Source organism: Panthera tigris, chromosome B4 (genome assembly GCF_018350195.1).
Source record: "Panthera tigris isolate Pti1 chromosome B4, P.tigris_Pti1_mat1.1, whole genome shotgun sequence".
In the NCBI taxonomy this organism is placed as follows: Eukaryota; Metazoa; Chordata; class Mammalia; order Carnivora; family Felidae; genus Panthera; species Panthera tigris.
Genome location: NC_056666.1, coordinates 1,697,049 through 1,769,137, shown reverse-complemented (window position 1 = coordinate 1,769,137; position 72,089 = coordinate 1,697,049). Strand labels below are relative to the sequence as shown.

Below are 72,089 nucleotides of genomic sequence, written 5' to 3'. Positions count from 1 at the left end.
TTTCACACCGCACCTCACTCTGCCCGTGCAGTTTCAAGGGTCAGGACCTCTGCGGCCTTCTGCCCGAGGTCAGCTCCCACCTAAACTGCCTTGAATGTACATTTACCTGTAGCTTAGTCACCTCCGTGTTGCCAGTCAGCACTGATACATTCACTTTCTTCGATTCAGAAAGTGTCCAAGTGCTCTGAACACGGATGGATCCGCTATTGTTGTAATTCACGGATTATGACTGAGGACAGCCATGTCAGGAAAAGTATATAAAGATACTTTCCTCAGGGTGCCTGGGGGGCTCAGTCGGTTAAGCGTCCGACTTCGGCTCAGGGCATGATCTGGCAGTTTGTGGGTTCGAGCCCCGCATCAGGCTCTGTGCGGACAGCTCGGACCCTGGACCTGCTTTGGATTCTGTGTCTCCCTCTCTCTGCCCCTCCCCCGATTGCATTCTGTGTCTCTCATTCTCAAAAATAAACATTTTTAAAAAAATTAAAAACCTATTGAGGAAAAAATGAATTTTTTTTAGCTCTTATTGTACCTATACATGTGTGTATGTACAAATCCTATAACTTGATATTACATATATATAATATGTTTAACTGTTCTATTAGTATAACGTTTATCACATATCACAATGAATTAGTCTTTCATTCACATTTCAAACAATTAATCCCATTATTTTCTAAAAAGTACAGTAAGAGAACAGTATTCAAAGACGAATAAGAAGCTCAGATTAACTTGGTTAACATGGTTTCTTTTTAGATGATTTTAAATAAATGTCAGTTGTACAAAGTTCTACTTTAAATCAAAGAAGCATTCATTATATAACATACTTTCTTCCAATTGATTTATGCAGGGCTGAGTTTACTAGACTCTAAAAGTCCATGACTGCATTTTGTTATTCATTCATTCACTCACTCATTCACGATGCCTAGCACAACACCTCAAATTTAATAGGAGATCGACAAATGGGTGCTGGCTGAAGAAAGATGTTTTAGAAATGCATATAGACCTCATGATGTAACTGCATAACCCCTTATAATATTTCAGATAACCCTTCAGAACGTTCTTGGGTGTAAAAACTGTCCTAAATAACCTCAACATAAAGTTAGGCTTCAAGTCTGACACTGAAACATCCAATTAAAATGTAAATATCTAACCTAGCATGGAAAAAAAAAAAAAGGAGAGTAAAATATACCATTTGGCGACACAGCAGGTCAGATTAATTATCAGATTGGCCAGACATCTGAAATAGAGCACGCTCCGTGTCAGGGGGACAAATGAGGGGCAGAGAGGCACAGTGGAGGTCGGGAAAGTCCCAGAATAGGCAGCACAGCTACAGATTGTGGGTCAAGAGCACACCTTGGTAGAGGGGAACGTTCTGCAAGAGAGAATACTTAGAAATATTCAGAAGTGCTTATCTCTGTATTCCATAGAGAATATTATCGTGGCTCTAAATAAATGTTGGAGTCAGACCATAATTGACTTTTCTTGAATCAATCTTGACTGAATATAAATGTTGGTAAGAGTTTTTTTTTCTCTAAAGAGCTTTTAATGTAAAAGAAATTCCTGCAATGCCACTATGCATAATCCTCTCTGTGAAACACTGTAGGAATCAAAACTCCAGAAAGAGAAAAACCCAATAAATCTAATATTTATTAACACGGATCTGAATTTGATATATACAAAGAAGGTTGGATAAAAGCTAACACAGTTGACTCTTAACTCAGTAAATGCGAACTTACCAAGGATTTATGAAATTTGACCTTTTATTTCTTCTATTAAATAGCCTACATAGAAAATGGTAACATTTGTCATCATTGATACACATAATATCCACTCCTGATTAGTCACATTATCAAATGTATTTACAGCAACTAGTATTTAAGCAGGAAAGTTACTAATATCTTTACGCACTTATATTTCTATTTGTATCCTTAAAACTTCCCTTAACTTTCTTTTTTTTTATTTTTTTTTTATGTTTATTTATTCTTGAAAGAGAAAGAGACAGAGAACCAGAGCGGGAGGGGCAGAGAAACAGGAAGACACAGAATCCAAAGCAGGCTTCAGGCTCCGAGCTGTCAACACAGAGCCCGATGCGGGGCTCGAACCCACAAACGGCAAGATCGTGACCTGAGCTGAAGTCGGACACCTAACCAACTGAGCCACCCACGTACCCCCATACCTTAACTTTCTTATCATTTAAACAGTGTTTATATCAATTTTCACATATCCTGGAAACGGACAAGGATGGCTTGAAACTTGATAGAATATTATTGTGAAGTTTTTCAGAGTGGCTCATGACAGAAAGGATGCCATACACAAATGTGAACCTTCAGATTTCAAAATGAAACAAAAACCATCAAACCGAAGCATTTGCAAATTAAACAAAAAAAAAATAACAAAAGGCTTTTAGAAGATTTCCATCAGTGAACAGAGGACAGAGGAATGCTTCAAAATCTCACTGGCAGGCGGTCCATTTCTGTTAAAGGCAGTCAGTGCCCCAAGAAAGCACCAGTCACTAGTAACTGATAATAACTGAACATCACAATCAACCAACAGGATGTGACTGACATCGCCAGATGCTCCAACCAATCAGCACAAATACACAATTGTTGGGGCACCCAGATTATATCCTGATTCACAGAACAAACCTCAAATATTTAAAACATTAAAACCACACAGACATCAATGTTCTCTGACATCAATGAAGTCAAACTGGAAATTACTGACAGAAAGAAAACAGGAAATCCCACTGAAATTAACCGACACACTTCTCCATGATCCATAGGTCATAAAATAAGCCTCAAAAAAGTAAAAATACATAGAACTGAATGAAAATGAAAATTCAAAATCAAAATATGTGGAAGACATCTAAAACACTGTTAAAGGGAAACTTAAATGTTTATGGTAAAATATGAGAGGTCTCAAATCAATGTTCTAACCCAAGAAACAAAGAAAATGAATAGCAAAATTTCTACAATAGAAGCAGAAAAGAATTCATAGAGAGTAGAAATAAACTAAAAATATCAGTGAAGTTGATAACTCTATACCAAGACTAGCAACGTTAAAATTAAAGAAGACACATCACTAACTACAAGAATGAAATAAGAGGCCATCACAACAGATCCCACAGAACATTAAAGGAAGTATGGGGAATTACCACAAACAAATGTATGTGCATAAATTTCACTACTTTCAAGAAATGGATCAATTCCTTGGAAAACACAACTACAAAAGCTCAGCAAAGATGAGTGAGGAGCCAGAAAATATGCACCAAAACCATTAAAGAAACTGAATCTGGGGGCACCTGGGGGGCTCAGTTGGTTGAGCGATGACTTCGGCTCAGGTCATGATCTCGCGGTCAGTGAGTTCGAGCCCCGCGTCGGGCTCTGCGCTGACAGCTCATAACCTGGAGCCTGCTTTGTATTCTGTGCCTCTCTCTGTCTCTCTCTCAAAATAAACTTGGGGTGCCTGGGTGGCTCAGTTGGTTAAGCAGCCGACTTCAGCTCAGGTCATGATCTCACGGCTTGTGGGTTCGAGCCCTGCGTTGGACTCTGTGCTGACAGCTCGGAGCCTGGAGCCTGCTTTGGATTCTGTCTCCCTATCTCTCTGCTCCTCCTCTGTTCACGCTCTGTCTCTCCCTCTCTCTCAAAAATAAATAAACATTAAAATATTTTTTAAATTATTATAAAGAAACTGAGTCTGTAATTTAAAACTCCTGAAAAAGCAAAAACAAAACAAACAAAAATCTACACTCCACAGCCAGATGATTTTAATGGAAAAATTTTACCAAACATCTTTTTTTTAATTTTTTTTTTAACGTTTATTTATTTTTGAGACAGAGAGAGACACAGCATGAACGGGGGAGGGGCAGAGAGAGAGGGAGACACAGAATCGGAAGCAAGCTCCAGGCTCTGAGCCATCAGCCCAGAGCCCGACGCGGGGCTCGAACTCACGGACTGCAAGATCGTGACCTGAGCTGAAGTCGGACGCTTAACCGACTGAGCCACCCAGGCGCCCCCCAAACATTTTAAGAATACCAACCAATTTTACACAATTTCTTCCAGGAAACAGAGCGGGAGGCACAGTTTCCAAATTATGGTATGAAGTTCATATTACTGTGATACCAAAACCAGGCAGAGACAGTAATTAAGAGGCAGTAGGAGGGGAAAAAGCAGGGCAAGGATGAAGAAGAGGAAAGGAAGAAGAATGAAGAATACAGACTAATCTCTTTCACGAACTTCAGTGCAAATATCCTCAACAAAATATTAGCAAACACAGTCAGCCATGTGTGAAGAAGAATTAGGTATCATGTTCAAGTTGGTTTTCTTCTAGGTATGTAAGTCTGGATCAATATTAAAAATGAATCAAAGGAACCATCATACCTACAAGCTAACAGAGAAAAGACATATCGTACTGTTGACTCAGAACAAAGCATTTGACACCCAGTACTCATGCATGGTTTTTACAAGATGGTAATTTATATGAAATATAACAATTTCTCAAAAATCACAATCTACCAAAGCTCATTCAAGGACAAACATGATATGAATAAGCCTATTTTTATTAAAGAAATTACACCAACACTTAGTAAACATCCAGGCCCAGATGGCTTCATGAGGGGTTTCTATCAGACATTTAATAAGATGTTATGTCAATTCTCCACAATCTCTTTTGTGGCACAGGGGTACAGGAAGTGCTTCCTAACTCATTAAATAAAGCAGTGTCAGCCTAATACCAAAGCCAGACAAAATGTTACAAGAAAGGAAAACTACAGACAAATACATCTCTTGAACACAGATGCAAAACTGCATCAAATATTAGTATACAGAATCCAACAACGTAAACAAAGACTTACATACCATGACCACATTGGATTTATTCCAGATAGAAAAGGCCAATTTAAGATTCAAAAATCAATAAATCTAATGCATTACACCAACAGGCTAAAGAAGAAAAATCACGCAATTGTACAACAGATGCAGAAAAAGCATATGACAAAATCCAACACCAATACCTGATTAAAAACTCTCCATAAACCAGAAACTGAAAGGAACTTCAACTTGATAAAGAACATCTACAAAACCCCACAGCAAACACTTCTCTTAATAATGAGAAATGACATGGGGCACCTGAGTGGCTCAGTCGTTTGAGCATCTGACTTCGGCTCAGGTCATGATCTCGCAGTTCGTGAGTTTGAGCCCCACGTCGGGCTCTGGGCTGACAGCTCAGAGCCTGGAGCCTGCTTCAGATTCTGTGTCTCCCTCTGTCTGCCCCTCCGCTGCTTGCGCTCTCTCGCATTGTCTCAAAAATAAATAAACTTTAAAAAAAAATCAAAAAAAAAAGAGAGATTACATGCTCTCCCCCTAAGAACCAGGACAAGACAAGAATGTCCCCCCATCATTCCTACTTATTAACAAGGTATTGGAAGTCCTAGCTAATACAATAAGTCAAGAAAAAGAATTAAAGATACACAGATTGGTTAGGAAGAAATAAAATTATTTGTTTTCAGACACATGATTTTCTATGTAGCCCAAAAAATTAACAAAAAGCTCTTGAAACCAGTAAGTGATTATAGCAAGATTACAGGATACAAAGTTAGCATAAGAAAAGTCAGGGGCATCTGGGTGGCTCGGTCAGTTAAGCGTCTGACTCCTAATTTTGGCTCGGGTCGTGATCTCACAGTTTTGTGAGTTTGAGCCCTGTGTTAGGCTCTGCACTGACAGCATGGAGCCTGTTTGAAATTTTCCCATTCTCTCTGCCTCTCCCCTGCTCACTCTCTTTCTCAAAAATAAATTTTAAAAAATAATAAAACAAGAAAAGTCAACAGCTGTCCTGTAAACCAGCAATGTGCAAATAAATGTACGTTGAATTTTAAAACAAACACATTTAAATTAACACCAAAAATATGGAATAGTGAGTGCAAAGCTAACAAAATATGTACAAGGTTTATTTCAGAAAAACTACAAAACACTAACAAAATGAATCAAAGAAGGTCTCAATAAATGGAGAAGTGTTTTATGTTCACGGTCAGAAAACTCAATGTTGTTAAGATATTTCATTGACCCTATTTAATATATAGATTTAATAGAATCCCAGGAAAAAGTCCAGCAAGTAATTATATGGATATCAACAAACTGGCTCTCAAGTTTAAAGGGAAAGGCAAAGACCCAGAATACCCAACACAATATTGAAAAATGAACAAAATAGGAGGACGACAATCACCTGATTTCCAAATTCTCTATAAAGATAGTGTAATCGAGACAATGAGATATTAGTAAAAGAACAAACAGATATATCAGGGGAACGTAACAGAAATCCCACAAACAGACTAACACAAGTATAGTGAACTGATTGTTTTGACAAAAAAGCAAAGTCAACTCAACCAAAAATGGATGATCTTTTCAACAAATGGTACTCAAAAACCTGTATGTCCCCACCCCCCCAAAAAAAAATTTCCAGACACTGCTCTTACACATTTCACACACACTTACCTTAAAATGAATCCAGACCTAACATAAAGAGTAAAATTTCTAGAAAATAAAATCGGAAAAAAACCTGTATGAACTTGAGTATGACAATGACTTTTTTAGATACACACGACAACACCCATAAAACTCAACAATAACAAGACAGACCAAGTAAAATGTGAGCAAAAGGGGACAAGAGTCAGGGTCATCTACAGAATCTCCTTTATGATGACCAAGAAACTTTGGCCCCTTCTTAGCAGATTGTCCAAAAATATTCTTCTAAAATTTCATGTCATATGACGGATTTATAGAGCCACTTGGATCTGAAAGGTAAATATGGAAAAAAAAATCTCCACATTTCCACGAAATCAATTAAGACCCTCAAAAACATGCAGATGTCTTTCTTTCCTTTTTTCTCATTGTAAGCCCACTTACAAGGACTTGGAAGAGAGATCATATGTTAACTCCCATGTGGGCACACATCACTTAGCAAATTCTATAAGTGAAAAGGGGGTGAGAAACACAACTTCAACCCTCCAATGGTCTCTAATCCAACTGAAAGAAACAATACCCGTCACAAAATAAACACAATGGAAAGAAGATATTATGTGTTTTCCCCAGTGTATTAACTGAGAAAATATGATGGATGTTAGGAAACGTGTCTGCCTAGACCCAAGGAATGAAGGCGTTTTTGTAGGAAGAACGGTGCACAGGCACACGGAGAAGGTCATGTGGCACAGGGGGATACAGCAGACGCTCCAGAAGCCTGCACATAATGCGCAACAATGAACTCGGCTCGGTTTCTTTATCAACAGGCATAAATCTTCTGAGGAGGTACAGCCATCTGCATGGATATGTTGGAGGAAGAACTTAAACACCAAACGACACCAGGGCATATAAAAACCAGTCAGTTATACAACCTTGATGCAATTTATAATTGGAATTTCAGAACCAAAGATACAAATTTATCTTACTTTTATTGGTGCTCTGGGACTAAAGATAAAACAATAAGAATATTCCAAAACTGACCAACTGTTGCAATTAATTCTGATATCTTGCCATAGTCACATGTACAAGACAGATGATTTCTTTTCTATATGCATGCATAAATTCTTACATTCTTCCATATAAATTTCATACAGATATAACAGATAAGAGCAATTTTACTAAATTACTGTCTCAGCACAAATAATCACCTTGGTTGTTTAGTCTGTACAGACTTTTATCAGCACCTTATGGCGCTGACAAATGCTTCTCTGGTCACTGGGCAGCCTCTGATAGACCAAGTAGAAGGCTATGGGTTCTATTCAGTGCAGACTTTATTTTGGCAATGACTTAATCATCAATGTGAGGGCGCATTCATTTCATCCATCCTGTGGGATTGGGAGTACAAGGACAGGCAAAATGGACTTTGACAACCAGAGCGCAATTTTGAAAATTACTAGCTACACGTATAATTTTATTAAACAACAGTGTCAAGCTGGCGGAGTAAGAGTGAACAGGTCATCGTCTGTAAAAAGTCAATTAGGAATCAGTGCCATTTAATACAGTTGATTTTGCAGGATGCCTATCAGAGTCATAATTTTTTTTTATAATTAGGGATGGTCCCATTTTATTCACCTTATTAAAAACGATTCTAATATTGCCAAGTTTACACATTTTGATGAAAGTATTCGCTGTCCCAATGAGTCATCAGTTGGGAGACCAATCATTAAAATTTCATGCCCCCAAACATTCACTGTCCTTCAAGCGGTAGCACAGTGGGGAAGGTATGAAGGTGTGAGCTGTATGCCGGCTTTCCTACACTGCCCAACTGTTCATTTTCTTTATACCGCATTTATAGTGACTGATAAAATTATTCTGTTATCTCTCAAAACATGGCAACTTTATGCAATATTAATTTTGACTGCTACATGCACAGTGAATTCATTGATGATGTGGTCTGAGAATCTGAATAAATTCATTGAGTCTTAAAATGTTGAATCTTGAAGTTTTCTCCAGTATCAGCAGCTCCCAATGTGAGTGTCTTTAATTTGCTAAATGCTTTCTTTCCTTGTGTTTCCTAGCAGTCCCTAACCACACAGCCGGCGCACTCACCCAGCCATAATTACTGTTCACGAAACATCTTTTGTGGAACCTGATCAAGAGACTTTGCAAAATCATTTTCAGAAATGCAATTTTCCCCCGTCTTCTTTACTATCTGTCAGTATAATTTATAACTGTCATTTTAAAGCTTTAATTTCCTGGTGGATATTGCATTATGGTGCATCCAGGATAAAGGATTAGGAAAAGCCACATCCCTTAGTGCGAATGTTCCGGCACACAGAAGTTTGCTTTTCAGGGGGTTTGCTCACTAAGCCGATCTTTCTCAATCCCATGCCATCCAAAAGCTAATTTCCACACCCTCTTTCTCATGCCCATCCAGAAAGAGGTGTGCAAGAGCTTAAAACTAGAAAATCATCTTAAGTGAATTTCCATATAATTTAACTCTTGACTGCTTTGCCGTCCTTGTGGTTTTCGTAAAAACTAGCAGGTCAAGAATTTAAATAAAATAAAGGTATATGCACAAAATATACGACATCAAGCTGCTTTCTGAGCTTTTCATAGCCTCATTTTCCTGACAGATGGCCTTTCCTGCAGGGGAACCGTCCTTACGTTCTCCAAAAATTTCAGAAACCTGAAACACAAAGTTATACTCTGACATGTGACAATGGCTGGGGTCTCTAAGCAGGGGAAAGGACAAAGACGGAAAAGATGAGAACACACTGGACGGAAGGAAGGAGATTGCAGGGAGGGGGTTCTGGAGCCACTTGACTGAATCCTACCCCATTACTTGTTCCCCGTCACTGTCTGACTTGCCAGGCAATCTCCTGCCCAGATGTATGGGATTATGTGTCTATCTCCAACCCTAGTCGTGACAAAAGAAGAATGTCATGTGGCTACAGAAGTGGGGGGGGGGGCCACATCAGGAACTTCACAATATGGGGAGTAATCTATGCAAAACACCAAATGCTTCCCCAATACTGTGTGAGAGGGCAAAGCTCTGTGTCGCTTGGGGACTTCATCTGGGACTTGTTTGTCCATTCCAATACCATACTGGCAACCACCATGAGGGTTAGTGGGTTCCACACGTGTGTAAAGACAACAACTGAGCTTATCACCTGCTCTCAAGAAATACGCTTAGAAAAAAAAGACTGAAACATGTTGATCAGTAAGAAGAATTTCAAACATATAATCAGAGGATAAAATGAGTATAATTAAATGTCTAACTATACGCTAAGAGCCATACTATCAAAGGTATGGTTTTGATGGAGGAGAACAAATTCAGTTTGAATATTATTCAAAATAATAACAGAATGCTTTCTAAAGGAGGTGAATTTGGGCCAGCGCGTAAAAAAAGAAAAAAAATGGATAGGAAGTATTTTATGTTAACATGTCATGAGCATATGCTTATAAATATTAATTTGCAATTTAGAGTTTGGTTTCTAGTCCTTTTCAGAAATAACTAGACTCAGCTGTTTTCCTATACTTCACAAATAGCCACTTATAAAATGTAAGAAAGGGGAGTTTTCTCAATCCAGAAGGAATTGGATAGACACACGGGGCACCTGGGTGGCTCCGTCAGTTAAGCGTCCAACTCTTGGTTTGGGGTCAGGAGATGATCCCAGGGCCATGAGATCGAGCCCCGCATCGGGCCCTGTGCTGACAGTGCACAGCCTGCTTGAGATTTTCTCTCTCTCTGCCCCTCCCCTGCTCGCTCTCTCTGTCTCTCTCAAAATAAATAAGTAAGCATTTAAAAAGTGAGACAGACACATCTCACCATATTCCTCCCACCAAGTACAGCTGAAAAGCACGAATGCCACGCATACAAGAAGCCCAAGACAGAGGTGGAGAGAGACTGGGGGGGCCGGACAGGAAACCGGACACATGGCGGTGAGTTTCTGGAGGTCCTTCGCCTTCTGTGCAGCCTGGGTTGGAGCTGGAGGGGCACACCGCCCACAGACATCAGCACAGCAGGCTGTTACCTAAAGGCCCACAGCAAAGCCCGCCCTCACCTGCCAGAGCAATAGCCAAGGGGCAATCTCACAAGACAGAAGACGTCTGGACCGCGGCCAGCCCCTGCCAGCCCACCCTCGGGAAAAACGCACGAACACTCATCGGGAGAAACCAGGAGAGGCTACGTGAGCATCAGGTTAAGTAGACCACACAGCAAATTACACTAACAGCATCAAAACCGAGAACCGAACCTGGCTAAGCACACACAGTATCTACAGCTATACTATCCACGCGCTCATACAATCCCACTGTGCTTTTACAGCTTCTCCTGCAGTTGATTTGGGACCACACGACCGGGTTACGTTCTGCGCGACAGGAGCTAAGTGGGGTTGGCCAGAAATCTCCTTGTGCTTGTCCACTGCTTTCCACATTGACCTCAGAAGGCAAATGTCCCACAGGGTCCCACCACATGGATCCCCAAGTCACTACGTGGAGGTGAGCATCCAGGGGGAGCCACCTAACCCACCCTGTGACTTGTGGAATTATGAGTCTCCTCAACTAACGCAAAAAACGCAACTTCACAGAGGACAAGGGGCTGGCATTCAGCTGTCAAAGGTGAACAGGCACCTGGACAATGACAGGTGAAGGGCAGGGAAGTTAACTGTACTATTCACTGAGAAATACTGGGTTTAGCAGAATATGTGAATGAACATTGAGTAAGTATCAAAGTAGGGCCACAGACCTAGTAATGGTTCCCCAATTCTGTGTCTGAAAGATCGTTCGTTTCTCTAGGAAGGAGTCTACTCATGCCCCATCTTTACACTCAGCTCACAGGCAGTGAGTGCTTATAAAGCCTGTGCCGGAAACCAAGGCTTATGCTGACATATTGGCTCTAATCTCCACAGCAAACTGGCCTCGTATCCACCATTTCTCTTCTGCCAAAACAGACATCCAGACTCCCAGAAGCAACCAACGCATCAAACAACTGAACAAAGTACAGCCTCATCTAGGTCTTGGTGGTGTTGAAGTCCAGGTTCTTTCCACTAAAATTTCTAACTCAGTGAAACAAGCCTGTACATTTATAATGCTATTTTTGTGTGTGTGTGTATTTTGCTTTAGAACTTAGTACATTCAAAACTCACAAAACGCTCCCACTGCATTTGAGAATCTGTATGTTTTTACCCATTGAATGCTGAGTTTACATACGTCATTATTAGTTCAAACTGTGAATGATGTTGTTCTAATTTTCTATACGTCGATGTTGTTTGTCATCTGCTGGTGAGTTGCTTGGATAAATACCTGTAACCATAAAAGTAACATTTTCATGTGACTCTGTATTTTTCTTATGATGGTTGAGATCACTCACAAAATATGTACAATATCTATCTGTGTAAAACGAAGGAGCAAAGGCAATAAAATGAAACAAAGATAATCTTTCCAACAAATAGTTATAAAACAACTGGATATCTACACGCAAAAAAAAAATCTCTACTTAGACCTATGCCTTTCACAAAAATTAACTCCCAATGGATCACAGACCTAAATATAAAATGTAAAACTGAAAAACTCCTAGAAGAAAGCAGAGGCAAAAACCCAGATGACCTTGGGTGTGACAGTGACTCTTAGGTACAACACCACAGGTGTGACCCATAAAAGGGAGAACTGATAAGCCGGACTTCTTGGAAATTAAAAATTTCTCAGCAAAAGACTGTCAAGAGAATGATAAGACAAACCTTAGGCTGGGGAGACATTTGCAAAAGGCACATCTGATAAAGGACTACTGCCTAAAATATACAAAGAGCTCTTAAAAGTTAATAAGAACCCAATTAAACATGGGCCAACATTCTCAACAGACACCTCACTAAATAAGATTTATGACTGGTAATTACGCATATGAAAACAGGCCCCATCACGTATCATCAGGGAAAGACAGATTAAAGCAATAATGAGATACAACTACACATGTACTGAGACGGACAAAATGTGCGTCACTGACAACGTCAGATGCTGACGATGATGTGGAGCAACAGGAACTCTCATGCCGGTGGGGACACGAGATGGCACGGCCACTTTGGGAGACTCGTGGTTTCTTACAAAACTAAACATTTTTTATCACAACCATCCAGCCATCGCAAACTTGAGTATTTATCCAAAGGAGCCCAGAAATCACGTCCACACAAAAACCTGCACGTGGGTGTGTATGGCAGCCTTACTTAGAACTGCCAAAACCTGGGCTCAGTCGGTTAAGCATCCGACTTCGGCTCAGGTCACGATCTCGCGGTCCGTGAGTTCGAGCCCTGCGCCGGGCTCTGTGCTGATGGCTCAGAGCCTGGAGCCTACTTCGGATTCTGTGTCTCCCTCTCTCTCTGACCCTCCTCTGTTCATGTTCTGTCTCTCCCTGTCTCAAAAATAAATAAACATTAAAAAAAAAAAAGAAATTAAAAAAAAAAAAAGAACTGCCAAAACCTGGAAACAACCAATATGTCCTTCAGTAGATGAACGTGATACATCCACATGACAGAATCTTATTCAGCAGTAAAAAGAAATGAAGTATCAAGCCACGAAAAGACCTTGGGAATGAAGGAACTTAAAATGAGCATTACTAAATGAAAGAAGCCAATCTGAAAAAGCTTTGTCCTGTGTGATTCTAACTATATGGCATTCTGGGAAAGGCACAACTACGGAGACTATAAAGAAAAAAATCAGTGGTTGCCAGTGGTGGGGGTGAGGGGGACAAAAAGGGGGGGCACAGAGGATTTTTACAGCAGTGAAAACACTCTGTGGGATAGTACAGTGGTGGACGCATCAGTATAATCTGTCCAAACCCACAGAGTTCACAACACCAACTGTGATTCCTAATGTAAAGAATGGGCTTTGGGTGATATGAGAGTCTATGCAGGTTCATCAGTTACAATACGTGTCCCACTCTGGTGGGGGATGTTGATAATGGGAGATCCTAGCGGGGGGGGTGGGGGGAGTGGTGTATGGGAAATCTCTGTACCTTCCTCTCAATTTGACTGTGAACCTAAAACTTCTCTTAAAAAAAAAAATTTAAAATTTTGCACATACGCCAAAAATCCTAGCAACTGTGTAGAAGAATGTGGATTACATACTCAATCAAATCAAGAATTTCAGATTCGAAAAAAGATTAACAATGCTACATGAAAGACAAGCTTTCCAATGTAAAAATCCATCACGTTGATGGAGAAAGTAAGAGAAAAGGTACACCATGAAAATACTAACCCAAAATAAAAAATCTAGGTGACCTACCTAAATAGCATGCAAAGAATATCTGAAGTGAGGAAGCATTACTAGTTCTAGACATTTAATAATCATAAGATGATTCGCCAAGAAGTTAACATAACCTAAAACCCACAGGTAGCTGATACCACGGTCTTGGATCACTCCCTGAACAATGCGCTCTGAGAAGCTCTGGGTGATTGCACTGACACTATTTACCTCCTACTGTTGGTCCTGGATACTTCGTTTTCACATTGTCCTTAACACACCCACGGGAGAGGTTGTGCAAGTATTATCATGCAATGTGCACATTTACACACCAGGGAATTTTTAGTAAAACAGCAATAAGAAAAATATAAATGAAAATATGGTCAAGTTTGGATAAGTATTCAGATCTTTTAACTATAATAAGCGTGAATCTTTAAAAGGGGGAGGGGAGGGAAGAAATGATATTATTAATGAACTATATCCCGGAAAATTTATAACACTGTAAAAAATCAGAAAAGACAGAAATCTATTTTGGCAATAAGCAAAACTGAGTAAAACTGAACCAATTTAGGGGCACCTGGGTGGCTCAATCGGTTGAGCATCTGACTCTTGATTTTGGCTGAGGTCATGATCCCAGGGTCATGGGATCGAGCCCCACACGTCAGGCACAACACTGAACTTTGAGCCTGCTAAGGATTCTCTCTCTCTCCCTCTGCCCCTGTCCCTCATTCACATGCGTGTGCTCTCTCTCTCTAATTTATTTATTTATTTATTTATTTAAAGAAGAACTTTGAACCAATTTATTTCAGGAAAGTATGTGAGTGGACTTTCACTGTTGGTGACATAATGTTGGCCTGCAAATGGTGTTCGGACATTACATCACTAAAACCCCCAAGGGTAAATATGTAGATATTTTGTGAGACAGGCGTAATGTTTTATTTAAGCTCAGGGTGCAAATGAGTAAAACGGTCAATCATCAATGAAGAAATAATTTAAACAAAGTAAACTCTTTTTTTTTTTAATGTTTATTTATTTTTGAGAGACAAAGTGTGTGAGCAAGGGAGGGGCAGAGAGAGGCAGACACAGAATCCGAAGCAGACTCCAGGCTCTGAGCTGTCAGCACAGAACCTGACACGGGGCTCGAGCTCACAAACTGGGAGACTGTGACCTGAGCTGAAGTCGGACACTTAACCGACTGAGCCACCCAGGTGACCCTAAACAAAGCAAATTCTTAATTAAAGTACTTTATGCTAAAAATTTACAAAATATACTAAAAGTGTTAAGAAAACAAACAAAAATACTCAGAAATTGACATTAGAATTTGTAATATATACTGAATACTTAAAAAATAATCAAGCACTTTCAGATAATAATATTTACTGAGGCTTCATAATCTAATAATATTATTATCTTGACATATCCTTCCCTTGTTGCAACACTCGTATCTATTTTCACAAGAAAACTAAAACTTAAAAATCATCAAGGAAACAGACTTTCAGTAAGTATCTATGATGACTTACTTCTGATAAACAAGTGTTTAAATAATCTTAAAATGTAAAATTCAGGCCTTAGGATAATTTCATTTTTGATCCCAAGAAGCTGAAACACTATATAAAATTGTACATCAAATGTTTTTGTCTTTTTAAAAGTTTCCAAAGAAAATAATATTTACATGAAAACATAATTGGATTTTAGTACAGATTTTATCAGTAAAATTACAGAAAGAAAAGCTATAGTTTGGGCCAAAATCTTGGGAAATTTTCAGAAGGTTTTAATTTGGCATTGATTCACCATATGAAATTTTCTCTGGCTAATGCAATAAAAAATGCAATGAGTTTAAATGTTTTCAACCATATGTCAAATAAATTTCTCAGAGAATTAAATACCAAGACTTGAAAGAATGAATTTTGGAAGGAAATTTGGACTTTGGGTGATCAGTTTTAACTATAAAGGCTATGAAGGAGTTTGTAATTTTTATCAGGTCTTATAATTTTACTCTAACGGAAATTAATGAGAAGAGAATAATCGTTGCAAACAACACAATTATTAGAGTGATCTGACTTTAATAAAATATATTTTAACAGATATATCGATATTTTCTATTGTTTTAAAAGAAACTAATAGTCTTGTTATTAATCCATGAAGACTCATTTGAAGAAGGGAGTCTGATTTAATTAAATGATGGAACTTTGGCAGAGACACAGAAATCACAGAAATGAAACAATAAGGCACACCACGAAGCAGGAAAATAAAAGTGTCTTTGAAGAGTATAACTATTAGATTGTACAATAACTATATGAAAGGCAATGCTGTTTGATGAAAAAGTAAAGTTTATATGTTTATTCTTCTGCAGTTCATAAAATACTGAAATACTGCCAAATGTCATTAACAAGTCTCCATGAACAAAACCTGAACGGGAATCAACAAAATTAAGCCAACCAATTAAATAGGCTCTCCCATTAAATGTCTTAATTTCTTTCTTGTCAACAAAAGAGACACATTTTTATAGTATCCACATTATTATAAACGTAAATAAAAAGTTAACACAACTTCTTTTTAGTTCACCATTAGTAAAATGGAATTCACCTTCATAAATAATATCGTGGCTATTAAAACACATGGAAACTAACGGAAGAGCCTGACATCATTACTGACCACAGGTATTGATGTGGGCAGAAGAACAGAGCCAGCCACACCAAGCAGAAATCCACAGGCAACTTTTCTTTAAAAATGGTGCATGGGGGCGCCTGGGTGGCTCAGTCAGTTAAGTGTCTGACTTCAGCTCGGGTCATAATCTCACAGTTCGTGGGTTCCAGCCCCACGTCAGGCTCTGTGCTGACAGCTTGGAGCCTGGAGCCTGCTTCGGATTCTGGGTCTCCCTCTCTCTGCCCCTCCTCTGCTAATGTTTGCGTGCACACACGCGTTCTCTCGCTCTCAAAAATGAATAAACTTAAAACTAATAATAAAAAAATGAAAAGTCAATGAGAAAAATGAAGTAAAGGGGAAGGATAAGAATCATATCTTTGAAAAACTCCCCAGGGAAGCTACTGATACTAAATTTATTGGCTCATTTGGGAATGTTTTCTTCTTTGATTGCCATCTGTGTTTCTGGGACTGTTTGGTCATCAGAAAATGAATGGTGTGTAGGTATAAATATATGGAGATCATTATGCTTTACACTGTGGTGAAAACAGAAAGAAATAAATCATTACACAAAGAAGGTAATTTTAAGAACTATGTGGTCAAGGGGGAGCAAAATGATTGTGTGACATTATATAATAAATGAATATGATGAGGAAGGACCAGAATAATTTCCTTGAAGAAGTGACCCCGAAGGTCTTTCTTTGTAACAACCAAGGCAAAGAAAAAAAAAGTCTCTAATTTGTCCAAATTTAGCATAAGGATCATAGAAGCATATTAGTTCTTTGGGAGGAAACGTTTTCATGCAAGGCTTGAGAAGGAATTCTTAAATGGATTCATTTCTGCAAAAGTGTGATGAATCAATACAATGGTGATGTCCTCAACAACCAATTTCCTTAATCGACTGAATTTTTAAAGGAAGAGCTAGACACTGCGAGAGCCCGTAGACCCAGGCTGAGTACAGCCCTGAAATGACCTGGCATCAGTGACAGGAAAAAAATTAACCTGGACAGTCTTCAAAAATGAATAAATAACCAGTCCCTGCGCCTCTCTGATTGTCTCCTTGGAGTTCGAATCGTCTCACGTGGCTTCTGGTAGCGGAGATGTCGTTTAGAGATCCCGACTTGGATCCAGGAGACGAGTCAGGCCAGGGGAGCTAATGCAGAGCACAGCCCTTGTAGACACCAACACCGGGTCACCAATCAAAGCTTCAGAGAGTCGATCTGAAGATCTGGTGTGGTTCCCAACACAAAAAGGAAATGGTAACCACGTGACACGATGCAGGTGTTGGTGAAGCTACGTGTTAATCACGTTGCGATATGTAAGGGGGTCAAATCCACACGGTAACATGCCTTAAACTTGCACCGCTCTGTGTCAATCATATGGCCATAAAAATACAGTGTAATGAAAGGCAATATGAAAAATCGGATTCTTACAGAAAGAAGAAACACGTGCCGTAGCTCTCCAGTACGTAAAGCAACAGCGATTATTTTTTTCATGACAAATTGACTCGTAATGACTGATCGAAGTGTCATTCTTCTCACAGAAACACTGAAGGAGCAGAGCTTTTAATTGTAGGTCACCACCGCATTCCAAAGGGCCCTGGCGTATCGGCAGAAATGATTAATTATTTAACAAACAAACCGAGTGTCTGAACGTGAGGTAATCCAAGGCTGAGAGCCTCAAGTCCCCCGGGCACCATCGTTCCCGGGATCCCTCTCGGAAAATCAAAGCAGGTCGGGATGACACTTAGGGGAAGGTCACGCCAAAGACACACCACCTTCTGGGTCCACCTGCCGAAGTCCAGTGAGCGCACATCATACACCAGACTTACCCCGGTTGTGCTCGTTTCCGTGTAGGAAGGCGTTTTTCATGAGCACTGTTTCGTAAAAGAACAAAATCTGACCCATACAACGGGGGGGGGGGGGGGGGGGTCCTCCAGATTTTTCTATTGAAGTGTAATTAAGTATCCCCCCTGGGAACAGCTTTGCCTTGCCGCAAAGCTGAAGACTAAGCGTGTCACTGTTTTGTGTCTCTGGATACTTGTAAATTATATTATTGGCCGTAATAATTAGTGCTACCAGCGTTAGGAACTGTGTTTTCCCGCATGTTTGGTAAGAACACCTCAGAGCATTTTATTCTCAGGCAACAAGAAAGGATGTGCGGAATACAACGTCCACGGCACCTCCTCGTCTGTGGGACGAGACACGGCTCGCGCGTGAGCACACGGAGCAGGGCCGTGCCCCGGGGCCCCCGGTTGGCATGCTGACACGTGGCAACGTGCAGGGTAGAATCTCGGGTTCTGAAATGGGGTTGGACTGTGCACATTCTGTAAACCGTGCGTGTGCGCTGGGAAGCACGGTTCACGCGGTTTTTGTCGTCATCATTGCTGGCTGTGTTACTAGACAAACATCCTCAAATGTTCGTGGAGGGGAGAGAGAGTGGCATCACGCAGATGATGCGAATGTACCACTTCAGGAACGACACCGTCGGAAAATGCAAGCCACGACCCCAGGGGCGGTGCAGATGCCGGCGACACGATGCACGTGTCTGCTGCCGTGTAACGTCACATACAACATGAACAGAACGCGAAACCCGTGGACCTTGTGTGGGCAGTACGTGTGTACGTGAGAAGTTGTATGTGATACTGCGGAGAGGTCAAAATTTCCAACGTTGTTTTCATCCCGTTGACTTCAGCTAAACCAACGCTGTTCTTTCTCAACTTTATCAGAAAGAAGACCCATCAGTATAGATAGACAGATATTTAAATATTTATTATTAATATTTTGGATACAGATCTAATCATTCAAAGGCCATGCGTGTCTTGTAGATGGTTAAGTTGTTTTTGTTTGATTCTTCTTGCTCTGTTATGATCAATTTGAAATGTGGGGACGGTTCTCAGATGTTATAAACACACACAACTTGAAGTCAGAGAGTGACTCAAGGCATTCTGACATTACTCTGACCCACACCCCTTATAAGAGAATCTTATTTATATTCTGTTCATGATTGTATTGTTTGCTCCTCTATGAAAAAAATTGATTTTATCCCACTGTTGAAGCTTGGGTAAGTCAGAAAACAAAGTAAATTAAGCAAAAGTTATAAATGACCCAAGGCTATGGAAAAATCTTTCATTGCAAGCAGAACTCACTCCCTACTCTCTAGCAGAAGTTATAGTTCTCTTCAATAAGTAGCTGATAACACCCTTAGAGTCATGGATGAGGACCCCCAGGGCCACGACCCAGTACAAGACATGGTCTTATATCACATTCCCACATGGAATGTTCAGACTCCGCCAATTACTGGATCTTTTCCTTCCTGATGTCCAGAGCCAACTCACCCTTGACAACCGTGAAGAATTTCAATACCAGGTGATGGGGCACCTGGGGGGCTCAGTTGGTTGAGCATCCAACTCTTGATCTCAGCTCAGGTCATGATCTCACTGTTTGTGGGATCGAGCCCCACATCAGGCTCTGTGCTGACAGTGCGGAGCCTGCTTGGGATTCTCTCTCTCCCTCTCTCTCTGCCCCTCCCCATGCTCTCTCTCCCTCTCAGAAATAAATACACTTAAAAAAATTAAATACCATGTGAAACAAAGGGAAATAAATGAGGCCATTGGCAACTGAAGAGCTGAAGAGTGGCACCAGGGACAGTCAGAGATGTTTAGAGACTGAACGTGAAGACCTCCATGTTTGTGTAATGCAATCATCTCTTGCACATCCCCATGAAGTTTTCAGTAGATCTATCCCTGACAAGTGCATGATAAATTCTCATCTACTTGGGGAGCTGTGACAGAACAGTGAGTATGTTTTCAGACTAAGAGCCCAAGAAATCCTAAGGAGAGTCATGATATGTGAAGCGAATCTGAGCTAATTAACTGGAATCTGTCATTCCCCTCCCTTTTTTTCTCAAATAGTCATATTCCTTCTATTCTTTGACAATCTGTGGACAAAATGTCGAAGGAGAAGGAGGAGAAGGAGAAGAAGGAGGAGAAGGAGAAGAACGATGACTACAACAACAACACAAGCAAAAAACCCTAGATCATTCTCTTCCACATCCATTGTCAGAAAGTTATTTTCCTACCACCCCTTTCCCCACCACATGCAGGACCTTCGCACCTGCCCTGTAAGAGTTATTCCATCTTCTGCCATCTGCCCCCCACTCAGGTGAACACCGATGACCCAGAGTAGAGCAGTACAGGTAAGAAACAAAATCTGCACGTAGATTCTGCAGTGAGGCAGCTCAGATGACCAAAGTATCAAATAAATTAGGAGAAAGAAAGAAAAAATTGCTTTTTCAGGACATAAAGGAATAAGGAAAAAAAATCTGATTGGTTCACAATTCACTTCCCTCTGGCCCACCACATAAGACACAGAGGCATGGTTCAACGTGAAAACCTCCTCTCTTGGTGTCCATTTTCTCTCCTGAGACCTCCCTCCTCTTCAGGGCCCTGAACTGTCCGATTTCAGGACCCCTCTCAAAGCCTGGCTGTCACATTCCCATCCCTGCCCCCTTCTGGGGGCTTCCACTGGATCACGAATGACCTGCTGTGCACCCACATACTCCATGTTAATCACCAGGAAGGAAGGGATCTGTGTTCACCATAACATAGTAAAACAGAACCAAAGCAAAAGAGTGTGTTCTACAAACTCTACGAGCTGTTGTCTACACTGTTAAAAGCATAATGTAGTGGATCTATTTGAAGGACAGGGATTCAAAGGTATGAACTTCCAGTTATAAAATAAGTCACGGGGATGAAAAGTACAGCCTAGGGAATAGGGCCAATAATACTGTAGTAACATTATATGGTGACCGGCAGTGACTACATGTATGGTGGTCATTCCCTAACGTTTATAATTTGTCGAATCACAATGCTATACACCTGAAACTCGTACAACATTGTACATCACGTACACTTCAGTAAACAAATAACACAAGCTTGCACAATGAATTCTAAATAGTTCAGCCTTCACTGAATGTACACACTTTGCTAACCAAAAAAGAAAAAATTAGATTTTATCCATCTATAAAAAATTGTGCATTTATCCCACGTACTTAAGAAATTTTAAATTTAACCAAATTATAAAGAGTGGTTTACCACTCATAATTTTTCAGTTATCAATTATTTAATGTCTGTATTTTACTTATTTCCTATTTCTGTTATATCCATAAACTTTCAAATACCAGAGATATATTTTTAAATGTTTATTTATTACTATAAATTTGCTGCTTAGGTTTTTTAATAAATAAATCATCAGCAAAAGTATTACTAGAATCTTTTGCTTCCAATAATGTCACACAAGGCTCAACACACACCAACAGTTCAAAGTCCTACCAAAAGTACTCTGACCTCTCTGCAAACCTTACACCACTTCTGCAACATTACCGCAGACGCAGAAATTATGGAGAGTATTCTGAATCACCCATTGGGTAAAGAATAAGTATGAAGGATATTAAAAGATATTTAAAACTAAGATGTGCTTCCTTAAAATTTTAATATAGGGGCACTTGGATGGCTCAGTCAGTTAAGTGTCTGACTTTGGCTCAGGTCCTGATCTCACAATTCATGGGTTCGAGCCCTGTGTTTAGGCTGACAGCTCAGAGCCTGGATCCTGCTTCGGATTCTGTGTCTCCCTCTCTCTCTGCCCCTCCCCCACTCATGCGCGCGCGTGCGCACTCTCTCTCTCTTTCTCTCTCTCTCAAAAATAAACATTAAAAAAATTTTTAGAATATAAAGCTTAAACTAATTTATTGGTTTTTTCAAACTTATTGAGATGGATATTAATGTAATTATTTTTAGGAAAAAAAGTAGAAAGGATAAAACATTAAGATAAAGGTAGAAATCAACATCATACTAACCTGCTTCAGATAGGTCAATGAAAAATCTAGAGTTAGCTCTTTGAAAAATTCATACAATTGATGAAACTCCTGGGAATACTGATCAAGAAAAAAGACAGAAAATGGAAATAATCAGTATTAGAAATGATAATGTGCATCATTATCAATCTCAAAGTTGTCAAAACAGTAAGATGGTAGGGAATATGGCAATAATTCAGGAACATAGATTAAAGACATTAATTATTAGAAAAATGGAATTCACAAAGTCTGACCAAATAGAGACAGAAATCTAAATCACCATACAATTTTAAATACGTTGAACTAATTATTAAAGATATTCCTACAAACGGGGTGCCTGGGTGGCTCAGTACGTTAAGTATCCAACCCTTGATTTCGGCTCAGGTCATGATCACAGGGTCGTGGGATCCAGACCCGCATCGGGCTCCACACTGAGCATGGAGCGTGCTTGGGATTTTCTCTCTCTCCCTCCGCCCCTCTTCCCTACTCGTGTTCTCTCTCTGTAAAATTTTGTATCTATCTATATAGAGATATATGAATTTTACTGAATTTTTAATGGAAGAATTGTACCAATATTTCACAGACTCGCCCAGAGAACAGAGAGTTGTTAAATACATTCTAACCAGCTTTACATACTGGCAAAAATGTGATATCAAATCTTAACAGAGAAAGGACAGGTATGGAATACTGCAGGATGATCTCACTCATACATGCATATATATGTTCACACATAGACACACACCGAATTCCTTAAAAACAAGAAACTGATATAATTAAAAATCTATTCATACTTAACAACAAAATATTATCCATTAAAATCAAATTAAACTTCCTTGTTCCGATGAAGGAAGTTCAACACTTTATCACTGAGTATGAGGCTAGCTGTCAGTGTGTCATTAACAACCTTTATTATTTTCAGGTGTTTTTAGTTTCCTTTTATTTCTAGTTTGCTGAGTGCTTCTGTCATGAAAATGCTGAGCTTTGTCAAATGCTTTCCCTGCACCGAGATAATCATGTGGTTTTTCTTCTTCATTCGGCCACTGCAGTAGGGTAGGTTGGTTGGGTTTTGTGTGTTGGGCGCCCCCACGCTGGGTATGTCTGAGGTCGGACCCCATACATCAGTCTGTGCCGATCACGAGCTGAAGTGTCCCCAGGGTGATCTCCCCATTTTTTCTGTCTTTCAGCCCTAGACCACAATGAGGGCAGGGACAGTTTCCTTCATGCCTATACTATACGGGCTTCATTTAGGCTTCTTGATATATAATGTTTTAGTCTGGGGTCATTATTGCTTCAAATTATTTCTTTTTTCTATCCCCTTTGCTTTCTTTTCTAGCATTTCATATACATGTAGTTTGATATTCCTCACCAATATTTTTTCACTGCTCTTTCTTTGAATTATAGGATGTTTCTTTGTCTATTTATAGCTCCTCAAATTCACTGATTCTTCTGCTATCTCAAATCTATTACTGAGATCAAAGTGTTAATTTTTAATTTATGTTACTGTAATTTTTAGCACCAGAATTAACATTTAGTTCTTTTTTACAGATTCCATTAATTTTTTTCCTCGTTGTTAATTAACTATTAACACATTTTCCTTTAATCATCTGAACACATTCTCTTTTAATTCCTTGAACATATTTGTGGCATCTTCTCAAAGGTTTTGTCTGCTGCGCCCCATATCTGTGTCCACTTGGTTCACTCTCCAATGATTTTTTTCTTAAGTATAAAGTCCTACCTTTCTGTTTCTTTGCATATCTAGGGACTTGGGTTGAAGATCTGACATTATAAATAATATATGAGGGACGCCTGGGGGGGCTCAGTCAGTTAAGCGTCCGACTTCGACTCAGGTCACACACGGTTCATGGGTTTGAGCCCCACCTCGAGCTCGGAGCCTGGAGCCTGCTTCGGATTCTGTGTCTCCCACTCTCTCTGCCCCCTCCCCTGCTCACGCTCTGTCTCTCTCTCTCTCTCAAAAATAAACATAAAAAATTTTAAATAATGTATGAGACAACTTGGGGTTCTATTTTATTTTTCTGAGGGTTGCTGCTTTTTCATTTTGGAAATATTCTTTGGCTCACACTGTAAAATCTGCCTGGGCCGTGAGTGCCACTTCTGGCTACGATGCCGTGATGTCGTGGCTTCCGAGTTCCCTTTTCCCCCCAGCTCCCCGGAAGCCTCCTTTGTGACTGTGTACACTTCACAGCCATCCAGTGATTCGGCAGCGATGCCCGGACACTCGGGTCTTGCACCCACGCTGTGATGGAGTGAGGGACCCGTGCGAAGGTCCCCTCAGCCCCTCCCTGGTCTCTCCCTTGCAAGGCCTCCCAGTCACACTTTTAAAGGATGTGTGTCAGAATCCCTCCGGGAAAGCCGGGGCTTTGCTGCACGCCTGAACCCAGTCTGTCAACGCCAGCTGGGGAAGCTGTGGGGAGCCTCTCCCCCTCTGAACGAAGTCCTCCCACCTCAAACAAACAAGTGCTCTGGGATTTTGCTTCTCACCCAAATAGAATCTGTTACCTCTTGCTGGCAAAACTGCTTGGTTTTCTGTGCCAGCCACAAAATGAGTTCTCCAACCCCTGCAGCTGAGGCTGTATTTTGTTCCGTCCAAGGTTGGGTGGGAGCACCGGAGTGCTCCCAGACACAGAGCCAGACATCCCGTTCACCCCCAACACTGTTTCTCAGGAGTAAGCAGCTCTCCACTGACAGTTCTGCATTGTGTTTTCCCCGGCCTCCCAGTGGCTGACTCCAAGAGTCTTTCCAGTTTTATAGGAGGTGGAAGGAACCACGCAAATCACTTCTCCTTTTCATCCTGGTCAGCTCTTTTGTTTCTGTCCTCTTTTGCCAGGATACCTGGAAAGCACTTTCAAAATCTTATTCCAAACCTACACAAAAACAAAAACACCAAGAAAAAAAAAGACTCCCAAAAAAACTGACTAAATAACCCATGGAACATCTACACCAAATCGGGTGAGGATAATACAAATCTGTGGCTCACTATACCATCCTGGTTACACACTTCAGTGACGTCTTCATGGTTCCCTAAGAAGGGTGAAGCCTCCTGAGGGCCCAGCAGAAGCTAGCACCCCCACCCAGGTGGGACATACCTGACATTCCTCAGGCTCTCCTGCTGCCCAAGGACAAAGGAGAGGAAAGAAAACAATGGTTAACTGATGGAGACCACAGTCATGCAGGACAGGAGTCTCCACCAGTTTATAAATATCTTAGTAAATTACAAGAAAAAGGCAATGTTATCCACAGCCTAATCTCCAGAAACCTGTAGGTTCAGTTTCCTGGAGCCCCTAATATCACCCTCCCCTCCACAGTGACGTGGGAACAAATGCAGAAGTAATGGCAGGTGACATTACATGTCCTTATAACCTGCAGCCCATTGACAGATACTTGAGGCAAATCCAGAGGAGAACACTTCTCCAGGAAGCCCCTAGGGTCCTGATGCTGATGCCTTGCTAGAGGGAAAACCGTCAGCTTGACAATAGCAAGGCCTCGGGTATCTCAGGAGCCCTCTTTAGCACATCACAGTCCCTCTGGAGGCCTCCCTTTGGCCCTTACCCCCCCAACTCCACAGTGTATAAGCAGTCACTCCTCGTAACCCCAGGGCAGCTCTTCCGGCCCGTGCTTTAATAAAATCACTTTTTTGCTCCAAAGACGTCTCAAGAATTCTTTCTTGACCTTCAGCTCTGACCCCCGCAGCTCCCAAACCCCGTCAACACCATAACCAAACTAATGTAAGTTTGCTCCTGGGTGAGTCACTGGTAGAGACTGATGAGGGAAGCAAAGGCAAGAAAAACGTAGTTTAAATTAAATTCCCTTACAGCCTGCAGCCCGGTGACAGATGGCAGGGAACTGTGGGGAGTAACACTCCCCAGGACGTTTATGCTGCCTTAATGCCTTCACGTTCACACTTCCTTACAAACTAAAAGCAACCGTATCTTGACAACAGCTAAATCTTCAGGGTCCTGTGAGACCTTCAGCATCCAGAAATTCCTTGGAGACTTACGGTCTCTATACCTCCCTCCTTCCACAAACTTGAAAGTATATCTATGTAATCAGTCGCCCCCCACAACCCCAGTGCAGCTCTCCCTGCCCACGGTCCTGTCCCCGGGCTGTAATAAAACCGCCTTTTTGCACCAAAGACTTCTCAAGAATTCCTTCTCAGCCGTCTGCTCACCAACCCCGCTTCAAATTTCATCAGAGCCCGCAGGTGGAGCTGTCACACGAAGGAAACTTTATTTGCAGCAAATAAGGACGCTCTGAGCAGGGGTGTGTGGGCTCCTTTTATTTAGGGTTTAGGACGAATATTCAGGAAGTGGAGCTTTATCCCGGCAAGGAAGGGCTGGCGAGGTGTGCACGGGCACACCTCGGAAACACGCCCCAGAAGGGGGCCGGCTGTCATGTGAGAGTGGTTCAGGGTCCTCCTGGAGGTGAGGTTTTGCGGTGATGGGGGGTTTGTGGGTTCTGGAGATGATGGCCAGGAAAGAACTCTTGACGTCTTTGGTGCGAAAAGGTGATTTTACTGGAGGACGGGGACAGGACCCGTGGGCAGGAAGGGCTGCCCCGGGACGAGGGGACTCTGGTTACAGACCATGGAGTGGGGGTGGCGGGCAAGTAAGGTCCAGGGGAAGTCACCAGTGAGATGTTCGTATGCCAAAGCCTCAGGATAGTGGAGGCCTGGCTGTTGTCAGGCTAAGGTGGTTTTTCCCTCCAGCAAAGCATTAGCACTAAGACAGCAGGGGGTTCCTGGAGAAAGGTTACTTTGCCTCAAGGACTTGTCAGTGGGCTGCAGGTTATGAGGACATTTAGTTCTATCTGCCATTTCCTCCCGCCTCTGTTTCCACTTCACTAGGGCGGGCTGAGAGAGGAAACAGAGGTAATTGTGCTTCCGGGGGCGGGGCTTCCGGGGGCGGGGCTTCCGGGGGCGGGGCTTCCGGGGGCGGGGCTTCCGGGGGCGGGGCCCCCCAGGGGCGGGGCCCCCCAGGGGCGGGGCCCCCCAGGGGCGGGGCCCCCCAGGGGCGGGGCCCCCCAGGGGCGGGGCCCCCCAGGGGCGGGGCCCCCCAGGGGCGGGGCCCCCCAGGGGCGGGGCGTGTGCAAGCTCCAGGCATAAACTGGATGTGGTCTCGGCTAACAAGCGGAGCCTGGCTTACTTTGGAAACAGCAGTAGGAGTTTTCTCAGTGATTCACGGCCTCCGATTTTGTTTTTAATTTTATTCAGGTTCAAGCTAGTGAACATACAGTGTAGTCTTGGCTTGAGGAGGAGAACCCAGTGATTCACCTCCTACCTACAACACCCAGTGCTCATCCCATCCCTCCTTAGTGCCCACCACCCGTCTACCCCATCCCCCAGCCACCTCCCTCCAGCAACCCTCACTCTGTTCTCAGTATTAAGGGTCTCTTAAGGTTTGCCTCCCTCTCTTTTTATCTCTGATTTGGTCAGGCTCTTTCCTGGCCTGGTTGAGACCGTTCATTTTTACATTCCCACTGTTCCCTTAAAATCTTTAACATTTTTGCATTTCTTTGTTATTCTGACACCTCCTAGGAAGTTCTGCTGGAGGTGTGTGGGGCACAGGTGCTGGGAGGGGGCAGGGGGGATAGCTGGGGGCCCAAATGACTTCACTTGTGCCCTGAAGGCCGCGTCTTTGTCTTTGTCTGGGGACCCCTAACTCTTTCCGGTCATACCACCTTTGCCATTTCCCTCCCACTCTTCCCTGCTGTACTAGGCAGGTTCTTCAGAGAAAAAGAACCATAGGACATCTGGGCCTGAAGCCTGACCCTGACATTTGGTGCCGAAACCCGGGGGGAGGTAGTAGCTCGCCTCCCTTGGCTGCGCTCCCTCCTCGCCAAGCCAGACGCCAACCACCCTACTCACAAGCACCTACAGGAGCCGGTAAGGAGGACAGACCCCTCCTTCCCTCCTCCAACTACGGCTGACACCCACGAGAGACCTCTCACAAGTCAGTCTCCTTTCCTCCACACGCCGCAAGGCCCGCACGCCAATAGGCCCCTTATTGCAGCGCGAGGGACGCCTCGCCCTGCCAGGCCAATGGGGAGTAACGAGTCTAAACCGCCTCCATCTCTTACCCTCCCCCCCAATGTCTGTTAAAAAACTTCCGGCTCCTGGGCTTACAAGGTGAACTTCGTCGTTAACAGACTCATCCGCCTTTGCACTATAGTCTGGCCTCAATACAAATTAGATAATGATTCTCAATGGCCACTCGAGGGGTCTTTACAATACCAAATCTTAACCAATCTGGACAGTTTCTGCCATCGGCTGGGAAAATGGGGAGAAATACCCTACGTCATGGCCTTTTGGAACCGCAGGTCTCGCCCCAAGCTATGTTCCTCCTGCCCCTCTGCACGCATGCTCCTTGCCCGCCCACAACCCCCCCCCCCCCAACGACCCCACCTCACCAACTTCCCCGATCTCCTAGAGGATCTGGCCACGCCGCCCATCGGCCCTCGCCCCCCTCCATACTCCCAACCCCCAGCCGTCCCGCCCTCGCCTCCCATATCATCCCAAACTCGTGCTCAGGCCCCTCCCATCAAACAGGCCCCAGCAGCCAACTTGCCTCTCCGAGAGGTGGCAGGACCTGAAGGCCTAGTTCGAGTTCACGCCCCCTTCTCCCTCCAAGACTTATCCGCCATTGAAAAGCAGCTAGGGTCATTCTCGGCTGACCCCACCCAATACGTTAAGAAATTCCAATACCTCGCCCAAGCCTACAGTCTCACATGCACGACATCCACGTGATCCTCACCTCTACCCTCACCCCTGAGGAGAGGGAGCCCATCCAGGCCACAGCCAGGGAGCATGCAGACCAAACCCACATGACTGACCCCACTATGCCCGTAGAGGCCGATGCTGTCCTGGCGGCCGACCCCAATTGGAACTACCAACATGCGGGCAATGGTCACCGGCGCCGGGACCAGATGATCCAGTGCCTACTAGCAGGCATGAGGGCAACTTCACACAAATCAGTAAATTTTAACAAACTTCAAGAAATAATACAGGACCCCCACGAAAACCCCGCAGACTTGGCCGGCTCACAGAGGCACTCACCCCCAATATACCAGACTAGACCCTTCCACCCCCACCGGGGCCACAGTATTGGCCACTATTTTATTTCCCAATCAGCCCCCGATATTCGAAAAAAACTAAAAAAGGCCGAAGATGGTCCTCAGACCCCCATGGCCGACCTGGTAAAGATGGTCTTTAAAGTTTTTAATGGCCGAGAAGAAGCTCAAGAACAACGGCCACAGGCCTGTCTCCAACAAAAGGTACAATTACAGACCTGAGCCTTGGTAGCTGCCCTGAGGCCAGCCACAGTAAAGCCCTCCGGACCACGGCCCCCTCCGGGGCCTTGCTTTAAATGTGGCCAAGAAGGCCACTGGTCTCCTCAGTGTCCCCATCCCAAAAAGCCTACCGGTCCATGCCCATTGTGCCAGCAAATGGGCCACTGGAAATCCGATTGTCCTAACCCAAGGGACGACAGACTCGCAACGCCTCCACGTGGCGAGGCTTCACCCCGATTGGACTCTGCCTTCCAACTGCTGGAGATGGAGGATGACGACTGACGGGGCCCAGACTCAGTAACTCCGGTGACCCACGCTGAGCCCAGGGTAAAACTCCAGGTAGCGGGTAAGTCCATCTCCTTTCTGTTGGACACGGGGGCCACCTATTCCGTCCTGCCGAGCTATTCCGGCCCCACCACGCCGTCCTCCGTTTCGGTCGTGGGCATAAATGGCACCCCCTCCATTCCCCCATGCACACCGGTATTCACCTGCTGCCTGGATGGCCTCCACTTCTCCCACTCCTTCCTAGTCATCCCCTCCTGCCCCGTCCCCCTGTTGGGCCGAGACATCCTCAGTAAATTAGGAGCCTCTATACACCCACCGGCTATCTGTCCCTCTCCCTCCCCCACTCATCTCCTACTGGCTGTTATCACAGACAACACAGACCACAGCCTCAACCCACACCCAGACCTCCCAGTAGACCCAATCGTATGGGATACATCCACCCTGACAATCGCCACCCACCGCCAACCTCACCTCATTAAACCCAAAAATCCATCGCAATTCCCGTCTAGACCCCAATACCCAATCTCCCACACCCACCGACTAGGCCTAAAGCCCATCATCGATCGCCTACTCAAGGAAGGCCTCCTAATCCCATGTCACTCCCCCTGAAACACCCCGATCTTGCCTGTAAAAAAGCCTAATGGCTCATATAGACTAGTACAAGACCTCCGAATAATCAGTGAAGCTGTAATCCCCATCCACCCAGTAGTGCCCAACCCATATACCCTCCTCTCCCAAATCCCCCCATCCACAACCCATTTTACAGTGCTTGATCTCAAAGATGGCTTTTTCACCATTCCCTTACATCCTGAGTCCCAGTTCCTCTTCGCCTTCACATGGCAAGATCCAGTCACCTCTCTGGCCTGCCAACTCACATGGGCGGTACTTCCCCAGGGGTTCCGTGATAGTCCCCATCTCTTCGGGCAGGCCTTGGCCAGGGATCTCCTCAAAGCCCCACTCTCCAGTCACTGTACTCTACCACAGTATGTAGATGACCTCCTACTATGTGGAACCTCTTTCGACCACACCAAACAAGAGACAATCCATACCCTAAACTTCCTGGCTAACCTGGGGTATCGAGTCTCCCCACACAAAGCCCAAATCTGTACTAATACAGTCACGTTCCTGGGAGTCTCACTCACACCTACCACCAAGGCCCTAACCCAAGACCGTCTCCAAGCCCTCCAAACCCTGTCCCCACCTACCAATGCAGACGAAATCCTCTCCTTCCTGGGTCTAGTGTGCTTCTTCCGACACTGGATCCCTAACTTTGCTGTACACGCAGCCCCCCTATACAAAGCAGCCAAGGAAACCCCCCAAGGCCCACTCTCCAGCCCGGGATCGGTAGCAAGGGCCTTCCAACAGCTGGTCACATCTCTAGTCACTCAACCGGTCCTTTCCCTACCCAATGTTTCAAAGCCTTTCCTCTTATACACAGATGAAAGAGCCGGAATTGCGACAGGGCTCCTAGCCCAACCATGTGGCCCCAAGTTACAAGCTGTCGCCCACCTCTCTAAACGACTGGACCCTACCATCAGGGGGTGGCAACCCTGCCTTAGAGCACTTGCAGCAGCAGCCACCCTAACCAAAGAGGCACTCGAACTCACCCTACACTGCCCCCTAACGGTATTCTCATCGCACCGTCTATCTGATCTCCTTACACATAAGGCCCTGGCACACGTCTCCCCATCACGCATACAATTGTTGCATCTGCTCTTTGTCGAAAATCCTGAAATATCTCTCCAACTCTCCCCCAGACTCAATCCTGCCACCCTACTTCCACAAATCAACACCCTCCAAGCCGCTGCACACATACAGCCCGCTGTTTGCTTTCTATATGACCAAACCGACAGTATATGCTCCCAAACCTCCCCCACCCAATATGGAGGATGCCCCTATAGCTATTGTAACATGCACTGGCTCAACCGAAACTGTTTCACAGGGAAAAAGACGGGCCGCTTCTGCTTACAAGGGAGCAACTTTACCCTTTCTATCCCTGATCTATGGGATATCCGCTGGCAAACCAGGACAAGGGGCAAACTGTATCAGAATGGCCATCACTCTAACCCCGTCTCCTCTTTAACCATCTATCAAACCTACGAACGCGCAATGGCTCCTTCCCTCTCCAACCTTAAAGATCTTACCCAAACGATCACGGACCAAGAAAACCAGCTCAAAACCCAACTGCAGACACCCCCTGCACAACATCCCTTCTCATGGCTTACACTAATCAGACAAGGAACAGTCCTGCTTAACCACTCAGGCTTAATTAACCTGTCACACTGCTTTCTTTGCGCATCCCTCCAGCGGGATCCAGTAATAGCCGTCCCATTACCCACCCCCTTTCCCACCGCCACTAACTCCACCAACCACCCCAGAAGTCAAATCTCCCTACAGGTTCCCATCCTCACTGAGACCCCTCAATACAACACATCTCACCCAACATGCTACTCTTCTTATGCCTCCCCAACTTGCCCCTCCCCCTTGCCTATGCCTAGCCACAATCCCCCCTCAGGGGGATTCTATTGGTGCAATGGCACAGCTTATAAACAAATACCCAAAAACTCTTGTCTCCCAGTCATCATCATCCCCCAACTCACCCTATACAGACAGGAAGAACTCCATTAACTCCTTGAATTCCACCTCCAAAAACGAGCCGTTTTCCTCCCACTAATGGTCAGACTATCCCTGACCACCTCCCTGCTGGCCGCCGGGGTTGGGACCGGCTCCCTAATACACTCCATTAGCTCCTTCGGGGATCTGTCAGACAAGCTCCAAATCACAATAGAAGCCTCAGCAACCTCCCTATCCGCCTTACAAAGGCAGATCAACTCCCTAGCACAGGTCACTCTACCAAACCGATGGGCCCTAGATCTCCTGACAGCAGAAAAAGGGGGAACATGCCTGTTCCTGAGGGAGGAATGTTGCTACTACCTCAATGAATCAGGCTCAGTTGAAACCAATATAGAACACCTAAAGGAAATCCAAAAAACCCTATCCGCCCGCCCAGGATCCTCAGACCCCCTAACCTCCTGGTGGCAATCACCCCTCCTAACTTGACTCCTCCCCATAGTCACCCCACTAGTTGCTATCTGTATAATACTTATGCTCTTACCTTGTTTTCTCCGTTTCATATGGAAACAAATTCATGAAGTTTCCCAGGTTGCATTTCACCAGATGGTGGTCCGGCCGTATTCCCGCATTCCAACCCCAGACCCCACATACCATGACATCGCCCCTGCACCCACAGGAAGCAGCCAGATCAGATCTGTCACCCATTATAACCAATAAGAGGCTGGAATGTCAGGATGTCCCTGGAACCACAGTGGAGGGGACGGCCATCTTGCCAGTGGATAATCCCCAAGAGAAAGCCCCAAGCAGCGTGCCAGAACGAACTGAAGGTCAACCAATCACCGAGCGACAGCACGATCTGGCACGAAAAAGGCCCACCCGGACCTAAACCCAGAACTGCTGCAGCTTAAAAACCCCACCCCACCACACCCAGGCGCGACTTCCCTGACTCCTCTCTCTGTCTCCCTGAGTCAGGGAACCTCGCCCGAGACTTAGTTCCCAACAAAGCCTTTGCTAAATTTTTTTAGCCTCTGACTCCTATCTTTACCTTGCCCTACGCCTGACCTTAACAACATCCATGTATATAAAGAGAAGAGAGATCGGCTCCTGCAGGCATGGAGGCTGACAATCCACTGTCCGAAAGCCAGAGGCCCGGGAGCAGGGACGTCCCAGGGTGGGAGGAGAAGAAGGAGAAGCCCCTGCTTCCCGCTTCGGTTCTACTCTGGCCCCCCAGGCAGGATGAGGCTCACCCACACTGGGGAGCACCATCTTCTCTACTGGGTCTATTGATTCCAATGCTCATCTCTTCTGGAAACACACACACACACACACACACACACACACACACACACACACACCGCTCTCTGGGCATCCCTTGGGCCTGGCAGGTTGACACATAAAATCAGCCATCACACCGACCTTCCAAAACTCCTTGCCTTTTCCTATTCTTAGAAAATGACCTGGCTACTTACTTCAATAGAAGTGGCAATCAGATTAGAACCTTCACAAACTGTCACACTCCACCTGTGTCTGTAAGGAGACAATGTGCCTGACATTACGGAAAAACTTCCTGAGCTTTCTCACTCAAGAACGTCCCCCGACAGTTGTATCTCTGCCCCACCACACTTCCTGTTTACTAGATTACTTCCACGACAACAAATACGCTAATGATGAAGTTTTGGGGTGATGGGGGGCTCATGAGGTCCGGACCGGACAACAAAGTAAGAATTCTTGAAGACGTCTTTGGTGCCAAAAGGTGATTTTATTAAAGCATGGGGACAGGACCCGTGGGCAGGAAGAGCTGCACTGGGGTTGCGGGGGTGGAGGGGGGGTGGTGACCGTTTTATGGAGTCTGGGAGATAAAGTGAAGGGGAGTTTCCAAACAGACTTCCACATGCTGAAGGCTCCCTGGAGGCCTGGCTACTGGTAGGCTAAGGTTGTCTCTCCCTCCAGCAAAGCGTCTCCATCCAGGGAGCTAAGCTCCTAGAGGGAGGTCACTGTGCCTGTTTCAAGGACTCGTCACTGGGCCATAAGCAGTAGTAAGGGTATTTAATTTTTCATTTGCCTCAGTTTCCCACATCACCATGGCAAGCACTTAAACCCCTTGCCTTTGTTCTTGGGGAGCTGGGCGTGTCCCACCTGGCGTGGGGGAGAGGTACCAGCTTATGCTTTGCCCCTTAGCTTGCCTCATGCTCCTTCATCAGTAAGCGTCTCCCACCTGTACCAGGAAGCAAGTAAAAACCAAACAAACAAGAATTTGACAAATTTGACAAGAGACACCCCTTCCTTACTACCTCACTTGTCTACTGTCCTCTGGATCATAATTACTCACAAAAGCCCGGTCCACACCTACTTCAGCCCACTGAAATCATGCTTCTAACCTTGCCACCCAAACTCAGGACGCATATCAGGGTCACGGTCAACTTTCATAATTTTGTAACTGATATTCACTTTAAAGTCCTTATTCACGCCTTTCAGCAATACTTGACCTGGTATCTTTTTTAATCTCCTTGAAAACATTTCTGCCCTCAGTTCCTGTGATCTCACACTCGTGCCTTCTCCCCATCCCTCACGGAGTGTTCCTCCTCGGTCACCTGTTTGGGATTTTCCTAATTCTTCTTGATCACACGATGCTACAGGGCTCCAGCTCTCAACCCTAAACCATTTCCCCTTGCTACACCAATTGTCCAAGTGGTTGCATCTATACGTCGATAGCTCCCAAATCCAGCTTACCTCCAGCTCAGATTGCTAAACTCAATTTAACACGCAAATCTGCAACCCTGAACTTTTTTCTCTGGCCATATATTAAGTAGGTTTAACAAATTTAAAACGCCCAAAACAAATGTCTTGTTTTCCTTCAATAAAACCTCATTCCTACAGTGCTTCATTTTTCAGTCAATGGCATCTCTACATACTTGATTACGCTAGTCCAATGGCTGTGAATCATGACTGAATTCCATTCTTCACAGCCCACATGCAATGCGTTAAAAATACACACTGTGTGTCTACCTTCCAATTCGGAATCTGACTTCCCCGTGGTACCACATCTTCAAACCCACCGGTACCGCCCAGCTGCTAGACCGTGATGACACTTTCACTCCGGAACCAAGTGCACGCTTCTCACAGCATCCAAGGTCATGGTCTAACATGTCGTTTCACCACGTGGTTTTTTACTTAAGATTCCCAAAGGGTCCGTGTGACTTCTCTTCCAGTTCTGTGTATCTGTTTGACTCTCATTCCCTTCCTCCCAATGGAATACGAAGACACACGAGGGGAAAACTCGCTTTGCCGACGGCAATCTCAAGGCACTCTGACTAACGCCCGGGCCACAGGCGCTCAGTGCATGTGTGGATTTATGAAGCAGCCCGTGCCCTCCACAGTCCGCCAGGCCCGACGTGGTCCGGCCCCGCGCTCCTCTCCTCGTCTGCTCCCTCCTCTGCCCTCTTTCTCTGGGCTGCTGCTTCTGCTGCCCTGTAAACAGGCCGATCACACCCGCACACCCACCCCGTGCCTGAGACACCCGCACGTGCTTCCTCTTTCCTCCTGGTCTCGGTGCCTTTATTCCTGGTCGCTGATCCCTGGAAAACATTCTTTTTTTTTTTTTTTCTTTAATGTTAGTATTTGAGAGAGAGACACACACAGAGCAAGCAGGGGAGGGTCAGAGAGAGAGAGGGAGACTTAGAATCGGAAGCAGGCTCCAGGCTCTGAGCTGCCAGCACAGAGGCTGACGTGGGACTCGAACTCATGAACCGTGAGATCATGACCTGAGCCGAAGTCGGATGCCTAACCGACTGAGCCACCCAGGCGCCCCTTTGAAAGACATTCTCACTGAGCTCAGCAGCTCCCACGTCGCCCCTCTGCGGCCTTACTTCTTTCCACGGCATCTGCATGTATCTGACAGCATACTTAGAAGCAAACATTTGTTTTAGAGAAAATTTCTTCAGGGACACTTCACCTAACAGTCTACTGTAGCCAAGGAGGTCTGGGTCTGTCTTGCCATCAGCTGAACAAGGTGTGAGCGTCACCGGCTGAAGACTCTACGGTGTCACCCCCACACTGTTATGGACGGTGACAGAGGTGGTTACTCCTCCTGCACACTGCTTTGGGGCTTGCTAATCTACAGCGGTCATGATACTGCTTTTATTTATTTCCTTTATCTTTACTCTTTTTATCGTCAAACTTTTGTACAGATTGTGTGTTTAACTATTTAAATGAAAGTGTATCATTAATTTTATAATAATAATATACTCGAAGTATGAAAACACTCTCTCTACAAAGTATTTCTTGAAAACAAGTTAGCATTCTAAGATACAGTGGGACTGTACACTCATGAGATCAATGGTACACGTTCTAAGAACCTCCCCCCACTACAATGAAAGGTTCATAAAAATCTCGGGTTGGCTACTCTATCCCGGCACCTGTGACACTGTTTGGTTAGACAGCAGTCACCCAACAAGAATCTGTGAATGGAAGGGATACTAAAGAATAAGTGTAGGACCAGGAATTAATGTTGAAAATAATGACTATTCAGAAAAATATTTTATGTATTATGCCCACCAGCCATACGTAAGATTGTCGTTTGCATTGTAACTTTTTTGTATTCAGAAATATCACACCATTTGAAAAAAACAGAGAGAGGCCTGATCTTCCCTTGTTTAACTTGTACATCGTGAGTCCTAGTAAAACGAGATTTTTAGGCACATGGTTGTTAATCATTTGTCTTTTCAATATTTACAAGTGATTAGGTACTTGGCCCAGTTATCTTTTGGATCAAAATCTTTAATTTTTGACCAGATGTTATCATCTCCCAGAGGACAAATTAGTGATAATAATGATAATATCTTTATAAAACACAGCCACAAAGATGAAAACGAGAAAAATCTGGTGAAAAATCAGAAGACACCTAAATAAAGACACATCATGTTTATGGATTATTAGACTCAACATAGTGAAGACTGCAGTTCTACCAAAGTCAATCTGTAGATTTACTGCAATTCTTACCAAAAGTCCACAAAGCTTTTTGTAGGACACATACAAGTTTATTCTAAAGTTAACAGGGGAAGGCACGGGCCTACTAAACCTAAGTTAACACTGATAAAGAATAAATACAGCAGAAGAGCCACTCAATACAATATTTTGGTTACTCTAAAGGTACAGTAGTCAAGAAAGTACGGGTATTGACAGATAAATATAGACACCTGTCAACAGGACAGAATAGAGAACCAAGAAACAGGGTAACAAAAATAATGCTGAAATGGGTTTTGACGAAGGTGCGATGGTTATTCACTAGGAGAAGGCCCTCCCCACCAAATGGTGCCACACCCAAAATCAACTCATAAATAAACTCTGACCTAAAAAGCACAAGTCATACACTAACGACAAATGTATCATAAACGTGTAAAATGTACAACTAAACAATTTTTAAGAAAAAAATAATAGAAAATTTTCAGAACTAGGGCAAGGCAGAGAGCTTTAGACGTGACACAACGCCCAAGCTAGAAGATAAACATTGATCAGTGGACCTCATCAGAACTTAAAATTTATGTTCCACAAATGGTGGTGTGCAGAGTGAGAAGACACGCCAGCGACTGAGAGAAAATATGTGCAAGCCACACACACGAGGGGCCAGTATCCAGAGTACACGAAGAGCACTCACTACGTACAGTGACCATCACATTAGCAAACGGGTAAAAGGCAGGAGCAAAGTGAGACGTCCAATCTCATGATCGGGCAGGAAATGCAGACTAATAAGCCACATGAGCCACCGCCACACACGATCCGGTGGCCAGGACGGAGTGCGGTGACGATGTCCAAAGCTGGCATGTGCCTGGCGAGGACCTGACGGTCTGGGAGGCCAGAGACCAGTTTGGCAGGTTAGTATCAAACTAAAGGCGCAGTTACCACACAGACCAGCAAGTGCGTTCGTGGTCACTTATCCTGGGGAAACGAACACTTTCACTCACACAAAAACCTGTGCACAAATGTTCACAGCAGCTTTCTTTGCAGGAGCCAAACACTGGAGGTGGCCTAGCTGTTCTTCCAGAGCTGAGTGGTGAAACAGTGGCCTCTCCCCTCCGCAGAGTGCTTGGCAACAAAAGGACAAGTGGTGGACACTCCCCGCTGGGATGAAGGTGACCAGGATTGTGCTGAGTGAAGCAGGCCAACCCCAAAAGGTTCCGCAACACGTGATCCCACCGATGTCACACTCTTGAACTGACAGCCACAGGAAACTGGAGAACAAGTCGGCGGTTATGGGCAGGTAGAGACAGGGGTGGGGAGATGGGAAGAGGGTAGGTAGTGGCTATAAAAGGACAACAGAAGAGCCTGTGGCGATGAACCAGGTGAGCACCATGGCTGCGGTGTGAACCTACCTGTGGAAGGAAAGTGAACACAGCCGAGGACACGTGTGTGTGCACGCACACGCACACACACACACACACACACACACGTCCAGTAAAACTGGAAAACACATGGAAGATAAACAGGTTGTATCAATATTGACATCCTACTTCTGATATCCTACTACGGATCTGCAAAATGTCATTGCTACGGACAATGTTTGTGTGCCCCCAAAATCACACGTTGAAATCCTAACCCCTAAGTGATGGTATTGGGAGGTAACGGTCTTTGGGAGGGGATGAGATCATGAGGGTGGAACTGCCATGATGGAATCACTGCCCTTACGAAAGAGAGCCCAGAAAGCTAGCTCGCCCCTCCCCCCACATGAGGACACAGCGAGAAGACATCAGCTATGAACCAGGAAGCAGGTCTCACCAGACACCAGATCTGCCGACGCCTCAATCCTGGACCTCCAGTCTTCAGAACCAGAAGAAATAGGTTTATTTCCCCAACCACCATGGGGGAAAGCTGGATAAAGGATACACATGCTCTCTCTCTCTCTGTACTCTTTTTCACAAATATATGTGAATTTAAAATGATCTCAATAAAAATTATAATCAAAAATAAAATGTGACAAAGAAGCCCCATCTATGAGAGTTGTTAAACGACCCAAGGACTTTAAAAAAAAAATCTGTAATATTTTCAGTACCCATACAAATCAAATTGAGATAAGCCAAAAAATATTGGGCAAAATTTCAGATCAGGCAACCTTTAAGGAAACTACCCAACGTATGGAATATATTGTGTATTTTATATACACACAGGCACGCATGTGTATATATTCACCGTATGATATATTAGCTTGCTAAAATTGCATTTTGATTTCAAAAATTACCATTTACCATTCAGAGTTATTTCAACTGAACTGAGAATTTAAAATTTTTTCAAAATCACAGAGTAATATTCATTACCAATCACTTATTTATCACCCACATTTGACTGAACTGGATTTTTTTAAGAACCTAAAATTAGGAAGCTTTTTGGTGCATTTAAATGAAGATTCACTGAAACAAGAATGCTTTCTGTTTTTCCAAGTAGCTCCCCGTGGTTTACATTATACTGAATAAGTAAATTCATTTTGTAAAAAGTAAAACTTCCATTAACATTTTGAGAAGAACAAAAACAGTCACGAATGGACCAAAAACTCAACGAGGAGAATAGAGCGCGCAGTGTGTGAACAGCAACCCTGGGAGAAGGTGACTTCATTCAGCGTCACAAATCGGATCAGTTTAAAGGGCACTGAAGAGAATGAACTCGGCAGTTAGGGAAAGAAGAGGTAAGGAGTCTCCCAGTACGTTTGGGAATGAACCAAACTATTTCCGGGACAATTCACCACCTGAAGAGTGCTCTCAGGCCTGGTCTGGAGTGACTCGGGGAAGAAGCCATACCACCACATCAGACACGTAAGCCTGGGTAACCGCACTTTCTCAGTAAGTCTACTTTCTTATGCAGCATTCCATAAAACTGAAAAGAATTAGAGGATGTGTAGTACAATGAAAATATCAAGAAATTAGAGTGACAAGTATAATAAGAGAATCGTAAAAAGGAAAGAACTGGGAATTGATTGTATAAAAACTTTGAAAGAGGGGCGCCTGGGTGGCTCAGTCGGTTGAGCGTCCGACCTCGGCTCAGCTCATGATCTCACGGTTCGTGGGTTTGAGCCCCGCGTCCGGTTCTGTCCTGACCGCTTGCTCAGAGCCTGGAGCCTGCTTCAGATTCTGTGTCTCCTTCTCTCTCTGCCCCTCCCCCACTTACGCTTTGTCTCACTCTGTTTCTCAAAAATAAATGAATGTAAAAAAAATTTTTTTAATTTAAAAAAACTTTGAAAGAAATTTAAGTCACATACAAGGGTGTGACTTGGAGGATGATGGACTCTGAGAATTAACAAACGTATTAATTAGAGAGAAAACAAGAAGACCCCACAAGTTGTAAAACCGCTAAAAAAATTAAAAATAAAAAGCTATGAATCATACATTTTGTAACTAGACCAGACATCTATCTCCTCCTGAGAAACAGTCCTTCAGATGGTATACTACAGGGAGCCAAGAACAGATTAATTATTTGGAATAAAGGAGACGTCTGCAGGGCAACCACTGGATTATGCAATATTCAGTTGGAACAACCAGTCAGTTACTCTACGTGCCCCAGACACGACCAGAAAATCAGAGTACGGAGTATCTGGTGGTTTGTGACTGAGGTCACATTTGCAGGTTAGCTCCGAGTCTGCTAAGGATAGTCATCACCCAGATGCGCCTTACCGGAGGTCCCGGGCACTTTTGGATTTACGGAGTGTTTCTGACACAGACACATGAACCACTTTCAGGGCTCCGTGGAGTAGGTGGCCAAATAATACGGGAGAGACCAGATGTGAAGTCCAACAGTGTTCTGAGAAGTATCTACCACCTTCTATATTGGCAGAACTTCAATCTCCCACATCGAGGCCTTTGGTTAATATCATTTAAATAACATTCTCTCCCATAACGAAATAATGCTCTGCGGGCACATCAAGGGGCCCCACGCCCCAGCCTTCCAGCTCACGCATGATTTTTAGCAGTTTTTGTTTATTGATTCAAAGGCTTTTCTCCTTTGAATTTCTATTGAATAGTTGAAAGGAAAGATGTGTCTCATGTCTCAGTTAATCATCATAATGGAGCCACTGTGATCCCATAGAAATGACAAGAATTTCAGGCACAAGCACTGGAGGAATTTCCCAATATTAAGAGGAAATCGTGTAGCAGGAACAGTCACGGCCATGGCGGTCTTCCCCAGAGCCCTCGGAAACTGCCCGAGCTCGGCAGGGCAAGCCTCAGTGTCTGGTTTATTCCTCCAAGGGCGTCCAGATGGGACTGAGGTCTTGGACCGTCCTTCTGGTGCAGACGCACCTGACAACTACCTACTATTTCCAGCTCTTATTAAATTTTTTTTAACGTTTTATTTATTTTTGAGACAGAGAGAGACAGAGCATGAATGGGGGAGGGGAAGAGAGAGAGGGAGACACAGAATCGGAAGCAGGCTCCAGGCTCTGAGCTGTCAGCCCAGAGCCCGACGCGGGGCTCGAACTCACAGACCACGAGATCGTGACCTGAGCTGAAGTCGGACGCTTAACCGACTGAGCCACCCAGGCGCCCCTCCAGCTCTTAATTCAAATCCAGAACAGCAGGGGCACCACCTGGGTGGCTCAATCGGTTAAGCAACCAGCTCTTGATCTGGACTCAGGCCATCACACCAGAGTTTTAAGAGTTCGAGCCCCGTGTAGGGCTCAGCGCTGACAGTGTGGAGCCTGCTTGGTATCTCTGTCTCTGTCTCTCTCTTCTTCTCTCTCTACCTCTTCCCCATTCATGCTGTCTCTGTCTCTCTTAAAAAATAAAGAAACTTGATAAAAAATTCAAATTCAGAGAAATAGCGCAGACGGGAGGGGAGGGTCACAGTCTTGAAAGGGACTAGGCACTGACATAGAACACCTAAGAGCCAGTGTGAAAATAAATAATTTTAAAATACATCCATTTCTGGAAAACGGAATGCAAACAACGGCATGGGATCACTGTTGTAGCCACACACCAATTAAAGTATAGATATTTTGGGGCACTTGGGTGGTTCAGTTGAGCATCCAACTTCTGCTCAGGTCATGATCTCGCGGTTCATGAGGTCAAGCCCCATGTCAGGCTCTGTGATGACAGCTTGGAGCCTGGAGCCTGCTTCCGATTCTGTGTCTCCCTCTTTCTCTGCCCCTCCCTTGCTTGTATCCTGTCTCTTTCTGTCCCTCAAAAATAAATTTTTTAAAAAATTAAAAAAAAATAAAATAAAGTACAGATATTTCTATGAAGTCAACTTCTCCATGTGGGGACTCTAATTCCAACATCAGTTTAGGGTGGGATGTGCAACAGTCTATTGGTTAAATCTGAAAAACAATGCCTGTGGGACCTGATTTTTAGGAAAGATATAATTCGAAAAAAATCACTTTGAAAACTTTAACTTCCTGTGTATAGAAACTTCTACTGGAATATGTTCTGGGATCATTAGTGAAAACCCTGATTACATCAGTCTTTTGTTTCTCATACCTGAAAGGCACCTGCACTCCTTCATGGATTTTTATCCCCAAATAGCTGTTTGGGTGTATTTCACTCAGTGCCCTTCCTAAATTCAGTCACTTAGGCAAATGATGAAGCCACGGAATTTGGGTTGTTGTTGATGATGATGTCCAGAAGCTGCATTCCCATCTAAGGTGTCTGTCACACACCAGGGCGGATGGGAGCAAGGACTGTGATCCGGAAATCACGCTGGTGACAGAAAGCCTGTCATCGGGAAGAAATGCAGCCTGGCCTGGTGTCGCAGTGTCACCCCCTCTGGACAGCCGAGGAGCAACAGTAAAAGTGACAGTAATCTCACACAGGGCTGACCCTGCTCTGCTGACCCTGGGCTACAGGGCCAACGAAACTGGAATCCACATCCGCCATCACATAAAACCTGTTTTCGTAACCGCTTGCGAGAAGCAGTGGGATGATTAGCACAGCTCCCAAGTGGAGACCATCGTCCCTCCTGGTGACCTACAGAGTGCGTTCAGGGTGGCTGATACCCTAGACTGGGGGGAAAAATACCCACAAAAACCCGTAGGATTCCCCATTCCATACGGGAGGAAACCAATTTTCAGATGAGTTAAAAAGCTTCCCATAATCACAGAGCCATTTTCTCAAATTCCACGCCACTTTAACTAAGACTCTGAGTTCCTAAATTCCAGAGGTGAAGTCTGGTTCGCTCCCGGCTCAGCTCTCGTTGCTTTCTGTGCTTCTGCAGAAGAGGGGTGTGGAGCGGGGGCAGACAGGGGGGAGGGGGTGCTCCATGCAAACGTAGCGCAGCCACAGGTCCACACCCGTCCGCAGAGATGGTGCCCGGCCTCCAGGGAAACACTAGCCGCCATGTGGATTGGAGAGTCACAGAGAGGTGCCCGCTCCTGCTGCAGAAGAGGAAGGGCGCACTGGCGGGGCAAGGCCTGGGCAGAGGCAGCGAAGACTAGAAAGCCTCGGGGCCTGTCGCTGCCCCGCAGAGCAACCTCCCTCGTGATTCTGTTCTCGAGATGTTAGTATTCACCCGCGAATAGCACTGCCGCAGGAACCGAGCGTGACGATCCGAACCAAGTGACTAATACACTCTCGTGTGCGTGCGAATTCCCTCATGCTCATTAGCTGCTGCCACTGTTGTCATTGTCCTCGGAGCTGCCGCTGCCTCGATTAGTATCAACCAAAGGACACCGTCGCGTCCACTTTTCTAACTATGGGGCGTAGTAAATGGTGGAAAAGTACATTCTCTTGGTCTCTGATGAGATGCTCTCCATTTCGCAGATTCAAGTGTGAAGTTATAACCCTACCAGGAGAGGTACAATGTACATCTGTAAATGCACACTCACACCGTGGGGACAAACCAGGAACACGGTGCAGCAGACACATTTCTTGGCTTTAAAGTGATGCGGGGGCACCTGGGGGGCTCAGTCGGTTGAGCCTCTGACCCTTGATTTCAGCCTCATGATCTTGCGGTTTGTGGGCTCGAGCCCCGCTTGGGATTCTCTCTCTGCCTCTCTCCCTCTCTCTTTCGCAAAACTAAATTAATTAATTTAAAAAAATTAAAATAATGAAGTGTGACTGTATTTTCACTTTCTTGACTTGGATGTTACCACAAAGGAACAAGGAAAATCACAAATGCAAAATCCCGATTTAACAAAAGTCAAAGACAATGACAGCGCCATCTGCAACACCTGCCTATGGCTGCAAAGCTCAGCAAAGACGACAGAGGAGAGTCATCTGGCCAGTGGGGACTGAGAGTTGTAAAAACCGGTCTGACCTCAGAGACCTCCGGAGCAAAACTAATTCTCGGAGACACAGGAGCTCAGGTACAAGGTGTGCAGGGAGAGAACACGTGACCCATTATAAGCAGCCCAACTGTGGCTCAAGGCAAAAAGCCGTAACAAAAACAAGTCAATAACCTGCAAGTTGAAAACAAAACCAATTAACCAACAAACATGCTAGGGGACAAAGTTTGACTGACTAGAAGATGACTGCAGAAAGTACTGTCCCAAAAATGGCGACGTTACGGGATGTATTTTATGCGAGACAAACTGAAACACACATGCTACCTATGTAAAGACCAGAACATTCATGTCACCAGCCTTAATGATGTGGCAACAATACAACAATTCTGAGGAAAGACATAAGGAAAGTGACAGACGCTGTGAACATCCAGTGTCATCGCCTGTGACTGCCTGCAGCTGAGTGATGGGAACTAAAGAGGATACATTAGAAAACCAGAAGTAAATACCAGCCTTGAAGTTAGAAGTGAGAAACACGTCTTTGCACGCTGAAATTAGGCAGTGCAACAAAGAGGCAATATGGCAGGCAAGGGGATGGAAATATATTTATTGCATTTTTACACATAGTGTGGGATCAATTTATGCTACATAAGAATGTGAAATTGTGGACAAAATATTGCATTATTGATATTTATGTAGATTCAATTCAGTCTCAATCAAAATTTTATCTATTTATTTTTTAAATATTTATATATTTTTAAGAGAGAGAGAGAGAGACAAAGCAGGAGCAGGAGAGGGAAAGAGAGAGAGAAGGAGACAGAGAATCGGAAGCAGGCTCCAGGCTCTGAGCCGTCAGCATAGAGCCTGATGTGGGGCTCGAACGCACAAACCTCAAACTCATGAACCTCAAACTTACGAACCGTGAGATCGTGACCTGAGCCAAAGTGGGACCCTTAACCAACTGAGCCACCCAGGAGCCCCTCAATCAAAATTTTAACATTTACGTTTCAAAAATTTTAGCCTTATTCTAAAATTCATACAGAAACGCAGAGGACCAGGAACTGCCAAGGAAATGTTAAAGCCTAACAACAAGCCTAAAAGACTTCACACTACCAGACGCCAAGACTTGCTACAAAAAGATAACACGACACCAGCACGAGCATTGACTAACCGGCCAATGGAACTCAACGGCGAATCCTGTAACAGACATATGGATATGTAACAGACACCAAAGCGCCGCTTGAATGCAGTGGGAAAAGTGGCACATTTGTCAATGAATAGTTTCGTATCAAGAAACACATTAGTTTTCTGTGGGGCCTTAAGAAATTATCACACATTTAGTGGTTTAAAACAATCCAAGTTTTTTACTCACCACTTCTGTGGGTGCAGGTAGACGTTAGCGGGTCCTGTCTGCTCAGGCCCTCACAAGGCCGCGCTGGACATGCTGGTCAGGGCTGGAGGCTCTGGGGCCTCTTCTAGGCACACATGGTCTTTGCTGGAATTCATTTCCTTGCGGTTGTTGAACTCAGGCCCTCTGCTGATAGAGACCACCTCCTGTTCTTATACATATGGGGTCCTCTCCAAAATGCCAGTTCAGGCCTTCAAAGCCAGAGAGAGAATTCTCTCATGCTTTCAATCTCTCCCTTCAAAAAGGGCCACATCCCTTGGAAGGGCTCATCTGATTAGATCAGATCCATTTAGAATAATCTCCCCTTTCATTAAATCAAAGTAACTGAATTGGGGCCTTAATGACATCTGAAATATTACTTTACCTTTGTGCTACACCGTAACCTGATCAACAGTAAAGTCCATCATACTTACAATTGCTCGTACACTCTAGGGGCGGAGGTGATACCAGGTACCAGGGCAGGTATCTCCCAGGGGACTCAGGACTCTCCCCGCCACAACGGGCCATCCAGAGACATAAGGAAGGAGACTCCCTACCTCCCCCTATACACAAAGCTCTAACAGTTCTCATCTCACCCTACCAACAAAAATCAACAGTTTGCAGATGTTCAGTGTCAAAGAAAAAACAATATTTTAACAAAACTGTAGGACAATACCTTGGTTTAGTCAAACATCTTTTAAGAAGGAAAAAAATACTAACAAAGAAAAATGATAAACTGGACTATTTCAAAATTAAGAATTTTGTTTATTGCAACATAACAGAAACAATGTAAAGTCAAACCCAAAGTGCAAGACCTTTGTGATATATGGTCCACAACCAACAAAAGACTCATGTCCACAACATGTAAAGAACTCCTCCAGATCATTACGGAAAACAAGGAACACGTGGCAGTGCATGGGGCAAAAGAGGCGAAAAACCAAATGCAAAAACATCTGCAAACAGAAAATAAGCATATGACAGGGCTCATCTTGATTCTCGATCAGAGAAACGCAAATTGAAAACGCAAGACAAGGGGCGCCTGGGTGGCTTGGTCGGTTAAGCGTCCGACTTCGGCCCAGGTCATGATCTCACGGTCCATGGGTTCGAGCCCCACGTTGGGCTCTGTGCTGACAGCTCAGAGCCTGGAGCCTGTTTCGGATTCTGTGTCTCCCTCTCTCTCTGCCCCTCCCCTGTTCATGCTCTGTCTCTCTCTGTCTCAAAAATAAATAAACGTTAAAAAAAAATTTTTTTTAAAAGAAAACACAAGACAATATAACAGCACTCACAAAGTGGCTAAAATCTAGAAAACTATAAACACGCTAAGTTTATAGAGCGCATGAGAGAACTGGAAAGGCACACTGCCGGCAAAGCATTTGTCAGCGCCTGCTGAAACGAGCATGTCTTACTCATACGCCACGAGCACACTCTCAGGTCACATGTAATAGAAGCCCAAACAGGTATGCACCGTAAGTATGCACCATAAATATGCACCATGAGTATGCACAAGACAGACACGCATATTCTCAGCAAACTCCTGTTAATATCCGAAAAACGTAAGGCGCTCAGTGCCCTTCAGCAGAAGCGTCGATGCCGCTTGGGGCAAGGGCACACCGAATGAGAGTGAGTGACCTACAACACACCGCCACGTCACACCCCAAACATAAAGCTGAGCAAAATAGGTAACGCAAAAGAAAACACACAGTGAGTAAACAACTCCTGTATAATACAAAAGAAGGCAAAAGTAAGCTACAGCATTAGAAGTCGAGATAAAGGTCACCCAGAAGGTGGCAAGAAGGTTGCTGTGAACAGAGTTTGAGATCTGGACGATGTTGTCCCTTGAGCAAGATGCTATTTACGCAAATGTGAGAGATTAGGAACATTCTCTGAAATGCACATTTCTGTAATATTTGCACTTTTATGTATGTTATACTGCAAAATAACATTTTTTTAGAAATAGGATGGATGTCTCCAACTGCCATAAATTTTCAAATTCCAAATCAAATGATGATGAAAGGCATCATCAGCCATTACAACCACAACCACAAAAAAAAAAAAAAGGAGAAAATAGCCAAGGTTACAACCTGAATATCAGACAGCTTTTATTTAGGTATAGAAACTGAAAATGAGAGACGGAGAGAGGTGATTACTTTCACAACACTAAGGTTTGAAATACACAGTAACTATCTAACAACAACAACAAAAAAGGCAAAAATTCTCACAACATTTTCAGAATTCTGGAAATTAACCAAAAGCTGGCTACAGTCATAAAAAAATACGTGGTATGTTATTGGCATAAGCAGGGACATCTCCATCCGATGTAACAGAATTGAGAATTCAAGAACAGACCCATACATCCATGCGTAATTGATTTCGACAGGGAGGCCAATGCTATCCAGGGGGTGTGAACGGGCTCTTTAACCAATGGTGCTGGGATCACTGCATATGCACGTGCAAAACAGTGGAGGCGGACCCCCTGCCTCAACCATATACAAAATACACGTATACGAAACGAACTCAAAATCCAGAGATACACAAAGGGCCAATAAAACACACGGAAACAATCTACTCAGTCACAAGCGCAACGGAATTGGAAGCCGCCCCGATAAACCATCTCACCCTCACCCTAGGAGAGCTACGCCGACAACACCACCAGGAGTCAATGTAACACGGCAGGGGTCGGCCAGCGCGTGGAGACATGGGACACCACGCACCACCGGTGGGAATGTAAAACCGCGCAGCCGCTGCAGAAACGTGGGGCGGCCCCCCAAAAACGTAGGCGGAGAACTACTCATGGCCCAGCCATTCCCAAAGTAACTGAGAGCAGAGATCCGTGGCAACTGATCAAAAAGTCGATAAACGGCATTGTGCAGCCAGCTGGGAAATGTAATACATCCGGTTAATTACTTCATATCTTAAATCAAATTTGCGTTGAGAAAGTAGGATGTAAATACAAGAACGGGCAGAAAATGCCACGTGGGGTCAAAGTTGAGAAAGCTTCGCGAGTACATTCCCGGATTTGGAAGACAAACGGGGAAGAGGCTAAACAAAGACCAGCAGGTGCACTCTGAGACGCTTTGGACCAAAAGGGAACGCACCACGTGGGGCCGAGATCAAGGGTCATGGCTCGGGTGGCGACGCAGGAGGGCGCCCGGGAGCCTCGCACCTGGCGACCTGGAAGCTGGGGGGGCGGCCATCAGGTGTGGCCAGGAGCCGGGCCAAGCGCGAGGGACCGGAGGGACCCGAGGTAGCAGGCCCTGAGGGCGCATAGGCCAGACTCCCGTCCAGGGACCCCACACCTGCACCCGGAGACCCCAGCCCTGGGACCGCACACCCGGAGACCTCACACCACCCAGAGACCCCACACCTGCACCCCGAGACCCCACACCTGCACCCACAGACCCCACGGCTGCACCCCGAGACCCCAGCCCGGAGACCCCACACCTGCATCCGGCAGACTCACTGGCGGCATGTGCTGGTGGAGAGGCCGACAAGACACCGTCCCCGCTCCAGGCCGCGTCCGCTGTTACCCGGGGGCCGGGTCTGGGGCGGCGCTGACCCGGAGGCGCCTGCGTCCTGCCGCTGAGCGCTGCTGCCCCGGGGGCGCCTCCGCCGGGCGGGCTTCTCGGGGGGGGGGCCCCCTGTGACCAGCCAAGGAGTCCTGGGGCCGCCTGCGCGGAGGGGTGGCGTCCTCCGGGGACACGGAGCACCCCCCCCCACCCCTCCCCAGGCCAGGCTTCCTGGCACACACGCGTCCTCACGGAGGCCTCGGCGCGCCCTCTCCGGTGTTACTCCGGATGTGCGCACGGTGCCTGCGTGTGTGCTGAGCACGCGCTGACGTGACTTACGTGTGCGGGCGTGTACCTCCACGTGTATGCATTACGCGTGTGTATCCACAGTGCGTGTTAAACGTGTATCTTAACACAAAGGGAAACTCACTCAAACATATGAAAAGATGTGCAAACTCCTTTTTAATAATAGCAATAACATTTAAAAGTCAATGGGGAAACAGTTTTTCACCAAGTTGAGCGATAAAGACGATAGATGATGCATAGATAAGGTGGATTGACCGGTGAGTGAGTGGACGATAGATAGATAGATAGATAGATAGATAGATAGATAGATAGATAGATAATAGAATGATGATAGAGTGGATTGATGGATGGGTGAGGGGGTGGGTGGATGGAAGGGTGAATGGGCAGATAGACATCCCACCAGAGCATAAGAAATAGACTGTCTCATATATTGGTCATGAAGGATAGATAAATCAGTAGAACTCAATGGAAGGTAGGTTTACAACCTGTGTGTGTGTGTGTGTGTGTGTGTGTGTGTGTGTGTGTGTGTGTAAATAACTCTGATCTAGCATTTATTTTGTAGATATGCTCCCACCTGTGGGAAATGAGGCATGTACAAATTGTTGCAGCGTGGTTTATACACACAAACTGGATAAGACGTAAATACCCATTAGTGGAAGACGTGTTAAATAAATTATGTACATCAATAAAATAGAGTACCCCATAGGGAGCATTTAAGAGAAAGAGGCAGCTGCACGTATACTTACATAGAAAGACAGCCAAAAAACACTGGGTGGAAATAAGTGAATGTGAGTCTGCCCATACGGTGTTTGTAAATGGAAATAAACACGAAATTCGTAAAGTTTGTTACTTCTGAGAAGGAATGCTGGATAGATTGGGACTAAGGATACTCACTTTTCACTTTTTATACTTTGTACCTTTGTATACCCAAAGTTTTCTACAAAATAACTATCAGAGAAGTAACCACCCAAAGGAATAAACAGTACAGCACCCTGCCCAGACTCTGGGGCCTCGCTCTGGCCTAACCTCTGACTTTCACGTAACAATCTCTGACTTTGGATCAGCTGCGTAGCGCCCAGGGCACCCCTGTTCTTGCCTTCCAGCTTCTCGTGGTCTCCTGTCACTCATCAGATATTCTTGACATAAGGTAAATGCAACAGGGGCCAGTGATTTTTTTGTTTTCTGTGGGTTTGGGTTTTTTTTGGGGGGGGGGTTGTTGTTGTTTTTTTTAATTGACACCAGCATCTGTGATCAGCTTGCTCACTGAGAAGTCTGACCCAGGAAAGAGATGCATTGCACAAAACCTCCTTTATTTCACTCTCAGTACAAATAAGTCGCCGTACACAGCCTTCAGCTCCTTCGTCTCCTAAAGAAAGACAAGAGTCCAATCAGGGTATCACTCCTCATTATGTAATTTGTCTCCAGAAGCTTGGGAGGGTTTATGTTCTGGCTGGTTTATTCGCTGCTTCATGCGTGTGTGCTCTAATTGCGCTCACATTGACATCTTCTAAATAAATCCTTTTTTCCCCATGATCTCACTGCCTTTGGTCACTTCTCAAAGTATGTACACCCCGAAATGAGGTTCCGTGATTTTAAAAATGAATTCATTATCCACAAATTGTTGCCTAGGAAAGGAACCGTTTAGAGGAAATTGCAGATGTGAGATTCGTGTCTCATCATTTTCCAATTAGTCTTGTCTCGGCGTGTGTATGTGTGTGTGTGTGTGTGTGTGTGTGTGTGTGTGTTCATTCTTGAAGGCTTGAAGTTTCTCTCTTTTCTTTTTCTGTGTTTCCAACGGGAAGCTCTTTTCTCTGCCTTTCAGCTGCTGTTGATGAGATGTGGCTGTGGACGAGAGACTGTTGGCCCCTCTCTGAAGTCTGCTGATGAAAACAGCCCCTGTTGTGTGTTAAAATCAGATCACTAAGTGTGGGGGAGGGGTGTGAGTGACAATGGCCCTGTTTTGCCCACTGAGGTGTATGGAAGGAGTTTTGAGTGTGGGATTGATGAGTGCTGAAAGGGGACAGCACGAGGGAACATCAGAGATTGCTCGACTGATCTACCTCAGGAAAACTCGGTGAGGCTTGGGAGGCAGGGTTGTGGAGGTCATGCCCAGAGACAGGTTTGCACGTGGGACAGAAAATACTTCCATCTGCAAAAGGTGTTTTCTGATGCAAGAGATGCTTAGGTGACTCATGGGACTGCATCACTTCCAAAATGTTGTCATACGTAATATAAATGTTTTGGATTTATTTTAAGAGATTCTCACCCTAGTGCTCATGGACCACAGAAGCCAATATCAATCATGGATCCAGTAAAATGCTATCACATTTTACGTTTGTTAGCATCAGTCTCAACACATAACCCATTTGTTTCACACGTGAGTTGAAGAACCAAATTTGTGTGAGCGATGATTTCAAATTTTCTATTAAGTTTGAAAGTCAGTGATATCAGTAAGAACTATTGAAGAAAAAAGGCAAAACTTTCACAGCTAAAAATAAAGTTTCCTCGTAAAAACAAAGGAATGACCATAATAGTGTAAATATTTTTGATATCTTTATTTCCCCAGTGTTCCGTCTTCAGAATTTTCTCATATTCTTAGTTACGTTTGCGACCATCTGCTCGTAATCTCGCCAGATGGCCTGACAAAGTGAATGCAGGTAGCCCCCTGATCATATATATTATGTTGCTTTTGACTGTGACTCTTCGAAATTACACCCAGATACGCATGATTTTGTATGTATGTTTGTACACATCACCATTTCTTTAGAATAATTCTTGGAAAATAAATTACTATCTCAATGCCTGTAAATAACATTAAGGAGTTGAATAACTTACCTTGAGAACTACTGCACTCATAATATTTTCTTGAAAGAATTATTGGCTATTCTTACCAGTAAAAATAAACAAATAAAAATAAAGAATGAATGAAGATTCAGGGTTACATGGGAGTCCTGTCATTCTCTTTTGACTGGGCAACAATAATTTTATGTAGAAGTCTCACTGACCCGCTCTCCTGCCATGTCCAGGCAATGAGTGCGAGGTCAGGGTGCTTTTGCCAGCGCACAGCCTCAAAAGATGATGCGAAGCCACGTCCACCACGAAATTACTGTTATCCAGTCTTTTCCTACACTGGGATCTTTGAGGAAGCAAGCATCCTAATTGTGCCTGAATTTCAGAACAGAAATGAGGCGGAGAGCTCTAGGAGTTTAGGGATAAAAGCAATGCCCGGGTTTGTTTCCGTTGCTTTATTTCACAGACATCGGAGAGGAGATCTGTCTACAATTTGTTAGGGGCTTGCTCAGTGTCACCCAGGCTTAGAGAATCACAGCCGTGATCTCAACACATTTCACTACATTTAAAAGAACTTAGTGCATGGCAAAAAAAAAAAAAAAAAAAAACTGCTTGAGCTCAAGCAAATAAAAATAACAAGCATACAAAAAACAAAAGTGTAGCATCTTTCATTCATAAATTATATTTACAATAAGGAATACCATTCCAGTATACAAATGGTTATGAAATATAGACAGTAATTTGCAAAATAAGAAAAGATATATGAAACAGTTTATCTTGGGGGCGCCAGGGTAGCTCAGTCGGTTTACACGACGGACTTCTGCCCAGGTCATGATCTCACAGTTTGTGGGTTTGAGCTCCACGTGGGGCTCTGTGCTGACAGCTCAGAGCCTGGAGCCTGTTTTGAATTTGGTGTTTCTCTCTCCCTCTCTCTCTCTCTCTCTCTCTTTCTCTCTTTGTGCCTCCCTTGCTTGTGCTCTCTCTGTCTCTCAAAAATGAATGAGCATTTATAAATAAATAAATAAATAAATAAATAAATAAATAAATAAATAAATAAAATCGAACACCCAATTCTCAATAACAACAACAAATCACAAGGCATACAAAGAAACAGGAAAAGATGGTTCATTCAAAGAACAAAATTCACTAGCCCTGAGAAAGCTGAGACGTGGGATTTATTCCACAAAGACTTTAAAACAATCATCTTGGGGCACCCGGGTGGCTCGGTCTGTTAAGCATCCGACTTCAGCTCACATCAGGATCCTGCAGTTTGTGAGTTCGAGCCCTGCACTGGGCTCTGTGCTGACAGCTCAGAGCTTGGAGCCTGTTTCAGATTCTGTGTCTCCCTCTCTCTGCCCCTCCCCTGATCACACTCCGTCAATCTCTCTCTCTCTCTCAAAAATAAATAAACATTAAAAAACTTTTTAAAAACAGCAGTTTATCTTTACTAGTAATTAAATTAATAGTACCTTTAACATTTCATGTTGGCAATGAGTTTTCGTATTTCAAGTATGCAAGATTGGTTCAACATTAGAAAATCAATTAATATAATGCATCATATCAACGGGGTAAAAAATATATATGTCATGATTATATCAATAGATGCAGAAAAAGCATTTGAGTAAATTCAACACCCATTCATGGTAAAAAATTCTTAGCAAACTACTAAAAGAGAAGAACTCCCTCAGCTTGATAAAGAATATCTACAAAAGCCTACAGTTGACATCATATTTGATGGTGAGGAACTTGACGCCTTCCCACGAAGATCAAAAAAAAGACAGATCCCCCCTCTCCACACTCCTTTTAACATCATGCTGGAAGTTCAGGCTAATGCAGTAACACACACACACACACACACACACACACACACACACAGGTATACAAATTAGAAAAGAATAAGTAGAACAATTTGCCAATAAAATGCTTATCTATATAGAAAAATTTTTTAAATTGACAAAAAAACCTCCCAGAATTAATTAGTAATTCTAGCAAGATTACAGGATACAAGGTCAAAGTGCAAAAGTAAATCACCTTTTTAAATATACCAACAATGAACTAGTGGAATTTGAAATTAAAACATAATAATATTTGCCCTGGCACCAAAAAATAAATGAAACAGGTTTAAATCTAACAAAATATGTATAAGATTTATATGAGGAAAACTATTTATTGATTAAATAAATAAAAGAAGGTAAATAAATGGAAAGATATCCCATGTTCCTTTATAGGAAGTCTTAATATTGTCAAGATGTCCATTCTTCCCAACTTAATGTATAGATTCAATGCAATCCCATGAAAATCCCAGCAAGTAATTTTGCAGATTTTGACAAAGTGATTCTAAAGTCATGGAGAGGAAAAAGACCCAGAATACCCAACAAAATATTGATGGAAAAGAACCAAGTTGGAGGACTGATACTACCGGACTTGAAGATTTGCTATAAAGCTACATTAGTCAGAACAGCATGCTATTTCCTTCTTGAGATATGCAAAAACATGGATAAATCTAGAAACATTAAGTGAAATGAGCCAGTGCCAGAGGACAAATACCGCATGATCACGTATGTGTGGAATCTTAGATAGTCAAATTCACAGAAGCAGAGTGTAGACAGGTGGTGTCTTGAGCTTGGAGGAGGGAGAAATGGGGAGCTGGTGTTCAATGAGTATAAAGTTTCAGTTATGCAAGATGAATACCTTGTAAAGATCTGCTGTGCAACGTGGGACCGATACATACTGTACCGTGCACTTAAAAATGTGTTAATGAGGTAGAGCTCACGTAAGTGTTCTTAACACAAGAAAGGGGTGAGGGGAGCCTGGGTGTCTCGGTCGGTTAAGTGTCTGACTCTTGGTTGCAGCTCAGGTCATGATCTCAAGGTTCGTGAGTTCGAGCCCCAAGTCGGGCTCCGTGCTGATGGTGCGGAGCCTGCTTGAGGTTCTCTCTCTGTCCCTATCTCTCTCTGTCCCTTCCATGTTCCCTTTCTCTCTCTCTCTCAAGGTAAATAAAATAAACTTTTTTTTAAAAAACAGTGTGACTATAAGAGGAAACTTGGAGGTAATGGATATGTTCTTGTGATAATGGTTTCACAGATGTGTGTTTATGTTTAAACTCACCGGATTGTATGTACTAAGTATGCACAGTTCTTTGTATGCCAATCATACCTCAATAATTTTTTTAGTATGGTATAGTGTGCTGTTGGTGAAAGAATGGGAATGTAGATCAATGGAACAAAATAGAGGGTCCAGAAATAGACATGCACAAATACAGCCAACTGATCTTGACAAAGGAGCAAAGGCAGAACAATGAAGGAAGGGTAATCTCTTCAACAAATGGTGCTGAGAACGTGGGCATCTCCATACAAAAAAATAAATAAATCTAGATGCAATTTCAGAAAATCAACTCAAAATGATCATATATTTAAATGTAAAGCACTATAAAGACAACTGTAAAGTTCCTTGAGATAAGAGGAGATAATCTACCCAAGCTTAGGTTTGGTGATGACTTTTTAGATACAATACAGAGAAAACAACTGTGAAAAAAAAAAAATGATGAGTTGGAACTAATTAAAAGTAAAAACTTCCCCTCTGCAAAAGACAGTAAGCTAATGAAAAGACAGGCCACAAACTGGGAGAAAATATTTTCAAACGACATGTGTGATAAAGGACTGGTATCCAAAATTTACAAATAACTCTTAAAATTCAATAATAAGAACACAATTAATTTTAAAAATGGACAAAGGATGTGAGTAAAGAATTCACTAAAGAATATATACAGATGGAAAAAAGCATATGAAAAATGATCTGCATCATATGTCATCATGGAAATACAAATTAAAACAAGCACACTTACTCGAATGGCTGAAATTCAAACCACTGACAACACCCAATACTGGCGAAGATGTCGAGCCACAGGAACTCCGTCATTGCTGATGGAGCACGGAATGGCACAGCCACTTCGGCAGACCGTTGGGTGGGTTCTTACAAAACTAAATATACTGTGATGCTATCAAGAAACTGTGGATCCTAGTGATTACCCGACAGAATTGAAAAACGTGTGTCCACACAAAAACCTGCCCACAGAATGCTTATGGCAGTTTTGTTCATATTTGCCAACACCTGGAAGCAACCAAGATGCCCTTCAGTAGGTGATGGATAGATACACTGTGGTCCATCCAGACAACGGAATAGTATTCAGCACTACAAAGAAATGAGCTCTCAAGCCACGAAAAGACACGGAGGAACCTGAAATGCATATGACTAAGTGAAGAACACAATCTGAAAAGCCTGCACACCGCAGGACTCCAATTCTATGATATTGTGCAAAGGCACAACTGTGCAGACAGTGAAAGATCAGTGGTTTCCAGAGCTTAGGGAGGAGACAGGGATGAATAGGGTACTTTTCGCACCATGAAGCTATTCTGTACGGTACTGTGATTATGGATATGTCATTACACGTTTGTCCAAATCACAGCACCAGGAGAGACCCCTGATGTAAACTATAGACTCAGGGTGGCAGTGACACGTCAGCGTCGGTTCCCCGGTTGCAGAAAATGGACCACCTGGAGGGGAAGTGGGTCACTGGGCGCTGGGGAAGAAGTGTACGAGAACTCTACTTTCTACTCAATTGTCTTGTGAAACTTCAACTTCTCTAAAAAATAAAGACAATATTAAAAGTAAATGAACAAGCAAAAACCAAATGTGCACGTGAAAAAATATTGCAGAGGGGATTATAAACTGGTAAAACCTTCTGGAAGGTCATTTAGAACATGGATCAGAAAATTTTAAAGCCATTTGTTTCTGCAGACCAGTAATTTGCTTTCAAGGATGCCATTCAAAGAAAATTATCATGGATATCGTCTTTTTAATAAGGATCGTGTCCATTTTAAAATACACTTTAATGAGGGGCGCCTGGGTGGCTCAGTGTGTTGAGCGTCTGACTTCGGCTCAGGTCATGATCTCGCGGCTCGTGAGTTCAAGCCCTGTGTCAGGCTGTGTGCTGACAGCTCAGAGCCTGGAGTTGCTTTGGATTCTGTCTCCCTCTCTCTCTCTGCCCCTCCCCTGCTCACACTCTGTCTCTGTCTCTCTCAAAAATAAATAAATGTTAAAAAAAATTTTTTTAAATATACTTTAATGAATAATATATGTAATTGAGGAGCTTTAAACTCAAGTAGGTGATTGGGAACAATGATTATGTCTGTTGTTCATCTACTATTTCTAAACTGTTGCTTTCGTTTTGATTCTTCTGCACTGGTTTTCGGGCTTTTCTCCCTCGCTTTCTGGCTTTGGCTTCATTTGAACTTGGACTAAATGCCTGTCTCTGGCGTCCCTTCCTCCCTCACGTGTACCAGAGTGTAAGTGCACACGAAGAGTGGGTAGCTTGTGACAGGGAAGACGGTGCCAACACACACAGCCACATCTCCTACCTCTCCTTTGCATGAACCCAAGGAGTCACTCGGTATCTACTGAGTCCCTGGCATGTCAGCTGACCACACAGCTCACCTGCGGACCAGAAATACTTCGCCTGCCCTTGTCTCATATTTCCTCCTTGCTTAGAAACTTCACTCTCCTCACTGTGTTTTGGCAAAACTCAATGTGCACCTCAGCTCGCTGTACTACAAAACTATCTTTCGGATACTTTCCTGTTGGGGTATATCTTGCAATGATACCAGAAGAGCACTAATTGTTCTCAGGGGCTCTCGGGCAGTTTCCGCGTGTGCGGCTACAAAACATTCCTTCATGCTACTTGTCACATGACTCCACCGGCACCTTTGTTCTTGAGTTTCCGTCTGTCCTTCAGAGCATCCCTGGTTATCTCCGTCTGTCAGATGTAGTAGCGGTTGGTTTCTCCTGCTTCGTGAAAGTCAAGTTTTAGTTCCTCTGGTTCAAGTTTGCCTGAGACACGCTGGATCCTTCTCTGGATACTTTTAGTTTCTTTTGTTTGTTTGTTTTATCGCCTCTGTTTTGTCTGCTGTCTTGTTTTTCTTATCTGAGAAAGTGTGGAAGGCTCACACTTCCTCAACTACTCTTTGTTCATTTAAAAAAGTTCTGTTGAGGTGTTTAACATTTCCTTTGTAGCTAGTTCCTGATATCAACCTTTTTAAAAAAAAATTTTTTTAATGTTTATTTATTATCAAGAAAGAGAGAGAGAGACAGAGCATGAGCAGGGGAAGGGCAGAGAGAGAGGGAGACACAGAATCCGAAGCAGGCTCCAGGCCCGGAGCTGTCAGCACAGAACCCGACTCGGGGCTTGAACTCACGAGCCGTAAGATCATGACCTGAGCCGAAGTCGGACGTTCAACCGACTGAGCCACCCAGGCACCCCATTCCTGATATCAACCTTAAAATACATTACTCTCAATTTAATCTTGCGTAAAGTTTTTTAATTAAGAAATTATTTGTAATAAAAATAGAGATTATATGTTTTACATTTATCTCAACTACAGTGTGTGTTTGTATCTTTTATTGAGAGCGACAGAACCAGAAAAACCGCAGTGTAAGACCCTGAAGAGAATCACATTTTAACCAAAGGAACAGAGCCCAGAAAATTGAAAGAAACTTGTGCAAACACATTCTCGGCACAGCCCGACCATCGTCTCCATCACTGTCTGAGTCCTCTGACCGCTGAGATATTTGTTGTACATTTATGTAGACTGAGGTATTTGAACATGTATCTCAGACTCTGATTGCAGGAGGAGCCGCATGAAGTCCTTGGCACATCACATTTTACATCGATGTGTCATTTACAGGGACCTTCCCGGGCCTACTTCAGGTGTCCACCGTGGCCTTGAGTAAGGTCGCGTCCAAGAAAGTGTCCTGTCTGTGCACAATGCAGATGGAAACACTGTGTCTGCTGATAAGATTCAGAATCCCTACAGACGGAGGCCAGCTATGGATAGGGGCATTTTCACAAGCTAGAAACGTGCGACAGATGTCACACAGGCACCGTGTGTGGGACCCTTCCGGAAAAGTAGCGAACGAACGGTCCCCACGCTCCTTTGTGAGTGCACACCTGCTCGATTTTTGCCTCCAGCCACGGGCCGTGATGGACGCTGTGACCCTGCTCCTCTCCTCTCACCTGATCAATGGCACCATTACCATGTACCTGATTGTACATCAGGCAGCATAGAGATCTCTGATTAATCTCCTCCTGGTGGGTTCAAAAGATAGGAAAACCCCCTAAGGGTTCCCATTTGCACTCCTTCTTTGCAGAGATCAGAGACTAAGAGTTCTTTCCTGTGTTATTCTTGTGTGTGTAAAAAGGATTTGTACAAGAAAGTCCCTGGTGTAAACAGTATTGAAAAATTGTTCTAAAGGATTAAAGCACCTGTAAGGATCTGACCCCAGGAGTGAGCCTTCACGCAGGCTGCACTGATGTAACCACCCGTGGGCTGCTCGCAAGGATACTCAGCACCCGGTATGAAAAATAAATAAATAAAATAAAAACCAACATGATCATAAAATCAGGCTTTGCTTCTATATTTTAATATAAATTTAAAAAAAGAATGGCAGGTTTGAGACATTAGGATATAGGCACAGTGTATCCACTGAAATTAGAGACAAAATACATAGTGTGTTTCTATGGGCTCCGTGGACATAGTGAGTCAGGTCAGTGGGACTGCCTAGAACAGAGAAACCAAAGTATGGCTCCCACAGGGTAATGACACTGAAATCTGAAAACACTCTCCAGTGTGTATCCCTTTAGGGTTGTGGCGACGGGATTTTTTTCCCCTGCTACATCAGAAAGTAGTTCAGTGTCGCATCTTATTCTCCCAACAGAAAATTTGCTCCGACTGTCATAACAATAATCTCTTTGGATCAGTGAACCATTAACATCTTAATCCCACAAAGCTCTGCTTTTGTTTCCAGGCCAAGGTTGGTAAAGAATGTTTGAGTCTTAAGCTGGGATGCCCCGGCAGCCGCCTAATGCGCTGACAATGTTCAAAAGATTATAGATAAATGTAGAGATTACAGATGAAGTGCTGGCCAAGACAGAGGCCCTCTGCTCATCTGCCCTCGCCCCCCAGACTAGACCCAGGTCACCATGCAAGCCACCTGCCCCCTTTCTCGTGCCTTTACTGTCATGTGTAGGGACGATCAGTTGACCATTTAAGCTACTTTTAGGATGGAAAAGGGAGAGCGGAGGAAGATTTCAATGAATAATCTAAATGGAAAGTCCTTTCTGAGTTCACTAAACATTTTTACAGCCTTCCATCCACATTAGTGCCAGTTACCCCACACGTGCGACATTTTCTAAAAAATTACTTATCGCCAGTAATCCTCGGTGCCATTTGAAGAGACGAACCCTTCTATCAACACGGATGCCACAGAGCAGCGTGTCTTGAAATGCTTTTCCATGAAAAATGGTGCTACAAATGGGATCCTGTGGATTAAAGAAAGGGCAGGGGCCTGTGGGTTTACCAATTTTTGTTTTTTGAGTTTCCATTTTTGTTTTTTACACCATGTCCCCACAGTGTGTAATATGCTAATGTTTATTGCGAATCTGCAGAAGCGTGGCTCTGTACATGGGTGCGCGGTCGACTTTCGAATCACCACCTTCCGCCCCTTCATAGGATCAACTACCCAAAGTGGGTTTATGTGGGTGTCAGTTGCCAATGGGGCTTTAACTGTTCTGTTTTGTCACCAAACATTTTACAACACGGTTCAAAGGCACTGATGGACTCCCGAGTCTTTTTTTTTTTTTTTTTTACTAACAGCCACCATTTGTTGGAATCAGTGTGCCCTAAACTGCATAGTTTTGGGGTCTTGCGGGGAGGGATACATCTTCTGTATAGTTGCTCTCACATTTGGATGAAATCCATTCCCTGTGTCCTACTGACCCTAGGCTGCCAAAATCATTTAATATGTATACCTAAAATAGAACATCATACAAATTTCTTCCGAAACGTCAGCATATATTCTAAAATTTCTAGAGCACATCAGGCTAAGGACTGTACTCTATTACATCTTTTGCCAGTCAGCCATGATTTACATCAATAAAAAGCCACAAAGAATCCAGGAGCACTTTCTTCCCGCCATGCGCCTATGGTAAGGTTAACTAAGAGAACGTCGAGGTACCATTTTTTTTTTCTAGAAAAGTCTTTTTCTTCACTCTTTTCCATAAACCATGGCAATGGCATCATTATTTTCTATCAGCTATTTTCATGGCCCTTTTGTTGTTTGTGTTTATCTTTTTAATCTTCCCATGTGTCATATGCGAGGGTGTCGAAAAGTGCCAGAAAAGTGATTTCTTTACACGTGGGCCCATATCTGCCGCGCTTTGTGTAACTGGCAGAAAAAGAAAAGATTCAGCGAGGACACAGACTCTCACCTGTTGCAGGATCCCCCGTGGACCCGAGCTGTGCCCACGAGGAGTGGTGGCTACGCTAAGGGTCAAAATACGGTCACTCTCACTTAGTGTGTTGTTCATGACTCCCGATGATGACAGTTTCTTTCTTTCCTGTCCTCCCCCCACGACCATCGAGGTAAAGTCCGGGGAAGACGAGAAGGGGGAAGAGAGTGCCGTCGGAAAGAGCCCCGTCTCTCCTGCTGCGCTGAACTTATTTCCAATGTACCCCAGCTTGTGCATCACGCTGGCCTCCGTTGTCTTTACGCGCCGTCCCATGTTAACTAGTCTGCACTCTGTAACTGGCTCCGGTGCCCAGAATCCCTGGAGTTAATCACGTCAGGAGGGAGCTGACGTGTTAGCTCAGAGACCCTATACTACAGTACTAATTGTCCGACTTGGATTGCATTTCTGTCTACAAATTCTGAATATAGCGAGCAGGGTCCTGGGGAAGGCAAGTACTTGCTAAGCATTCAGGTACGGAAATGCAATACAATATAAAATTCCCTGTGTGTCTCCAGAGATTATAAAATACATGCACTGGGGATTCAGAAGGCACTAGAAAACATTTCAGAACATGCATTTTCAGTCTTTTTAACTCTTAGCTCTCTAGTGATTAGGTGGTGACGTCTTGTGGTTTTAATTTGCAATTTTCTGATGACTAATGCCGCTGAACACGTTTTACTTATGACCCATTTATGTCCATTTTTGTGGTGTATCTGTTCAATGCCTCTCTCCAATTTTTATAGACTGGTCATCTTTTTATTTCTAACTAGCAGGATTTCCTTACATATTACAGATAAAAGCCCTTTACCAGATGTATTATAGATAACTGCGGTTTGCAATTCCATTACTTACAATTTCTTTCGATGAAAAGAAATGTTTGATTAGGATGAAGTCAAACTTACTTCTTCTGCTCGTCTATGTCCTGTTCTGGATCGTCCGTCCCGTTATTTACAAACACGTGGTCCAAACTGAGAGTTTTGAAGGTATTTTCCGGTCTTTTCTTCTAGAAGATTTATAGTTTGGGGTGTTTACATTTTGGTCTAAATTACTTGTTCTCCGGGTGGCAGGGGTCAAAGTTAATTTTTTTTCGGATCAATATCCTGTTATCTCAGCAGCAGTTTCTTGTAAGGACTTACCATTAGCTACTGAATTGTTTTGGAGACTCTGTCGTAAATCAAACGGCCAAATCAGCACGGGTATGTTTTGGGACTCCACATCCATTCCTTGGACTATTTTTGTCTCTCTACAGTGTGCGTTCTCCCATTTTATTATTTTCATTAGAAGCTTGTCTTGACTATCCTAAGTGTTCTGAATTTCCGGTAAATTTGAGAATCATCTTGTCAGTTTCTGTAGAAGAAAGCATACTGAAACTTTGATTTAGATTGCATAGAACATATGGATTAATTAGTGGAAAATGACATCTTAACAACGTTGAGTCTTCCAATTCATGAACATGGTACAATTCCCCAGTATTTAAGGTCTTTGTGCTTTCCCTGTAACATTATCTTGCAGTGGTTTTGTTTGGTTTTGTTTTTTATGTAGTGTGACATGCTCTAGCTTTTTCAAGAGTTTCCCTTAAGCAGTTGCTGGTTTTGCTGCTACTGTAAATGCTATTTTTTTTTTTGTCATTCCCCCATTGTTCACAGCTAATACAAAGAAATACAGTTGACCTTTATATAGTGACCTTGTATACTGGAACCCTGCTGATTTCAATTATTACATCTAGTAGTTTGTAATTTCTTTTTTATTTTTCTTGTGTATACAGTTAGGTGGTGTGCAAATAAAGTTACTTCTTCCTTTCCAGTCTGTATAAACATCATTCCTTATTCTTGACATATTGCTTTGGCTAAAGACTTCTTTCCAACACTGCACTAAAGTAAGAACTGACACCCATGTCCTGTACCGTAACTATGACAAATGTACCTCTGCTTGATGTTAGCTGAACCTTACTCCTTGATGTCATGTATCAGGTTGAGTAAATAATCTTCTATTTCCAGTTTGTTGAGAGGTTTTTTCATGAATGAGTTTTGATTTTCTCAAATGCCTTTAATGCAACTATTGAGAAATCATGTAGATCTTCTTTAAGAGTCTATTAATATGTAGATTATATTCAGTGATTTTTCAAATGTTCAGTCAAAATTGCATTCCTCAGATAAACTAGCTCATAATATTTAGTCATTTTTAAATGTTGCCAGATTTGATGACCTATTTCTTCTTAAGGATTTTGGTGTCTATATTCATGAAAATATTGGCATGTAGTTTTCTTGTAATGTATATGTGTATGATTTTGGTATCAGTAAATACTGCCCTCATTAAATGCATTTAATAATGTTCCAAAATATGTTTCTTTCATTTTTTTTTAAGTTTATTTATTCTGAGAGAGAGAGAAAGCACGAGTTGGGGAGGGGCAGGGAGAGAAGGTGAGAAAGAATCCCAAGCTGGCTCTGTGCTGACAGCACAGCCCGATGCAGGGCTCGATCCCACGAACTGTGAGGTCATGACCTGAGCCGTAAAGTTGGACACTTAACCGACTGAGCCACCCAGGCGCCCCGAAATGTATTTCTGGTAAACACTGTATATTTCTTTGATCAAATCTATCTGTAAAGCCCCTGAACTTATACTAGAATGTTCTTTGCAGAAGAGTTTTTAATGATGAATTTAATGTATTCAAATTACTTTCTTGAGTAGTCTTTTCTCGTTTGCTCTTTTGTCCAAACAGACATTCTCCACCTACGAATTGCTTAGACTCTATCTGGTGTAATTTTCAAATGAGTTGGACATAAACGTACTCTATTGCTGTGTGTCTACCACTTGTCTCATTAGGGCATTATTTATTTCCACCTGCCTGTGCAGAAGCTAGCTGAGGATTTTTAGGTCCTAATCTTGCCTCAAATAATGGCATAACTGCTATACCTGTTTGTAGTGGTAGCTCTTCAGTTTATAGCATAAAACCATAAGTTGTCTCGGATGACCTTCGCATATAACGTAGGAACACTCCAACATTATACTGTAGTTTTGCCAACCCTGGTTTTCTGCTCTCATGGCCACACACTTTGAATCTAGATCCGTTATAAACTCAACAATGCATTGCTGTTATGTTTTCATTAAAGAGTCAATGGTCATGTTAAACAATGAAAAAGATAGGGAAAACGTCTCTTAAGTTTCTCCCCACGTTTACAATTTCTGGTTCGTTTCTCCCTGCTGATAAAGTTTCCAACTTCTTTTAGCATTTCTCAGAGTGCAAGATTGCTGGCAACGTTTTCTCTCAGCTTCCAGTTTTCTAACAAAGTTCGTACTTCCATTCATTTTTCTATCAGCTTTCCTGGGATATAACATACCCATAATAATAATATACCACCAGTTGAAAGTTTACAGTTTGATGAGTTTCGAAAACATACATAGCCATGTGACCACCAGACCATCATTGTAAAGAACATTTTGGTCACCTCCAAATTTCCATCCTGCTCCTTTACAGTTAATCCCTCCCATCCCAGCTGGCCCTACCCAACCATATATCTGCTTTTTATCACCATAATATTCTACAGTACAAAATCCCATGTACCTGAAGTTATACAATATGTAATCTCTTAAGTCTGACCCTTTCACTTAGAAGAATACTTTAGAAATTCTTCCAGGGTGTTTCATGGATTAGCAGTTTATTTCTTTTTTCCTGAATAATATTCTTTGGTATGAATATAAGTACAGTTGGGGCACCTGGGTGGCTCAGTCGGTTGAGCATCTGACTTCAGGTCGGTTATGATATCGTGGTTCATGGGTTCGAGCCCCACGTCCCACAGCTCAGAGCCTGGAGCCTACTTCAGATTCTATGTCTTCTTATCTCTCTGCCGCTCCCCCACTCATGCTCTGTCTCTCACTCTCTCTCTCTCTCTCAAAAATAAACATTAAAAAAAGAAATTTATAAAAATATATAACTACAATTTATTCATCCATTTACCAGTGTGACTTCTATCATTCCATTAAGGAATAAATTAATCATATGGTAAAGGTATGTTCAACTTTGAAAGAATTGGCCAAATTATATTCCAAAGTGGCTTTACTACTTTACATTCAAGCCACGGTTTATGAGATTCCCAGTTATACCTCATTCTCCCCAAAATTTGGTGTATCTCCTGACTGGTTGCAATTGTAGAGTGTATTTAATACAATCTACAGTGATTTCAGCTGAGATTTCACAAATGACTAGTTATATTGACTGTTTTTTTTAAGTTTATTTATTTATTTGACAGGGAAAAAGAGCACAAGCGAGGGAGGAGCAGAGAGAGGGAGAGAAAGAATCCCGAGCAGGCTCCACACTGTCAGCACAGAGCCTGACGCAGGGCTTGAACTCAGGACTGTGAGCTCACGACCTGAGCCGAAATCAAGAGTCGGGTGTTCAACCTACTGAGCCACCCAGGTGTCCCTTGATTGTTTTTTTTTTCTTTTTTAATGTTCTTCTTTGCCATGAATATATCTTATTTTCTGAACTATCTATTCAAATTTTTCCCATTTAAACTGTTATGGTGTGTCCCTTCCTTATTGAATTGAAAGGTTCTTTATAAATTCTAGATACAAGTTCTTAATTAGATAAATGTTTTTAAAATACTATCTCTTATACTGCAGCTTGTCGTTTCTTTTATTAAAAGTGACTTTTGAAGAACATTTTGTGTTTCTTTTTAATTTTGTTGAGGTTCAGCTCATTTGTATTTCCTTTTGTGGTTTTGGCTTCTTATATCAGACCAAAAATCTTTTCTTGCCTTTTCCAAGACATGACGATATTCTCCTATGTATTACTCTGGATGTTTTATTTACTGAACTCTTACATGTAAATCCATGATCCATTTTAAATTATTTTTATCATATGAAGTAAGGGTTGATATATATATATATATACATATATATGTATATATATGTGTATATATATGTGTATATATGTGTATATATATGTATATATATGTATATATATGTGTATATGTGTGTGTATATATATGTATATATATGTATACATATGTATATATGTGTATATATGTGTATATATATAATTATACATTATGTAATGTATTATATAAATTATGTTGTGTATATAATGTATTATATATTAAATATATAATATAAATACATATATGTGTGAATATATATATATATGTATAATTTTTTTCAGGACCATTTCTTGGGAGATCGTTCTTTCTCCATTGAACTAGAATGGCATTGTTATTATCAACTGGCCGTAGATGTTTGAGTCTGTATCTGGATTTCCTAATGAGTGTCCTTTAATATATACATCAGTTTTTATACAAGAACTGTGGTGTCTTTATTAATGAAATTTCATATTATGTCTATAAATTATACACCATCCAGCTTTGGTCTTCTGCTTAAAATTGTTTGGACCATTTCTAGGTTATTTGTATTATCACACAAATTTTAGAATCAGCTTGTAAATTTCTAAGTAAAAATCCTACTGGAATTTTTTTTAAAGAAATTCTTTAAAAAAATTTTTTTAGAAATTTTTTTAAAGAAATTTTTTAAAGAAATGGGGCTCAAACTCATGATCCTGAGATTTAGTATCAATGCTTTATGGACTGAGACAGCCAGGTGTCCCATCCCTACTGGAACTTTAATTGGAACTACTTAAATATTTCACTTTTGTGGAGAATTACAGATGAACATTATTGAGTCTTCTAATCCATGAATATGGCGTATTTCTAAATACACTTGGATCTTCTTGAATTTCTGTCCACAATGTTTGGTGTTTCTCAGTATGCATATATCCTACAAATTTTGCTAGAATTATCCCTAAGAATTCATGTGTCAGATATTTTTGTAAATGCTTCTGGCTGCTGAATTTCAATTTCCATTTTTTTCAGAACAGATATTTTGGAATACAATTTATGTATGATATTGATCTTGTAGCCTGTAATATCACCAGGCTTGATTGTTGGCACTGGATGGTTGCATTAGTCATGGTAGTCGTAGTTGTAATGGTAGTAACAAAATCTTGGGAATTTTCCAAATTAAATTGGGTTCACTCTTTTTAAAAAATTTTTGGGGCACCTGGGTGGCTCAGTCAGTTGAATGTCCAATTTCGGCTCAGGTCTGATCTGGCAGTCTGTGGGTTCGAGCCCCACATCAGGCTCTGGGCTGACAGCTCAGGGCCTGGAGCCTGCTTTGGATTCTGTGTCTCCCTCTCTCTCTGCCCCTCCCCCGCTAATGCTCCGTCTCTCTCTCTCTGTCAAAAATAAATAAACATTAAAAATTTTTTTCCTGCCTTATTGTACTTTCTAAGGCATCTAGTACAATAAAGAACAGAATTGGTTCACCCACGAGCCTCCCTTTTCTAAAACAAATGCCGTCAAATGATGGCCGCGTTGGACTGTCTGTCCAAAGCCTGACAACCATGGCCTCAGGCATTTTGTCCAGTTTCACAGGTGTCAGGAGGGGGAGGCCCCAGCCCCGTGCCTGTTGCCCCATTACAGCTGGGAGCCACGTCGAGAATCCCTAGCAAGTTTCAAAGGAACGGGGTGCTTCACAATAGAGATGCTACTTTCTCCCACTAAGTGTGATTTTCTGTATTGTGCGTGGGGGGGTGGGGAGCCCAAAACAAAAATGCAAAAATCTGCCACATCTGTCCCTTGTCCCTTGTCCAGCACATCTGTCCCTTGCAGCCTCACGTTCACGGTTCACTTGGAGAAGAGTCCCGGGAACACCTGGCACCGTGCACACCTCGCCGGAACACTGACAGCTCCAGAAACCATGCCAGCGCCCGTCACGGAAATGTCACATTTCAGGGACAGCTCCAGCGAGGACCATCCGCTGCCCCGTTTCCAAAATGGTGGCAATAACCACAGAAAGGCAGCGTTCGGAGGACAGGGAAGGAAAAGGCCTGTGGCCCGGTGAAGCAAGCCGTGTCCACCTGACGGGGGACGCTGGGGGACGCATCTGGTTCTCACCCTGCTCAGGGCAGCACAATCTGCAAGTCTGCAAAATCTGGGAGTGAGTGCTTTAAAAAAGCGGGTCGTAAATACCTGGTCGTACTTATAGTTATGTAAACATGCTAACGAGTGTTACAATAAACAGCGCGTTTTACTCACAGAAATTCAGTCTTCATGTAGAGGAGGATAAAGAAAAACTTCAACTTTCAGGCAGAATTCATACAGAATTAAAGTGAGTCCTTGTCCTCTACACAAGCCAGGCCTGAGCTTATGAATGAACCAGGGAGCCAAGGGTCTTCAGGAGTCCTGCCCAGGAGGTACTGACAGACACAGTTCTCCAGTTCTCCGTGTGGAACAGCGTAGACTCCGACGGCACCTTTATCCAAACAAGTTCCAAGTGCAAAGAGGAGGATCGGTATTTCCCACTACATTGTAAACTCAAAGCAGCATACGTTTATTTTTGAGCAACATGCTTTAAGGAAAGAGCCTAAGGCAGGGAAATCTCAAAGTAATCCAGAGCTTTTTGCTCTAAAATTCTGTCCGCAACACAGTGTATTTTGCTCATGGCATTATCGCAGCATTGACTTGCCCTGTGACCTCGCTGACGCATTTGCTCACTGGCTGGCCGTCGGCTGGGACGGTGGAAGGGACTAAACCCGTGGCTTTTTCACCGTGGACCATGCTGGCCTGGTGGCAGCAGTCCACGAGCAGCAGGACGGTCAAGTCTCCCTGCGGAGGCACCTTCCCAGGCTGTGTTTGCACCAAATGTGCCATTGAGTATCCCTGGGACTGGCCGAGCCCCGAATGCACACGGGTCATACCGCCCACAGTCCGTGCGGACCCATCCGCGCCCCTCCCTATTGTGAATCGACTCCTGCGGACCAAGGCCGCATGTCCCCCCTACCATGGCGTCAAGCTCCCGGTCCGGGGTCTCATCATCCACCTGGTGCCCACATGCAGCTTCTTGGAGGCCAACCCCTCCTGATTTAGAGACCTAGGATCTAAAAGATTAGCTCCCTGTCCTTCACCCCTGTGTGACATTCCTGGAAACGGTGAGACGTGGGGACAGGGTTCTTGCCACAGACATCCCCACCGGAGCAGAGGAATGGGCACGTGCTGTAGCTCCTGGCCCACGACGACTCTGAAATCCGTGCCACGCCACGGTCAGCGGGGCTGGCCCGGGGGACCCGCGAGTCCGGCGTCCCTCAGGAAGCCCCAGCTCTGGGTCCCCTCCTGCTCTTCCGAGGGCCTGCCGCTCGCTCTGGCCCTTGGCGTCCCCAGGGGCTCTTATAACCACCCTTCAGGAAGACAGCCTTCCTTTTCCACGGGAACCGGCGGTGTGCAGATGAGAGGCCTTCTCGCCCGGCTTCCCGCTTGTAGAAAACGGGGCCCTCTCCGGTCTGAGCGGGTGTCGCATTCTCGTGCCCAACGCTCCTAAGACCGTGCGCGCTCTTTGCATTTTGCAGCTCCGTCCGTCCAGTCAACGAAAGCCGCGTCCTCGGGGGCCTGCGGGACCTCTCTTTCTCCGGCTGTCTTGCAGCTCTTTCTGGTGGCGCTCTGTTGCCCCGTGTGGACCCGTGGGCCTGCTCCCCCCTGCACGAAGGGTCCCGCGGCACGCCCTCACCCCCGGGTGTCACATCACCTCACGAACCCTCTGCCAGCTCTGGAGCCTGGGCACGAGAGCTTGTCTCACCCTCTAAACCAGCGGGTCCTGGCGTTCCACACCCCCCAAGCCCACGTGAAGACTGAACAACTCGCCTCTTCTCTTCTTTCCATCCCACTCCTGCGGTGTCCCCTCACAGACGGCTGAAGAGCCAGGTAGGCGGTCAGTGTGGCAAACCCCCCGGCAACCCCCCGAGACCTGGTTTGCCACGTCACCCTGGCAGCCCCCCAAGTCCGCCTGTGCGTTTTCTACCAGTCAGGTTACCAGAGGCGTCACCCCCGCCGCTGTCGTCGCCTCTACAAGACCCAGGCCGCCACGGCCCCCTCTCCGCAGAGCACTTTTACACCCAGCCTCCACCAGTCGTCCGCCCTTTGTTCTTCCAGCCTGTGTCCCCAGCCCCCGCTCACTGCCTTGTCCCAAAGCCAGCATCACACGTTTTGGTTTTTTGCCGTTGCTTTGTCCATCATCTTACTTCCAGGAACCTGTTTCTCCATCAGTTTGCTTTTGCTTTTCGCCTTGAAATGGGGTGGTTTAGCACGACTATGAATTCAACTTGGCCTGAGCTCGGCTGGACCCCGCTTCTCTGCGGCGGTCATTGATGCGTCCGTGGACAACCTGGAAGTCAGCCAGGCCTGGCTGGCCGAGGGACACGCCGACCGGCGGGCCTACCTCCGCCCCGTGTGGCACCTCGTTCTCAGCAGAACAGCCTCTCCCACACGGAGGAAGAGCTTTAAAGAGACGCCCGGCGCCTGGTGAGGGCCGGCCCGGAACTCAGCACGACACCTGCCCCACATCTGATGGGTCACCGCAAGTCAAAAACCAGCCTGGCTCACAGCTGGTGGAAGAGACCCTTCTTCTGATGGCAAGGGTGGCAAAGCTTGGTCCACTCGTGTGCAATACAGACTGAACCCAGGACTTGGTTTTGGTGGGAACTATGCAAGTAAGAGAAGGAGATGGGACAAAAACAAGAAAACCGCTCTGTCGGTGTGTGTTCGAATTCCGCCAAGAAACACTCCGGGGAAGCCACCACCATATCTTTCTGCGTGTTTTTTTAACACTTAGCTTTTCTCCGCTCTTTCTCCCTACTTCTCCACCCCCACCCACGACACGGCTCATCACAATCTTAAAGAATTGACATGGCCCATGTGTAGGGGAGAATTAAGATCTGAAGCAAATTGTTTCTTCCACCGTAAGCCATAGGAAAAAATTCCAACTTTGCCGTCCATAGAATATTATCATGGCTTGGGGCACAGGCGCTTTTGTTTAAAAATGACATGTGTCCAAACAATGAAATACTTTGAAATGTCATAAAACTCACAGCAACATTTACACTTCAGTTAAAAATCAAAACAAATTCCTGGCTGGAACAAATTTCTGTGTGATGCGTGTGTTTTTCCCCAAAGTCAACTTCTGTGGCATAGTAAGGTTGATATGTTGACCTCTGTTTGAATGAAGCGATTAAGGAGTTGTTGCCCGGCAACAGAGTTAGTATGTTTGATGTTTGTTTCAGGGAAGTTCACATCTGGATATATTTTTAAGAGATACTCTGATTCAGGTAAAAATAATAATTTGCTATTACCATGGTTTGTTTCTAATGGCTGTCAAGATTATAAGAACAAATGGTACAGGT

General features: G+C 43.9%; 1 protein-coding gene across 5 annotated transcripts; it reads left to right on the top strand.

Annotated features, from left to right (window-relative positions):
• The first annotated feature begins 28,705 nt into the window (after positions 1 to 28,705).
• On the top strand, positions 28,706 to 59,029 carry LOC122240194. 5 transcript variants are annotated; one of them, XR_006219560.1, is made up of 3 exons: positions 28,706 to 29,471; positions 29,678 to 29,832; positions 58,965 to 59,029. XR_006219560.1 is itself a non-coding variant. In XM_042990926.1 (2 exons), the coding sequence occupies exons 1-2, from the start codon at positions 28,926 to 28,928 to the stop codon at positions 29,759 to 29,761; spliced, it is 630 nt and encodes a 209-aa protein (XP_042846860.1). In that variant the 5' UTR covers positions 28,706 to 28,925; the 3' UTR covers positions 29,762 to 30,713. The 5 variants fall into 5 exon arrangements, 1 of the variants encoding a protein (XP_042846860.1); XR_006219559.1 differs by lacking the exon at positions 58,965 to 59,029 and adding an exon at positions 35,606 to 35,889; XR_006219561.1 differs by lacking the exon at positions 58,965 to 59,029 and adding an exon at positions 35,312 to 35,390.
• Positions 59,030 to 72,089: the final 13,060 nt, after the last annotated feature.

Bases quoted from the DNA above. Each gene is read 5' to 3' on its own strand.
- LOC122240194 (XM_042990926.1), top strand. From the start codon at position 28,926: ATGCACGACATCCACGTGATCCTCACCTCTACCCTCACCCCTGAGGAG. The intron at 29,472-29,677 runs GTACAATTACAG...TCCTAACCCAAG, and splicing joins AGGCCTGTCTCCAACAAAAG to GGACGACAGACTCGCAACGC.